This window comes from Sturnira hondurensis, unplaced genomic scaffold (assembly GCF_014824575.4).
Source record: "Sturnira hondurensis isolate 20B ecotype Veracruz unplaced genomic scaffold, ASM1482457v3 Scaffold0025484, whole genome shotgun sequence".
Taxonomy (NCBI): domain Eukaryota; kingdom Metazoa; phylum Chordata; class Mammalia; order Chiroptera; family Phyllostomidae; genus Sturnira; species Sturnira hondurensis.
Window position 1 is genome coordinate 298,238 of NW_028098115.1, and position 70,642 is coordinate 368,879.

General features: G+C 42.2%; 6 protein-coding genes and 4 non-coding genes across 14 annotated transcripts; 2 read left to right on the plus strand and 8 right to left on the minus strand.

The window, feature by feature from the left end:
• Window positions 1–1,566: 1,566 nt before the first annotated feature.
• On the minus strand, window positions 1,567–4,221 carry RNASE9 (ribonuclease A family member 9 (inactive)). Its single transcript, XM_037039802.1, has 2 exons — window positions 4,144–4,221; window positions 1,567–2,521 (listed from the first exon to the last, which is right to left on the minus strand). Exon 2 carries the CDS (start codon window positions 2,513–2,515, stop codon window positions 1,946–1,948), a length of 570 nt encoding a protein of 189 aa, XP_036895697.1. The 5' UTR covers window positions 2,516–2,521; window positions 4,144–4,221; the 3' UTR covers window positions 1,567–1,945.
• Window positions 4,222–21,057: 16,836 nt separating this feature from the next.
• RNASE11 (ribonuclease A family member 11 (inactive)) lies at window positions 21,058–51,855 on the minus strand. 4 transcript variants are annotated; one of them, XM_037039778.1, is made up of 5 exons: window positions 51,770–51,855; window positions 48,495–48,685; window positions 37,920–38,065; window positions 33,050–33,192; window positions 28,947–29,591 (listed from the first exon to the last, which is right to left on the minus strand). In XM_037039778.1, exons 1-5 carry the CDS (start codon window positions 51,789–51,791, stop codon window positions 29,410–29,412), a joined length of 684 nt encoding a protein of 227 aa, XP_036895673.1. In that variant the 5' UTR covers window positions 51,792–51,855; the 3' UTR covers window positions 28,947–29,409. The 4 variants fall into 4 exon arrangements, with proteins under 4 accessions (XP_036895674.1, XP_036895676.1, XP_036895673.1 ...); XM_037039781.1 differs by lacking the exons at window positions 28,947–29,591; window positions 33,050–33,192 and adding an exon at window positions 26,491–26,654; XM_037039780.1 differs by lacking the exons at window positions 48,495–48,685; window positions 51,770–51,855 and having other exon boundaries at window positions 37,920–38,178.
• RNASE12 (ribonuclease A family member 12 (inactive)) lies at window positions 25,963–48,550 on the minus strand. 2 transcript variants are annotated; one of them, XM_037039785.1, is made up of 2 exons: window positions 48,495–48,550; window positions 25,963–26,743 (listed from the first exon to the last, which is right to left on the minus strand). In XM_037039785.1, exon 2 carries the CDS (start codon window positions 26,703–26,705, stop codon window positions 26,268–26,270), a length of 438 nt encoding a protein of 145 aa, XP_036895680.1. In that variant the 5' UTR covers window positions 26,706–26,743; window positions 48,495–48,550; the 3' UTR covers window positions 25,963–26,267. The 2 variants fall into 2 exon arrangements, with proteins under 2 accessions (XP_036895680.1, XP_036895679.1); XM_037039784.1 differs by lacking the exon at window positions 48,495–48,550 and adding an exon at window positions 37,920–38,003.
• On the minus strand, window positions 37,301–37,372 carry TRNAP-AGG (transfer RNA proline (anticodon AGG)). Its single transcript has one exon. It is a non-coding gene; the product is annotated as a tRNA-Pro (tRNA).
• Window positions 38,237–38,318, plus strand: TRNAL-AAG (transfer RNA leucine (anticodon AAG)). The gene has a single exon. It is a non-coding gene; the product is annotated as a tRNA-Leu (tRNA).
• Window positions 39,241–39,312, minus strand: TRNAP-AGG (transfer RNA proline (anticodon AGG)). The gene has a single exon. It is a non-coding gene; the product is annotated as a tRNA-Pro (tRNA).
• On the minus strand, window positions 39,618–39,690 carry TRNAT-UGU (transfer RNA threonine (anticodon UGU)). Its single transcript has one exon. It is a non-coding gene; the product is annotated as a tRNA-Thr (tRNA).
• Window positions 47,247–47,763, plus strand: LOC118982635 (60S ribosomal protein L23a-like). The gene has a single exon (XM_037039782.1). The coding sequence runs from the start codon at window positions 47,247–47,249 to the stop codon at window positions 47,706–47,708; it is 462 nt and encodes a 153-aa protein (XP_036895677.1). The 3' UTR covers window positions 47,709–47,763.
• Window positions 51,856–63,478: 11,623 nt separating the features above from the next.
• Window positions 63,479–64,418, minus strand: OR6S1 (olfactory receptor family 6 subfamily S member 1). Its single transcript, XM_037039815.1, is given in 3 exon segments — window positions 63,479–63,966; window positions 63,969–64,322; window positions 64,325–64,418. Coding segments are annotated over 3 exon segments (936 nt in total).
• Window positions 64,419–64,615: 197 nt separating this feature from the next.
• On the minus strand, window positions 64,616–65,636 carry LOC118982667 (olfactory receptor 6S1-like). The gene is given in 2 exon segments (XM_037039816.1): window positions 64,616–65,611; window positions 65,613–65,636. Coding segments are annotated over 2 exon segments (1,020 nt in total).
• Between the last annotated feature and the right edge of the window lie 5,006 nt (window positions 65,637–70,642).

Genomic DNA, 70,642 nt, shown 5'->3' on the forward strand with positions numbered 1-70,642 from the left:
GGCCCCTATGGGAAGCAACCAGTCAATGCTTCTCTCTTACATTGATGTTTCTCTCTCTCCCTTCCTCTCTTTCTAAAAAGCAATGAAAATTATCCTTGAGTGAAAATTAAAAATAAAAACCTCACCCATGTCATATCTAGGATTCTCCAGGGTAAGCTCTCAGGTAGTGTCTTTTGTTTTTATACTCCACTCCTTTTCGATGATGTCCTACACCCTTGAAGACACTTGTGGAGTCTTGTTCAATGTCATGGCTGCCAGTGCCTTCATGATACTTGGCCTTTATACCAAGATGCAATTTCTTCCAACAGCATCAAAACCAAGCCATGTGGTTTTCCTCTGGGATAGGGAGAGGTCAGACCTTCACCACTCCATGGAACTCTCCATCCCCCAGTGCCAGAACAGTATTGTTTGTTCCTCAGTCTTTCATCAAAATAACTCTAACATGTTCTACTTAAAGCTTTTCTCTGCACAGAGTTCAAACACTGGTCAAAAAGATCCGGTGTGTGGTACGTGTATGAGGACTGGGGGACCGGGAGGCAGGCGGAAGTGAAATACATTCTTGCTTCTCTGCACCAGTTTTCATTTCCCTTTTTATCATGCAGACCCTTCTACCTCAGCAATTCTCCTCATGTAACTAGAGTCTTTTCAAACACGGTCTCACCAGTTAACCATGTACACCTGAATCTGTTTGCATTCTAGTTTTAGGAACAACTTAACCTATAACCAGATACCCACATTCTGTGGGCCCAAGAGCTGGCAAAGTGACTGTCATGCATGGACATTCAATACTTAGTGGATAAATGAATGAACCCTAGGCCCCTATTTATATCAACTGATCTATGAATTAGGACCTTAGCTCTGAGTCTGAAGACAAGGATGGGGAACAGTAGAAAGATGGGCAGATTGGATTGCAGAGAAATGTGCAGGAGAAATAGACACCTTCCCTACCCTTTCCTATCACTAGTCCTTATCCAGTTTTCCATATGCTAGTTAGAGGGAATAATTATTTAAAAATATTAAGAAGTTTCACAGACAAAAGGAGATAAATTATTACCTAAACTAAACAGATAGGTTTATTATACTGAGTCTTCAGTCATACTGAGCCTGTTTGAAAATGGAATGTTTTTAGATAAAGCCACACCTATGGGAAGTGGAGAAAGGAATTGTGAATAAATGTGACTGTCAAGAGTGATGACTTGTTTGTAGTTTTGTGAATAAGCTGAATCAAAGGCATGGGAATTCACAAAAGAAGTATCAAATAACTGAAAAATCCTTTGGGAAGTTTGCTATCCTGAATATTTAGGTATTTATCCCGAGGTATCTCCTATTAGAATCTATACCTTCATTTTCCTGTGAATATTGTGTTGTATGGAAAGAACAGAACAAGCAAAATACCTACAAATATAGCACTAAATAGATGAATTACAATACACAGTTTCTCAAGGGGCTCTGAGATCTTTTTGTTACAAATTGTTTCACAGAGAAAGGGAATCCCAAACTAAGAAACCTCATACCAGTGACGCTGGTCAGCGACCACAGCGGAGACACGTCACTGAGTCAATGCACTTTATTATTTTTACAGAACTAGAGATTCACACTAATACAACTTCAGAGCACATGTCAGGCAACCGTTTTCTGTTCTTCTTGGTGGTGGCCATCCTTCCACACAGGCATTCCTCCTCATAACACATTCACAATGTGCTCAGTTACATGACCTGTTTGAAGTCACATCTCCGAGCACTGTCTTTGACCCTAGCCCACGTTGCCTGCCTGTGGTGTTAGGGGAAGAAAAGAGGGAGGGGGATGATTACAATGAATGGGTCAAAATGACCATTCTCAACTTGGACCTATAAGAATCAGCATGGAGAGGAGAATACCCTCCCATTCTACAAAGAATACTCTTCTAGAATGGTGGGAGGAAGAGGTCTTCCTAGTGGCTGACACTTTACTGCTTGCCAGATATTTCCAAAATATCATTTACTTTCTCAGGAATAATTTCTCCAATATCATCTTGCCATTGGCAAGTGATAAGAGCATATCCCTTCTTGTAAACAGTTTCATAATAACAGCCTGACATCCTAATTCCACTTGTTAACTTACAGTGCAGTCCTTCTATTATTTTCTCGGTCTTGTGACATCTCTTAACTCCATTCTTACATGCCACAAACTTGCTGCTACAGGTCTTTTGTAACTCCTCATATGTTACTGGGAGAAAAAAATGTTCTTTCCTGCAGTAAAACCTGTCATGAACATTTCTGTACCTCATTTCAAAACTACAGTCATATTCATAATATAATGGAACTCTAGGAGGAATTATGACATGCTTTTGGAAAATTTCTTTGGTAGGTGGTTTGGTAGGCCCTGTGCTATATAACTCATCTATATAATCTTCTAATTCTTCTGCCAGATGATCTGACAAACCCAGATATTTTCCTTGCATTAGAACCTGCAGTGGAAGTGGCTGCAGCAGCAGGAGGAGCAGAGGCAGGGACTGCATGGTGAGTAGAGTTCTCATAGTTTCCTGTGGAGAATACAAGAGATAGGGAGATATGTTCTGTTGTGTTACAGTACCCCTTCTATTCCTGTGCAGGCTCCATTTCCACCACCTATAGCTTTTGTGAGCTCTAAGACTTTGGACCATTTTAAAATTGACAACTAAAATTGACAACTCCACCCTGGCTGGTGTAGCTCAGGGAACTGAGCGCTGGCCTGAGAACCAAAGGGTCGAAGGGTCTCGAGGATTGCAGGTTTGGTTCCCAGTCAGGGCACATGCCCAGGTTGTGGGCTAGGTCCCTAGTGGGGGTACATGAGAGAAATGATACTTCTCTCCCACTCTTTCTCCCTCCCTTCTCCCTCCCTTCCCCTCTCTAAAAATAAATTTTAAAAAATTGACAACTAACTCAGAATCTAAGTATGAGTACCTCCTAGTACCTCTAATATTGACTAAAAACTGACCTTACTACATTCAGTCTAAACTGACCTTACTGAGACTGTGGATAAGAGAGGGAGAATGAAGGTCTCAGAAGAGAAAGGGAAAAAATGGGAGAGATAAAAGTAAGATAGAAGAGAAGAAAAGGGTGAGAGACATAGGGTGGAGGGAAGGAGAAGAGAGATTGAGGCAGGGGGAGAGAGGAAGAAAAGCCCAAAGAAGGCTCGGTGCTCCCTCCCTCAGGGCTAATCTCCAGCTGGAACAAATACCAGTTCCCTTTTTAGGAATTAAGAACTTGTACGAAAAGAGCCATAAGTGATTTACTCTCCCCTCATTCACTTTCTTGAGACTTTCTCCTCTTGCATACTCTGACTATGGGTGCTCCTGGAGAAGATTGAGCAGGGTCAGTAGGGTCAAATGAACACTATATGATTAGCCTCTTTGTGTGTCTGTTTTTACATTTACCTCGTTGCCTGGAATGGCTCAGTCCGTTTGCAGCCTCCTCTGCCTTCTCTTAGTGCTCATAATTACTTTTCTACTAGGGTACATCCTGTGCCTTGTGTTTCTTCCTTTTTTGTCTCCTAGGTAGACTATCTGGTTTTTGCTATGATCAGGTTTTCACATCCCTATACCTTCTCCATTCTTGTATGCCTATTTGCAATTATGGTAACCTCATCATCAGATATTTCTGGCATAACTTCCCTCTCTGTGTGTTTCATGTCTATTCACCTCACAGTAGGTTGCACTAATATTTCCCCATACTTTAAATATGTACGAGCAAGTGTCTTTGCTACAAGATATATAAATCTGGGTAGATGACTTTTATTTCCTAGAATAAGTTACATTACTTTAAAAAGAAATTAAATTATTTAATTTGGTATACATTGGTGAAGCACATTATTATGCTTCCTGGTAATTATGTTAAGTGTTAACATATATTTTTTAAAATTTTTCTTAAAAGAGCCTGAGCAGAAGTAAATGGTTCTCAGAAATCATGCCCCATTGCTAGACATCAGGTCATAGTCTACTTTTTAGTGGAAACTGTCATCTTTCACAGGGCGCTCCTGGTCCTGATCATCATTTTCCACTCCTGTTCCAAATCTGCCTGTTAATCATCAATTCTCCAAGGAAGCTTCCTTCCCAGGGCAAGGCAGGTGCCTCAGGTAAACTGAAGAGCAGGCCTCCAGGCCTCTCCCCGCCTGTGGCCTCCTTACCTCTTTCAGTCCTTGTGTTGTTGGTGCTTCAGAGAGTAGATGTTCCAAGGGCTGGGCTGGGCTGGGCTGGGGAGAGCCTGACCCTGGGGATATAGAGCCTTCCTAAGAGTACAGGAGCTTGAAGTGGGAAGACAGAAGAACAAGTGTGAGCATCTGAGATAAACACATTCTTGGGATCACCCTAAAATAAAAATAATAAACAATAATGGTGAGCATAGTGAGCTTTCATCATCCAAACAACCTCATAATAAAGATATTACTTTTAGTAATGTTTTTGTTTTTTTAATGTAATTACCATTTCTTCATGAAGGGAGGTTGCTTAAACGTCTTGTGTTAGGCTAGCAGAAATTTGGTTCTAGCTCAGGTGGCAAGACTGTCTGATTTCCACATCTCTGTTTTTAACTGCTATTCTCCATGAGTCTAGTTTCCCTTCCTGAGCTAGATTGTACATCCTTTTCTAGGGTGTCTTTGTAACTCTATGTGAAGGGACTAACAGAAGCAGAGAGACCACCAAAACAGCCAGTGCTAGAATTGTTTTTGAGCCACTAGAGCACCGTGATAAACTGGTCCACATTTCATCAAACATGGTTGTGCTATTGCAGAAAGCATTTCCTGGGTTTTCTTATTCTGCTGTGCACTTGGTGTAAGAGAAGTCCTCCCTTAAGACTACCTGAGTGATTCTCTAGTACTGGTAACCCAGAGACCCCGACCTAGATGGAGATGGAGATGGAGATGGAGATGGAGATGGAGATGGAGATGGAGATGGAGATGGAGAAGGAGAAGGAGATGGAGATGGAGATGGAGATGGAGATGGAGATGGAGAAGGAGATGGAGATGGAGATGGAGAAGGAGATGGAGATGGAGATGGAGATGGAGAAGGAGAGCCTCTGATCCCAGGTTAGACCCAAGTCCATATACAAGTTAGTAGAGAAGGTCAGAGAATGGTGGAGTTAAAGAAAGGTAGATGTTGGGACCACACATCAGAAAGTGGAAAGAACAGGAAAATTGAAAATAGGAGATCTGAGACCTGAGGATGGGATGGGAAAGAAAAAAATTGGTAAACAATGGTGATGTAAGAGTGGGTCTTCTTGGTGCCACCATATTCCTCCCATCCCTGCCCTCACTCTGTCATTAGTCTCCTCCAGGGAATCTCTTCAGATCAGTGATCCCATTATGAGAGCCCAGGGAGCTCTGTACCCATTTCCATTAAGGGGAACCTAGAGCCTCTGTGATATCTTGGGTTGGAGAGAACAGGACAGCAGACTTAGGCTCCTGCGGCCCTTGTAACCTAATGGGACATGCACCAGGGCTGGCCAGGACACCTGTTCATTTTGTATATCTTCAAACTTCTTAATGAATTCAACTTGTGGTTTTATGCTTCTTAATCCTTTTTTGCCATGGCTGATGTGGTTCAGTGGACTGAGTGCCAGGCTGTGAACCAAAGGGTTGCCGGTTTGATTCCCTATCGGGGCACATGCCTGGCCAGGTCCCCAGTTAGGGGTGTGTGAGAGGCAACCAGATATTGATATTTCTCTTCCTTGCTTTCTCCCTCCTTTTCCCTCTCTCTAAAAATAAACAAACCAAATCTTTAAAAAAAAGTTTAGCTGAGACAGAACACAGAAGCAGAGTGTAGGAATGGGGATTAATTAAATAAATGAGAAAGAGAGAGAACCAGGAAGGGAGAGAACACAGAATAGACAGTGTTGAAAAATCTAAGTGTTGAAACATGCTCATCACATGTTTCTTAGATTTTTGCTCAGTAATCTCTCACTGCAGAATCACCAGGCCTCCTTGGTTTTTCCTCAGACCTCATTAACCAAAGTCTCTTTGAATGGGCCCAGAAATTTCCACTTGAAACAGATTCACAAGGTGATTTTTAGCCTTGAGAAGCTTGAGAAGCACTTTCTTAGTATACCAAGGTATGGCAAAAGTAGATTTACAGTTGTTCATATGGAAAATAATATAATAATTAATATATAATACAAGAATAAACTCTGTTTCATGGACTCACAACTGTAAACCTGCTTTTGCCCACCCTGTACATTAAAAAACGTGCTTTGTAATAAAAAAAAACACTGGGGGGGCACTTTTCAGCAAATGATTTTGAAAAAGATTAAGATGAATTGCTTTCACTTTTTGGCTTTTGTGAATAACACTGCTTTGAATATGAGTGGACAAATATCTGTTCAAGTTCTTTTTCTATCTGCTTTTAAACTTTATTGGAAGGGTTAGAACAGCTTAGATTTCCCATGGCTGGAAGGGTCTGAGGGACTTTGTCTGCCCAAGGCCTCACCTTCTAAGATGCATGTCCTGAGTTTCCAGTTAGTATGCTATATTTAACTGCAATTAAGGGGGAAAAAATTGAGGTAAGTCATAATCCCCTTAGGTAGACAAATATATATGTATTTATCTTCTTTTTTTTTAAGTTTTATTTATTTATTTATTTAGTTTTAGAGGAAGAGGAAGGGAGGGAGAAAGAAAGGGAGAGAAACATCAGTGTGTTGTTGCCTCTTGCACACCCCCTACTGGGGAACTGGCCCACAACCCAGGCATGTGCCCTGACTGGGAATCAAACCAGTAACACTTTGGTTTGCAGACAGGCACTCAGTCCACTGAGCCACTCCAGCTAGGGCTACGTATGTATTTCTGAGGAACTATTAAGTGATATTTTAGAAGTAAACTGCTTTTTAAAAAAGAAAAAGCAGGATTTTAAACAGATCTTAAAATGAGGAATCAATGAACAATGATTATATAATTATATAGCCTCAATTGCAAAAGGAAACAACTAAAATTGTATCTTTCAAATTGGCAATAATTAGAATACTTTACAAGCACAGTCCTGGCAATGCATGAAGCGGGCAATCATGCCTTTCTGATTAAAATAAAAATTTGACAAGAAAAATAAAGAGCTTTTAAAAGCTGAAACTGTCATCTCCAGTTTTCATTGCTAGAATTCTAAGCATGCAAATGTGAATAGCCAGTTCTACTTAATATAGATGAACATTTGAAATTTGAAAATATAAATATCTAAAAAATATGGGAAAGTTTAAATTGAATCTGATATGTTTATAGAAATGCCAAAAACACTACAGTAATAACTATTGCAACAAGAACTAATATTTGAGATAGTGTTCTATATTCATAGAATTGTATATTCTTAAAATAGATTATTTTCCAGAATTTACAAATATATTAATGAATTAAACTTTAGAGATACAAAATACTTTTAATATTTCAGTAGTAGGACCGTCTTATTACAAGTGGCAGCAATACTGAACAAATCCACTCTCACACAGGAGGAACTATATTTGACTCACAGAAAACAGAAGTCCAACAGGCGCAGCAGGATGAAGAAATTAAATCCTTCATTACACTCCTGTTTCTCTTATTCTACTTTGCTTTCTCTACTAACCCATTCTCATGCAGCGGCTCTCCATGCAATGGTAGAGAAAACCAGTTACCCTTATAGTTTATATTTAGGATCATAGTGTCATCCTCTCTCATTTTATCCAAGGAAAATAACGTTTACGATTGGCCTTTTCTCTATCACGTGGCTATATCTAGGTACGTGGGATCCTCTGATTGGCTGACCTGATGCTCACGTCTTTCTTTGAGAAGTAAAGGAAAACCAGACAATTAAAACCCTAGCAGAATTCCAGTTGCTGACAGGACTGTTCCCTACAACCCGAAAAGGGAATAGAGGCCAAATACAAAAGTAGCCAATGTCCAAAAGCAGCAAATGGCTACTGAAAAATCAAAACACTAAACTATATCTACAATATAATCCCAATTAATGGATGTACAGAAAACATGGTGGTGGGGGGAGGGACTGAAACAAAGCCTTAACTGTTATTTCTGAATGATTAATGTTTTTATTGTCATTTTTAAAGGTGCCTGTTTTTTTAATTTAAAATAAGTAACTTTAAAGAAGTATCATTTCAAATGGATTTTTAAGAGCTGCTTTATTCATGTTCTTAAATATTAAGTGCCATTTTCTCGGAATGTCACATTTTGATACCAGTAAACTTCTACTTTTATTAGCAACAGGAAAAGTCAGTTCATTAGTTGGAGTGGTTGGGGATAGATACATTCAAAAGCTCAATGTGGAATTAGACTTACCTTGTGAATAAATCTCAGAGTAGCTCCTAGCTATATTGTAAATGAAAAATGTGGGCTTTAACCAGCTTCATGTATACATTTCACAAATATTTTTAGGCAGTATCTGTGCTTCAGGTCTTCATACCCATAACAAAACTGAGAATTGTGTAAGATTGAGAAAAATCTGGAAAAAAATATGAGCCTGGCAGGTCATAAAAAGATCAATGGGTTCTCCGAAATTCACATCTTCTGCTCAGTTCAAGACATTTCTTCCCCCAGGGCCAGAGTACAGACTTGAGTATCTGAGTTTACAGAGGCACACAGAATAGATATACACAGACTAAGTGTTAATCAATAATTGAAAATCTGCCCTGGCTGGTGTAGCTCAGTGGATTGAGCACAGGCCTGCGAACCACACGATCACAGTTTGATTCCCAGTCAGGGCACATGCCTGGGTTGCAGACCAGTTCCTAGCAGGGGATTCACAAGAGGCAACCATACATTGATATTTCTCTCCTTCTCTCTTTCCTTTCCCCTCTAAAGATAAATAAATAAAAATTAAAATATATATTAAAAATATATTTTTTAAAAAATTGAAAATCAACCTACAGAGCACTAATGTAGAGTAATTTCAATATCTTATTTTGCAAAAATGGAGTCAAGCCAGCTCTGGAGGACAGAAATTCTTCACAACTGACTGCAGGTTTTTGCAAATTTATATTTACTTATTCCCTGCTTAATTAGCTTTTTTATTATATGATTCTACACAGTTTTTAAAGGACTTGTTATACTTTTGCCTGATTTTTTTCCCCTGTAATGCCAGTGTGAGTTTAGAAGGTACAGACCAAGAAATGGCCACCAGTTTGGTTTGAGTTCATATTTAACCCTTCTCAAAGATCAAGAATAGCAAGAAAATAGAAGAATGCAATGTATTAGGACAGACTATATTATAAATTTTGATTCAGTAAAAAAGGATAAATCCAGTGACAGGGGGCTTTACATCAAGAAAAAAACAACACAAACTACAGTATTCATAACACACACAGTCCTCACTGTATGATGGACTAGAAGACAAGGTAATATTTAAAAACATCATTAAGGGACTTCCGCCAAGATGGAGGCATAGGTGGAAACACTGTGCCTTCTCCCACAACCAAGTTTGAATAAAACAAAGGTTTGGAGAAACAAAGACACAACCAAAGGACAGAAACTTGAATTATACGGAAGTCCAACTACATCTAAACGTTCAATGGGGACGGTAAGAGGGGCGGAGCCAGCAGCGAGCAGGGTCGGGCAGGACAGGGCCGCTGACCCAGGCGCGCAGGCAGACGAGAACCAGCTGGGGTGCGGGGCAGACCAAGGGCGCATATTCGCGCACAGTGAGACAGACCACGCAGTCCCCAGGGGGCGAGGGCTGACGGCGGTGGCACACTCGCGAGCAGTGGGACGAAACGCGTGGGCCAGGTGACGGCAGCAACTGCAGCACCGGTGAGGGCCGTGGCGGCAGGCGGCGGACAGGACGCCATAGTCCCTCTTTGACCCCGCCCCCACATACAGCGTCACAACCCAGCGACTTAGTTGCCCTGTTCTAGTGAACATTTTAGGGCTCTGATCCTGCTATGGAACAGGCAAGAACAACCCGAAAGATGGCACAAGAAGAACTCAAAGTCCAAGAGCCAATAACTCTCAGCGACCAAGAAATTGCCAGCCTCTCAGAAGCACAATTCAGGACACTATTTATCAGGATGCTCACAGAACTGGTAGATTATAGTCACAAATTAGAGGAACAAAGTCACAAATTAGAGGAATATATGAAGGCTAAACTAATTGAAATGAAGGGAGATGCACAGGAAACCAATAGTGATGGAAAGGAAACGGGGACTCAAATCAATGGAATGGACCAGAAGGAAGAACAAAACATCCCACCAGAAAGGAATGAAGAAATGAGAATTCAAAAAAATGAGGAGAGGCTTAGGAACCTCCAGGACATCTTTAAACGTTCCAACATCCGAATTATAGGGGTACCAGAAGGGGGAAAGAAACAGCCACGAGTGGAAAACATATTTGAACAAATAATAAAGGAGAACTTCCCCAGTCTGGCAAAGGAAATAGACTTCCAGGAAATCCAGGAAGCTCAGAGAGTGCCAAAGAAGTTGGACCCAAGAAGGAACACACCAAGGCACATCATAATTACATTAGCCAAGACCAAAATGAAGGAGAGAATCCTAGAAGCATCAAGGGATAAGGGGACAGTCACCTACAAAGGAGTACCCATCAGACTGTCAGCGGATTTCTCAAAAGAGACCTTACAGGCAAGAAGGGGCTGGAAAGAAGTATTCCAAGTCATGAAATCCAAAGACCTACAGCCAAGATTGCTTTATCCAGCAAAACTTTCATTTAGAATGGAAGGACAGATAAAGTGCTTCTCAGATAAGGTCAAGTTCAAGGAGTTCATCATCACCAAGCCCTTATTATATGAAATGCTAAAGGGACTTATCTAAGAAAAAGAAGATGAAAAATATTAACAGTGAAAGGACAGCAAACACACAGCTATTAACAACCACACCTAAAACAAAAGCAAACCAAGAGGACAGCTAGATCAGGAGTGGAACCATAGAAATGAAGAACACATGGAGGGTTAGCAACAGGGGGGTGGGAGGGGGAGAAGGGGGGAGAAGGCACAGAAAATAGCATAGATGGTAGGTAGAAAATAGATAGGGGAGAGGGTGAGAATAGTGGGGGAAATATAGAATCCAAAGAACTTGAGACACGTGGTTATAAACTAAGGGGGGCAGAATGGTGGGGGAGGGAGGGTGCGGGTGGAAGGGATTGAAGGGGGGGAATAGAACAACTGTAATGGTATAATCAATAAAGTATATTTAAAAAATAAATAAAATAAATAAAAACATCATTAAGAATATTGATACAAATATATATACTAGAATATTTTTCATAATTTGGACTTTGTAAGGAATATCTTTATTAAATACAACAAGAACACAGGCATAAAGTATTGAAAGACTTGATCACACACACATGGACTGGATTATATGCTCATCACACAAGTCTACAGGAAACATCACCCAAAACAAATAGCATAATGATGGCAGGAGAGAGCAAATAAATTGCAAAAACCAGCAACATCTTGAAAAAAAATACTTGCAAAATATGTGCAGTGTGAAATCGCTTCTCAAGCTCAGGTGCAAAAAAAGTATAAATTTATTTTGTAAATCCAACATATGTACCCCCAACTCACAACTGTCAAAGGTGGCAGCAAAATGTGCCTGTTATTTTAGGTGTCTTTCACTGTTGTGACACAATTAGAAAAATCAAAGTGTTTGAATTTGTCCTAGTGAAACAGAAAGTTCAGTTCTTTGTATGTGGGTGCTGCTTAACAATATAGTTTCTCTTTCTGTTATAAATGGTCTTAATATTAAACAGGTTGTTGGTTTTTCCTCATATTTGAGATAGCTAAAAATGTTTAAATTTAACACAAAAGCCATTTAACATCCCTTTGAGCCATCAAGACCCAAAGTAAGACAACTTCTTGTGTTATGGAAATACAGAATTTTTGTCTTTCTTTTCCAATATTTTACAGCAATAAAAACAAATTGCCAGTTTATGCCTTAACAAAGCATTCTTACTTCCTATGAAATTTCCACTCACCCTCTGCATTCCCTAGCTCTTGCATCCTTAACGACAGAGTGCAACTCTACTGTGGTATTTCTACTTACCCACTAGAAAACTAAGGAGAGGTCATTTAGCTCCAAAAGTCTGTGGGGTACGTGTTTAAATAGAAATACTTTTTAGACTTGGTTTTAAAATGAGAAAAAAAGGACTAATATCATCTTCCAGTTAAGAATGAGTAATACGGGCCCTGGCTAGTGTAGCTCAGTGGAGCACGTGCCTGCGACAAGGAGAAAATCTTTTTAAAAAATGAGTAATATGAACCTGATTTGCCCTCCCACCTGAAACAATAGAAAAAAAAACTGACAAAATGCTAGAAAAATTATTTCCAAGACATAAAACATCAAGCAACACAACACACTAGGAAACAAATAAGCTGAGCCCTACAATGCACTCTGCTTGCTATCTTGAGAGAGACTTCAGTAAAAGTGAAGGAAGAGTGAATTTAGGAACAGCCTGAAAACTGCCTGAATTGAGAGAAAGATATTGAGGAAATGAGGAAACTTGAGCCCATAGGGAAAAAGTACTAGAAAGGAGAAAGCTGACTCAAGACAGAAACTTAGAGACCTGCAAAGGGTTCCCCAAGTATTAGCAGCATACCTGTTATCACAAGTGTAGGAGAACACCATCTGAGGATGAGGAAGAAGCATCTAAAAGAATCAGGAGGAACTGTGTCTATTTCTTCTAGCCAGAATGAAAAAAATCAAAATCCATGGGGCATTAGGTAGAGTACTTAGGAAGGTCTTGCCTCAGTAGTGGGGAATGATTAGCTCTAGACTGTTTCTGCTCTGAACCTGCCTCAGGATCTTCATGGTTCCAAAAAACGTGTATCTGAACTTGATATAAGTCAGAAAAAAGTTCAAGAAGGTTTATGCCAAACCACAACAAAATATCTATACAAGGTAAATCAATAAGGTAAAATTCACAATGTTTGGCATCCAATAAAAAATTACTAACCATGCAAAGAAGCAGAAAAACACAAAGCTTAATGAGAAGAATAATAATTAATTGAAGATGACCAGGAAAAAATGACCCAGAATAAGCATGGAGTAAAGACATTAATACTACTCTTTATGTACAAAAAGTTAAGTAGGTTGATGGGAAATAGAAAAAAATCAAACTTCTAAAGATAGAAAGTATTGCCCTGGCTGGTGTGGTTCAGTGGATTGAGCACTGGCCTGCAAACCAAAAGGTCTCTGGGTTGATTGCCAGTCAGAGCACATGACTGGGTTGCAGGTCCCCATCTGGGGGCATGTAAGAGGCAACTGATCAATATTTCTCTCACCCATCAATGTTTCTCTCCCTCTCTTTCTCCCTTTCTTCCCCTCCCTCTAAAAAAATAAAATCTTAAAAAAAACTATTGTACAATGGGTGAAATAATACACTGCATGGGACTGATGGCAAATAAGACATTGCAGAAGAACGATTAATGAATAGAAAGGAATAGGAATAAAACACAGAAAAAGAAAACAAATGTGAGCCCTGGCTGGTGTGGCTCAGTGGATTGAGCGCGGGCCTTCGAACCACACAATTGGGGTTCGATTCCCAGTCAGGGCACATGCCTGGGTTGGAGGCCAGTTCCCACCAGGGAATGCACGAGAGGCAACCATACATTGACGTTTCTCTCCTCTCTCCTTCCCTATCCTCTCTAAAGATAGATAAATAAAATATTTTTTTAAAAAAAGAAAACAAATGTGAAAAGACCATCACATCAGTAAGCTCTAGAATGAATTCAAGTGACCTCCAATGGATAAGTTGAGTCCCTGAAGAAAAGAAGCAGGGAGATGAAAAGAAAATTGGAAGAAATAATGGCCAAAAACTTTCAAAACTTGATGAAAAGTATTAATTCACCAAGTCAAAGAAGCTCAACAAACTCCAAACACAAAAACACGAAGAAAACTGTACCAAGACACATCATAATCAAATTGGGAAGAGAAAAAAAAGCAATAAAGAGATAACCACAGAAAAAGCTTTAACCATACAAAAACTTTATTTTCTTTAGTCTCGCCTTTTGCTTTGATTTTTTTCCCACTTTGACTCAAACTGGCCTCACTCAGCATCCTGACTCACCCATCTCCCTCTCCTTTGCTTAATTATTAAGCCCTCAGGACAATGAGGTTCTGGTCAGTATCCAGTATTCTTAGAAACAAAACCTGGGGTCTGTTGACCACAGAAGCACTTTCAGTCAAACTAGAGATAACATCTAGGCCTCAGTTGTGTTTTAGTTCCAGAGCAACCCCATGGCTGACATCAGGACCTGATGCAATAATCAACTACCCCCAACCCTAGCATCGACCAATCCATGGAGACTACAACCCTAACTCCATTAGTCACCATGACTAATGATTTTTTCCCAATATGATCCATCTCCTGGAAGTCATGGGGCAGCCAGGTCTTTGAGCATGAGATACCTGTGACTCCAGGCATGGTGCCACCCCCTCAATAAATCCTTAACTTTCTTGGTTGCAAACTCCTGTTGGTGTCTTACTGGGCTTTGATGCACGTAGGCAAATGTACCCCTTCATTTCAGTAACACAGCCTCAGCAAAAAGAAACGCTGTGGACAGAGAAATGAATATAGGGGGTGACATTAGATTTTTCATCTGAAACAATATAAGTAAGAATATAGCGGGAAAACTTTATTAAAGTACTCATATAAGAAAACTATCAATACAGAAATTCTATGCCTGGCAAGAATATCTTTAAAACACTAAGGTAAAATAAAAACTTTCTCAGATTGAGAAGTTTAAAGAATTCATCACCAGGAAACCCACACTACAAGAAAGGTTAAAGGAAACTCAAACAGGGAGGGGGAGAATTAGAGGAGCTGCAAGTCCAACTGTACATCAGGGAATGAGAAACACTGTAAATGGTCACTACACAGGCAAATAAATGTTTTACTCTTACTATTTCATTGATTTAAAATATAAAAATAGTGTCAATGTATAATGGAATTTATATCATATTTCAAAGTAAAATGCATGACAATAACATAAAATCTGAAAGGAGAAAAATGGAAGTATATTACTGTATTGTTCTTAAACAATAAATGAACTAGTACTTTGTCAGTTGAAAGTATGCTATGATAAATTAAAGATATATACTAAAAATCCTGATGCAACCACTGAATTAACCAAATGAGGAGATATAAATTAAAATTCAACAAAAGAGATAAACAATAGAATCATAACAATTTTTTGACAAATCCAAGTGAAGGCCCCCAAAGATCAGGAAAAGGGAACAAAGAAGAAACAAAAATAAAAGAAAAAGATACTAGCTTCATTATTTGTACTAACCATATAAATAATTTCACTAAATGTTTATGGTTTAAGCATACCAACTACAAGCTGGTGCTAGTCAGATTGGATTTACAAAAACAAGGCTCACCTATACATGGTCTACAAGAAACACACTTCCCATGAAGACCTAAAGAGGTTAACTACCAGGAAAGGGTGTGAAATTACATGCCAGGCTAATGCTGGTCAAAAGAAAGCTGCAGAGGTTGCAGCAATATCAACCATATTTTCACTTACTCCTCCTATTCGTGTGTCCCTTCCCATTCCTAGTCCCCTTTTCTTCTTCAATTCAAATTTTAGCTATTTCAATGGACTATCTATCAAAATAAAGATTTTTGTCCTTTTTTCATAGATGCCTGCATCAATCACTTCAGATAACAAAAATATCTTTTTCTCCTAAGATATTATATAATTGTCTTATATCCAATGCCTTGTATAGTGAGGGTACATTTCTTTTATTTACACCTTTTTTAAAAATGTGGTTACAGTGAGTACAATTTTTATAAAGACAGCTGAGCAATTCTAGAATTTTCTAAAGGAAGACAAGGGGGGATTTAGTGGACTAAGGAGCTGTTCAGCAGCATCCCCCTAACAGGGCTTGGAGTGCGCTCAGGGTGAGTCCACCAGTTCATGCCATTCTCGTGCTTTTCCACCCGAGCAGCTCTGTGTCGTGCCCATTAGTGCTGGATGAACAGGCTGCCTCACAGGGACTGAAACCAGGGCAGAAGGAACACTGGCCTTTGAGTGAAAATCACACATGTGACCTGGCTCCAGAAATCTGTCCAATTTGTCACTTTATCCCTGAACAGTGAGTTTGAATGCAAGACACACAGAGAAGAACACACAAAGTCAAGTGGTGCACAGCCTGGAAGGAAATGAGAAAGCAGAAGCTATGAATGGTGCAGAAGGGACATGTGTGTTGAAGGCACAGTTCAGTAGAAAGAAGAACACATGGAAGCTGGATGAAGAAGGGGTATAAAGGGTCAGAAGGGGACAAATGTCACTTTGTGTGGGCAAGTTTCAAGAGCCTGTCCTCCCAATCTTGCTCCCCCCTGCCAGTCCCTTCTGTAACAGGCCCTGCCTCCTGTGCCCGGGAGAGCTCTCAGAAGGGGTATTTCTTGTGACGGGTCCAAGAACTCACTCAGCCCACATTCCTGAAATGGAGAACGTGGAGTTCTCGGAACAGCCCAAGCTGCTGACAGCAAGGTGAGCACAGGCAAGAAGCAGAACCTGCAGCTCGCACATGCCCCAGGCTCTGCCAGCTCCTGATGCCCTGCTCTCTGACCCTATGAAAAATAAGCCCCTGGGCCTACACAGGCCTTTCAGTGAGGTCCCCAACTCAGAAAGCCATCAGGGCCAGAACTGACGGAGTTGACTTTCTAGCCAGAAGCATGTATGAGAGGAGAAGAGTGTCATCAGTGAAGTAAAGAAACCAAATGTGCTGGAGTCTGAAAACTAGAATGGGGCTTAGTTCAAATTGTTCCCCAGAAAGACAGCAAATTTACCAACTTGTTTTCCCAGGAGGAGTGCATGAGAATGTCCTCTTTCTTGTACCCATGCCAGCATTATGTTATTTTTTAAATCTTATTTTTGCCGATTGGGCATGTAAAAAATGATATTACATTGTTTTTATTTATATTACCTTTAAAAGGAAGGAAATAATTTCCAATGTTTAATGATTCTTTCTTTTTGGGGGGGTAATTTTCTCTTTGTGTTCCTTGCTTATTTTTCTGTAGGTATTTTCATTTTATTGTATTAAATTGACAGACCTCTTTATATATTAAAGATATCAACCCTTTGTCAGCCATATGTATTGCAAATATTTCTTTTCAGTTGTATGCTTAACAATGTTCTGATCTAATTGTAATGAAAATAATGATAACAGCTATCATTCAATCCTCAAACAATCCTATGAGATGGAGTAAATTCAGGAGCGTCCCATCGTTATCTTTCTGTATAGTTATGGGCAAGTTTGCTTTTTCCTACCAAATAAAGGTGAATGGTGAAAAGCATGGCCTATGGAACCAGTGTCCTTGGTTCTTCCTGGGGTACCATTTGTGTGACTTTATACATTACCTCACTTTGTGCATTACCTACAGTGCCTCAGTTTCTTCACTACTGAAGTGGCGATAATAATAATCTACCTCATGAACGTTGTTCTGCGGTGTACATCTGTGTTTAGACCAGTGCCTGGCACATCATAAGGGTTCAGTTTTCATTACTTATTAATCATCCTTGTGGTAATTGTATGTGATCTTGACAAAGTTTTACACACTTTATAAGCGTGGAGATTTGGGGATGTTAAACAGTCACCTAAACCTGCCATTCTTTGGGGTACGAAGGATGTATTTCATGTTTGTGACACCTCTGCCAACTTCTTGGCCACTGTTTTAAAAGGAAACCTGACTCCTGCGCACAGGGCACTGCATTTGCTCCCAGATGCATCCGTGGCTAAGGGGCTTGGGGGTCCCCTGCCTTGCTAGTTCTGGGACACTGTGTGAGGAGTGGATGCTCTCTAAGTTAAATTGACTTGTTTTGTCCCAGGGCGATCTTTGAAAGCCCTGAATACATAGGCAGCAACCCTGTCCCCCCTAACTGGGATTGGAATCAGAATGTTCTCTAACTAGAAAGAAAGCTTTTAGTTCCTCTAATCTAGCGGTGTTGGAACTTTGGTGCACATCAGCAAACCTAACACTCTTCTAAACAACCTACATGCTGTTGTCCTTTCTCTTTTCTGCAGAACCCAGATCTTCTGGGTCAAGGCCCAGGAATCTGTATTTAATAATAGCTCCTAAAGTTACTAAATTTATTGGGGTAAGACTAAGCTGATGGAACTAAATCTCAAAGTATGAGGGATTTAAAAATATACATATTTATTTCTCTCTCGTTTAAAGGTTGGCAAAGTAACCCTGCTTCACTCATGAGTTCAGGCATGTGGCTTCCCTTCCTTTTGCTGTTCAGGCCATTCCTAGGGTGTTATAAGCATCTACATTATTAAGGTTGAGTCACACTCAAGCTCACTTTGGGAATCTAGCTGTCGGGAAAGAAAAAATCATGGAAGTGGCTTATCTAATGTCATAAGACCAGGACCTAGAAGTAGCACGTATCACTTCTGGTCAGAAAGCCTGGGTAGGGACGTCTGGCTGAGCAGCCCTGTGCCTTACAATACCTTTTTGTCTTGAGAGTGGGGGGTGGGGGTTTGGGGTGGGCAACCTGAGAGCTTCTGCACAGTGACTCTGATGCACATCTGAGTCAGAGAACCCACATCTAACCCAACCTCCCCATTGTGGAGAGAAGGAACCTGATACCCAGTGATAGGAAATGACTGTTTTTGGTGGGAGGTATTGAGTCAATAAAACAAATGAAGATTTACCTATGATGTTGCAAACACTCTCTCCTTACTTCAGCAACATCCTGGACACTTGAGGCCAGGGACTCGTTTCACTTCAGAATTGTTGATTAAAGAAACTGAGGGTACTTTACATTGGGAGAGCAGAGGAAATGATGAGAGACAAGGAGGGGGCTTCTCTTATGCCAAATAACCCCTCTCACTATCTCTTTCTCACACCTCCATAACAGCCCATTTTGAGCTGTCTTTCTCAACCCGACTCTCCATCTTCCTTGTGATTGTATCAGTCTCCTTCATCACTTCGTTTCATTTCCTCTAAAGTTTCCTTTCAGCTACAAGGATGTGACACACATCTACCTCTCAGTTAGTTTTATAACAAACACAGGTGACAGTTTGGGGGCTATTTCCAGTCAAGTGGAGCTTGTGACATTGAATGGACTCAGAAGATAGAATGAGAAAGGGAAGAAAAAGGGCATCAAGATCAGCCCACCAAAGAGGTGAAGACAAGGACACACGTTCTGTGGACTGTGAAGAGAGTGGCCTCAAAACAACAGAGACTGGGAAGGTGCTGGGGGACAGGCTGGGTAAGAAGAGAATGGAGCAGTAGCAGCCTTGAACACCAGTCAGAAAAGTTTGCGTGTGAAGCTATAAGAAAAATGGGGGGTCTCTGTAGCGTGGAAGCAGGAAAAAATTATGAAAACAATGTTTTAAAATCAGAAACCCCCTGCCTATTGTCATCATGAGGGACCTTAGGAGGCACATTATGTCAAAGGGGTGACAGGCTTTGATGGTGAGAAGTGCTAGCACTTGGGCCCTGCCTCTTTAAGGCACCTCTACATTTGGCATCTCTCAGACTTCATAGCATGATGACTAGATAGGTACTGGGAGGGCAGGATACCAAAGTCTTGGAACAGAGCACCAGAGCTCCTGATTCCTTTGGAGAAGTGGAAAGGTTTGGTCTTCAGAGGATGCGCCTGATATAAAAAGAGGTATTCATTCTGGGTTTTGCTCTTCTCTCCTGGTGAAGGAAGAAATCTGTACTAAGATCTGAAGCAGGCTGGATTTGCTTTTTCTTGCATATTACCAAAAATGTTTCCCAAAGCTTGAACAGTTTTGTCTCTGGGGCTGACATGCCCGTTACCCAGAGCTGGACTCCACAGTAGGAGTCTACTGTGGGAAAGAAGTTACTCAAACATGAACCAAGAGGGGACCCGCTGGACTGCTCAACCATGGACAGAGCTCACTCCATGGCCGACGAGTGGGTGGTGGCACCAGCCTGGCCACTTGGAAACTGTCCCTGGAATGAATCCCAGTGAGTACATCTTCCTTCCAGGGCCCTGGGTTCTTCTTTCACAGAGAAGAGGACTTTGTGCCCCAGGCATTTTCCTCTATCACTTTCTTCCCTGGCTGCCAAGTGCAAATTGAGTGCTAATTACATACCTATTTGGCCAAACCTAAGTGATTATTTTAATAAGCCACCACGCCAACAAGGAAAACCCAGCTAAAAATACAAAGGTATCTGCCGTCATGCTGCATGTTGACTAATTGTCAGAGTTCTGCAGTTGTGACGTAATGAGAATTCCACTTCAAATGTGATAAACACTATGAAAACTGATATACAAAGAATGGTGTACAAGTATTTCAGTGATGTGACATTCATTCACATGCATTTATTTAAAACTAGGACATTAAAAGAATTGCCTCAGGATGGAGGGAGGATGTAAGATGAGAAAACAGGAGTACATGGGCACACACTAAGGAACAAGATACCGGCCCATGTTTTACATAGAGTGTTGAACCATAAAGATGTACAAATAAACAATTGATAGTTAAAAAATCACACAATATCAGAAAACAAGACTGAAGATTAATTCTGCCTGGCGCTTGACATAAACTTCCTATTTCTCATCTTTCTGCCTCCTCTGCTCCTTCGTGGCTTGCCATTCTCTGCCCCAGGGAATCAAGAGTATCCTTGAGTAAAAATCACAATAAGCATTTTATTTTTTCTCTCTGTAGTGACCTGTGAACTAGATAAGGATGAGGAAGAAGGAATGAAAACTGCTCAGGGATGGAGCTGCTGACTGAGGGCAGCAGCTAAGGCACAGGATCTTTTTCCTCCAGCAGCTTCTGCAGGGCGGGCAGACCTCCGGCTGCACAGGCAGGAGCTCACATTTGTGTGCGTGCATCGGTGCACACATTTCCTTGAAGACAAGCAGTGACAATATCCCCTATGCTTATTCACTATTCCTCTGAATAATCTCAGTGGCAATACAATAATTTTTAATTATCTATGGTGGTTGGGGGCCTTCTTTTCTTAATCCTGTCAACTTGGGTGAACTCTGCTTCTTGGCCTTATAACTGTTAGGGTGGAACTCAGGTTAGTTGAGAGAAGGGGTGTGTGTGTGTGTGTGTGTGTGTGTGTGGAGAGACAGAAAGTATTTGCACTCCAAGATCAGTTATAAATTTTAATCAAATTACCCACAAATTTGGATTTTTCACTACTTCAGTTAGTACAAATACTCAGGACTTTACCATAGGGCTAAAATGGTAGATGCAGATAACAGAAGGCAACACACAATGACCACAATACACGTGTTCTTGTTAGATAGACTATCGTCCCACACCCCTGTGGGATTTACAATTTAAAGCCACTAACTAACCAGCTCATCAGAGAGTTGCCTGTTAGCACTGCCAATATCTCCTTTAATGAGGTAACACGGTGGTATTGGCACCTGGGGAACGGTTTGCCTGTAGTGAGCTGGCCCATCGTGGTCTCCAGTTCTGGGCTCTTAGAGCAGCTTATGTCAAGATCCTGCTCACACTTGTAGCTGGAGGCCTTGGGGATCCCACCAGTCACGTCCATGAAACCACGAATAGAGTTATTGCTCAACATGCATGACCCATTCGCTTGTGAAACTTTTCTCCAGATCACCATGTCATTGTAATTCTCTTTGTCATCACCTGAGCTGTTCCCCTTGGGGAAGCTATAATGTAATCTGAATGTCAGTGATGAAGATACAACATCCTTGCACGTGTGAAAGCTGGTGTTTGTAGCCGACAGAGTTGAGTTCATAAATACCTCGATGGTCTGTTTTTCTTGGTCACTGTCCGCCAAGTCGCCTTGCATCTCTTCCTCTGAGAATTCTTTTTTAATTGTCTCCACTTTGTTTCCTGAAGACCCTATAAGAATCAAGCCCAGGCTGAGTAGCAGCAGAGAGACCTCCATCTCAGACCCAGGGTAATTCTCCTCTGCGTGAAAGTAAAGAGTCAAAGATAAAAATAAGGAGAATATTAAGGAGATAGCTCTCTTTTCGTCATGACAGTTATTCCCAGGATTGATCCCATCCATGTAACTTAGTTTTACGGCTGTTAACGGAAGCGCAAATATGTGAAAAAACAACCAGCTGTGGGGTCTGAACCCAGCTTCAAATTCCTGCTTATCCACTAAGAAACAATTTACCTCATTTAACTGACCTCAGTTTCCCCATGCCAAAAAAAAGAGAATGTGAGAATTATATAAGACAATATGTTTGAAGTGCCCAGAACCTAGTAGTTATTTCTCTCCCTTTTCTCCTTGTCTGAAATCTCATTGGAAGGGTCTGTAACCTTCAAAACGGTCATGAGACTCACACTCAACACCTTCCTCACTATTGCTACACCCTTTACACCCTCCCGTGGTACCCGCCACACAGTAGCCACTTGAAAAAAAAAAACAATGTTATTTTCCCCCTCCCCCATTTATTTTTCCATCAATTCTCAGTCAAGGGACATCTGTCTTTACCAGTTTCTTGGGCACAGTTGATCCTCTGGAGAAAGCTTCTAACTTGTTGAAGGGCAAGAAGTGAAATTGCATTTGTTTCTTGGAACAAATTTGTTTCATGGAAGCGTTTGCTATTGGGTCTAACTGAGGGAAGGAGGGGCTAAAAACGCGGTAAGTAGAATTGTATGAGATCAGAGGAGGAGACAACATGGAACGGGGACAGTCAGAGGATCAAACGAAGTGTCCCTTTGGCTGTCTGAATCCCAGGGACCTGGGCAGCACCACTTCCTCTTCTGTGAAATCGTCACTGTCCATTTATTTATACTTTAACCCAAGGTGACTTCTTTCCTTCTTTGAAATCCCTACAGCTAAGATTATATTGCGCTTTACTTTATATGCTCTTTTTTTTCATTTTTCAAGTTGGTTGAGACATGTTAGTCTTTTCTCCCTCTTACTGAGGCTGAAAATTCCTTGAGCCTGGAACACATTCCTGCTTCTTTCTAGTCTGTACAGAGTCCAACAGGGACCTGTGTATACACAGATTTCTCAGCAATGTTTGTCAACAACATACCATGGCTTGATTGGTGAGGACAATTCTGTACTTGAAGTCAATGCTGGAAGGTTTGTATTGAGAACCCCAGAAAGAATGATTATTTAGAGTGGTAATTCATTCTCTTGCCCTAGCAAGATCTCATTGTTTTCTTTTTCTCTCTCTCCTTTAAGAGCTCCCTTCCCTCACACAAGCAGCTCTTGCATTATCACATTTACATCCCAACCACCACTCCTGCCCTTCCAATTCCTTCAATGCCCTACTTTTCTAAAACACCACTTGCAATGACACTACTTCAGAAACCTTCAACTGCTCCTCATTGCCCATGGGAGGTAATGGAACTCCCTGAGGCCGCTGAGTCAAGGCTCAGCTTGATCTCATCCCAACCTGCTTCTCAAGGCTCCTCTCCCATTATCTTGGTATGCACACTGGCTCTCAGAAAATCAGTGTAATCCACTCTTTCTGAACACACTCTATTCCATCTCTTTATTTTTGCTTTTTTCTTGAATGCCTATTTATAACACAGGAGCTCCAAGCTGGGGAGCTGCTTAAGTGTCCCTCATAGTCTGAAAAAACCACCCGGAGTGCAACGATGGCAGATCAGTGGAGAGAAATCACACCCCGCCTATAGTCTTGGGCTACTTATAGGGTTAGGGAGGGAGCAGTGGCAGGCGGGAGGGAGCCATGGTAGCATGTGGGTAGCTACAGGATTATGATAAACATGGGGGCCTTGAGGAAGCTAGGACACCAGATACAGGCTGTTTTCCTGACTCCCTTTCTCTGTTCCTCACACCTGTTCTCTGAGGAGGGGAGTTCACGTCTTGAGCTGCCCCACACTACTCCTTTCTCAAAATTCTTCAAAGCCCAATTCAGATCTCGTTCTTTTTTTCAAAATAAATTTTCTCACTACTTAAGTCTACCAAATCCATTTCTTTTGCCTCTGAACTTACCACACATTTCTTACACCACTCAATTGACATTAGTATCCATGGACTTGTATTTCTAATTATATTTAATTTGAAAATGTCCTGTGTGTAAAATGAGAGCAAAAGCCCAGTACTAAAAATATATAAGCCTTAGTAATTGGATTGACTGTGTATTTATTATGAAGAATTACATGGACATGTTCACATCTGTGCCTTGAGCACAGACTTGGTGCAGGGTGAAGGGAGGAGGGAAGAAGGGCCTGGGCTGTTTCCTAACCATCAGCTGCCATCAACACCGACAGTGGTCATAGGAATGCAGACATACAATAAGGAGGAAAATAAGAGGAAAAACTGTATAGGGATTCCCAGTTTTCCCGCAACATGTACTTCAAGTGGACAGAATTAGCAGCTACCTGGGTTTGATTTGGGCTGCTAGGTGCCCATCAACACAAATAGCAACGACATAAACCCCCCCAAACTGCGCATTCCTAAAATGTCACAAGTCACTTGGGCTGGGCTTTGATCCCCACCAAATAGAAATGCTGGGAGGATAATTTCCAGTGAGCATTCTCAGGTGCATACTGACACACATCAATGGGAGTGCCTGATTTTGTGTTTCATTAGTAGAGGGAGGTTAGGTGAGGAAAGGAAGAGAAATCATTGGGAAGGAAAGGACAATAAAGCTTAGGGAGAAGAGTTGGAAAGGGTGTCAGAATTCAGAACAGAGAAACAGGAGCCTTAAGGGACACATTTTACTAAGTTAAAGCTTTGTCCAAGAAATGATGCTACTACCAGGACTCATATACTAGGGACCATCTGTTCCTGCTCAATATTTTCAGAGAAAATAATAATGGGGTTCCCACAGAGAAATGGGTAATGAAACTCAGCTGCGAAAGGGCCACCCCTCTTGGGTGAGCTTTGCAAACGTTGCAAAGTGTCCTTTACTCACATTAGTCACCCTGTTCCCTCCACAATGCAATCAGTCATTTAGAATTTGATGCTCACAACAGAGTTAACCAGCACAGGTGTGCCTCCTTTTTTGATCTGACCTTGAATTAAGTACAGATAAATAATGCAATAGTCGAAGTCTCTCAACTGAGAAGATCGGAACAGATTGGGCCCTCTGATGCTCATGCATTGCTCACATACAGGATTGGAATGTTCAGAATTAGCTTCCCCACAATCTGCCACTTACTTGCCAAATATCCCTTATTTCTTACTATTCCTCAATACTAACCCTCCCCTCCAACAAGGCTAATTTCTGTCCTACTAAGAAATAGATTTGTGGTGTGATAGGCCTGGGGAGAAAGAACCTCAAAGATGATCTAGCTCAAGCCCTCTCACTTTACAGATGAGACGGCTAAGGCTCAGACAGGAACGGGACTTCACCAAATTCCCAGAATCAGGAGCCTCTCTTTCCCTCCCTTCTCTTCCTCTGCCCTCTCACTCTAAAGATCCACTGCCTATTGTTGAGTGTGAAAGAACTAAATAACCAGTTCAGTTGCAAGAACTAAAAAAGGAAGAGTAGTCGGAGTCAAAGTCCTTTCTGTTTCCTTCAGGGATGCGAAGAGGTGATTATCTCCCGCAGAAATCCTTACCTATTTCTCTCCACAATCTTCCAAGGAAACGGTTTCTGACCAGTCAGGCCCCTTCTGATGTCTTTCGCCCTTTCCGTCAAGGCACACAGGGAGCTACCGAACAGGAGCAGATGCAGCTTGAGGTCTATATGCCATCTTTACAGAAAATCCTAAGGGACAACCCCAATTGCCTCTACACTTAAGACCAAGTGTGGGATGAGGGTAAAATGAGTAAGGTGCTTGCTCTCAGTACAAAAGTTAAGAGGGTTAAAAACAAACCAGTAATCAAGGTAATATTTTAATGCAATCTTTAAGATTGATTTAATTCAAAACAATCCCCAATGAACAAATATCGAAAATTTAAATACCAGGCTCTGACCCTCCAAGAACACAACTCAGGTGTCCCTCATCACCCTAAATCCAGCCCTGTCAGATTGGGTCTTGGTTTAAAATTCAGGTATTTTGTTCATCAGGCATTTTTGCATTAATTTGGATTTTTGAAAAATATTATTTATCTAGATTACTTGGGGGAGGGAGGGTGCTCCTTAAAATTTGCATGTGAAGTGAGTACCTCACTCACCTTATCCTCATCCCAATCCTGCACAGGATACACTCTCGGCTCTCATCAGGCGACCCCAAGAAAAGGAACAAGAAATTGAAACACATGCACAGTTTTTGGTTTAATTCGGTAGAGTTTTATAGTTGAAGCAGAATAAGAAGATTCCAGCTCGGCCATACTGGAAGGATAAAGGAGTTACCAGTGGCTACCCCATTTCATTCCAGGCCCACGTCCACAGCTCAGGTGCACGTCAGAAAGAACCAGCACCGGCACCCCTGACAGAGGACAAGAGAGGATCTCAGACCCAAGGCGCCGGTCTCAAGTTATTCAACATATCTCTGGAAAGTAACTGGCCCCGTATTGTCACAAGTGACCAGAATGAACCCCTCTGTGGGGGAAAGGTGGTACCTGCACGCAGGATACCTGACACCTTCAGTGAGCTTACAGACCGTCATTTTGAACCTTGTCTCACTCTGGAAGCATACAATGCTGGAATGGTTTTGGCAAGCCATCTTCTTGGGAGAAGTGCAAACATTATTGATTTTTCGAGGCCTCTCATGGATGAAGACATGTTCCTTCCTGCAGGTGTTGTCGGGTTCCTTGATGATTCTTTGGAAGATCATGTGGTTGCAGTACCTTACACGGATGCTGCTCTGAGGGTAGTCCACATGCAAGTGCTCTATGGTTGACTCCACTACTTCCTCATACAGCTCGTTTTCCCAGAATAGAATCAGCAGGAAAATTATCACCATTATTATCATCAGGGGTAAGAGTCCCTTCACATCTTTTGCTTTGACTTCTATAGAGTAAGAGGAAAGAGAAAGTAGCAGAGGGTAATCAGATTCCTCCAGCCCCATACCCTGACTTTGCTCCCCCACCCTTAGGATATTTGATTTTCTTCTCTCTGCTAATTAAAATCATGCTTACCCTGCAAGATCCAGCTGGAGGTACAGCTCTCCAAGAAAGCCGTTTCTGACCATTTCAGCTCTCGGAGTTGGACATTGAACTGTTCTCTAATCACTCCCATTTGTTTTACCTCCATCAGCTCTCTGATAGCAAGGATCTGATCTCCTAGTCCTCCTGATCTGTCAGAGTACTTGCCACAAAGCTGGACAGAGGTGCTCAAAAGTACCCATGCCTCATTGTTTCATTCCTCTTGCAGAATGACTTCCTTCCCATCATTGTCTCAACCCTAATTCCACCCAGTTCCACCTGTTTCTAGCACTGTCTTCTACTCTGTTCTTCCCAGTTCTCCTCTTGTCAACTCCAGCTGGCTACGTCAGCTTATCTTACCGCTCTTTTTTGCTGTAGCTTTCACAAGTAACATATCCTTGTGGTCATGGATCTGAAAAAGTCCCTTGTGTCTTGCTGTTCTCTGACAACTGTTGAGTGTGGGGAGGGCAGGAGTGGAAAGAGCAGAAAGGGCGGGGCCTGTAGGGGAGTGTGCTTGAGTGCCTTCGGGGAGGAAGGGAAGCTACCTTCAGAGGGAGAGTTGGCTAAGGCAGGCCCTGAAAGTGTCCTCATTAAACAAGTGAAGATTTTTCAAAACATTTAGTAAAGTCCTGATGTGTGCCAGACACAGGATTTTCTATTTTCCAAATTTTCAGCCAGTTCTTACTCAAACCTATGAAGTAACTATTACCTCCATTTCATTAATGAAGAAATTAATTGCAGCCCTGGCTGGTGTGGCTCAGTGGTTGAGTTCCTGCCTGGGAATCAAAAGGTCACCAGTTTGATTCCCAGTCTAGAGCACATGCCTGGGTTGTGGGCTAGGTCCCCAGTAAGGCACATGCAAGAGGCAATCACACATTGATGTTTCTCTCCCTTTCTTTCTGTCTCTCCTCCCCTCTCTAAACAATAAGTAAATAGCAACATAAAATAAAAATGAAATCTTAAAAAAAAAGAAATTAATTGGAGAACATTTCAGGTGGAGGTGGAAGATGACAAAAATAATAAGAACCTCACCTTCTTGACACTAAAACTTCAGTTTTAGCAAATTCTAGCCCCACATGGTGTTCAGGACAGGGCAGAACAATCCCCTGACATTAACATTCTCTTGATAAAGCCCTGGAAAATATGGCAATGGTTCCCAAACTCTGCTGAATAGTGGAATCACCCGGGCATTTTTAAATGCCACTTTGAGACATTCTGCTTTAATTGGTATTGGAAATTACCTGGGTTTGGATTATTAATAAAAGCTCTTCCAATGATTCTAATACATAGTAAAAATTTGGGAACTACTGAATTGTGGCATACATTGGAAACCTATGTGGAAAATTAGTGGAGGGGTGCTTGGTGAAAGACCAAGGTATTGAAACCACAGGATTATTTTTGTTGCCATCGTCTTCAGGTCATTTGATATAGGAATGGGAAAACAGACTTAGTTTACATAGTCTCCCCTATCTATGAGGTCTGTCTGGAAAAAGTCCAGCTACTACTAATACAACAAGAATGGTTTGTGTGACATCGATGTAACAGGGCAGGCAGGAAGAGTGGACTGGGATGCACATGCATGAACAACGATGACTTCACTGTACTAGTCAGTGGGGGTGGAAGATGCTGTCGAGTGAGCACATGTACTGTGAGCACGTGTACACGTGCCATTGCATTCAAAATGCCTGAGTGAAGACAGCAATGAATCTGCATCAAATTGTTAAGCTTGAACATTTCTCCACGGAAACTATTCAGATGATTCAGAAGGCTGCAGCTATGGCAACTGGTGACTGGCAGCTGCATCACGACAAGTCACCTGCTCATGCATCATGTCTCAAGCAGAGTTTTTTGGTGAAAGATCAAATCGCCCAGGTGACTCAGCCCCCCTACAGCCCAGATATGGCACCCTGCACCTTCTGGCTTTTCCTAAAATTAAATCACCTTGAAAGGGAACAGATTTCAGACCATGAATGAAATTCAGGAAAATGTGATGGGGCAACTGACAGCAATAGAACTGGGTGAGGTTGCAAGGTGCCTGCTTTGAAGGGGACTGAGGCATCATTGTCCTGTGTACAATGTTTTGTGTATCTTCTTCATAAATGCCTCTATTTTTATATTACATGTCTGGATAATTTCTGGAAAAACCTGTATACCTGTCTTTCTAATTGATGAGAAGAAAAACATTTTGAGGTGAAAATTGTCTAGAGAATCCTGGAAAAGTCTTTAAAAAAGTCTTTCTGTACAAAAAACCTTAATTCCAGACCATGAAAATGAACAACCAAGATGTTATTATTTACTTTCTAAAAACTTTCATTCTGGGTGTCCTTCCAGAATTCAAATTGCCTTGTTTGGGATATGTGTTTCACAATGCCACAAAGATATAAGTACACAATTAATTGTTGATTAATTTTCCAATTAATAAATTTTGATTTGCACACCATCTTGCAGAAACATTTTCATTGTTTAAAGAGAAATCTATCTGAAGAGATTAGTGTTATACATTTTCCAAATGGCTGCTTGATGTCAGAAAAGTCAAAGAAATAGTAGTCTAAGGAAGATGGAGCTATATTTCTCATGTAAAAGAAAGCCTGGGGTAGCTAGTCCAGGATCAGCCAGGTGCTCCAAGGTTCTGACTTCTGACTCAAAGTGTGGCTTCCCTGTCACAATCCAAGTGGCTGCTGCAGCCCCAGACATCACATCTGCATTCCAGCCAGCTGGGAGAAGGCACAAAAAGGGTGTGGCACTGCCTTCTAAGGACACATCTCAAAGTTTCACACATCATTTCCACTTACAGTTCACTTGCATTAATTTGGTCAGACAGTCACATCTAACTGCAAGGGACACTGGGAAATGCAGGGTTTATTCTGGGGGGTGAAGTTCATGGGCCTAGCTGAAATTCTGGTTTCCAAACAAAAAAGGGAAAATAAACACTAGAAGACAAGTAACAGCATTTTTCCTACTTGTCTTCAGGCGAACATTGTTATGGAAAATGTTAACGAGTGTAATTCAAGAAAAAAGTTTCATGATCAAAAGTTTGAGAGACACTGTTAATTATATTTCTTCTCAAAAGATCCACAATGCACAACATTCTGAGAAGCACAGCAACAGAGAAGCTTGACTGGTTTCATTCAACTGAGGCTTTTACAAACTGATTTGAGCATGGTACTTTACTTAAGGGGCACCCCTGCGGAACAGGGCTCTGTGGAATATCGGCGTGGGACAGGCCGCGCGGGACTAGGAGCCACAAGTGGTAACCAGGCACCTGGGTGGGAGCAAAGGAAACAATAAGCAAAAGGGAACGGAACCTACGGAGCCCTGGGTTTTTAGATTTGGGGTACCGCCCTCCCTTTAAAATATGTATAAAAATTCAAGCCCCATCCTATTACTAGTAGAATTCTAATTCTTTTCCCAAAATGTTTTAGGAGTTCTCAGAACTGCTTTTTATCTCTTGTCCACAGTGAATCCTCAAGGCTCTCTGTCCGTCCACCCTGTTGCAGCAGCATCTCCGGCCTGCTTCCCGCTCCTCCCAAAGCCTGGGTACTCTCCTGCACACTGAACACAGGATGTGGAGTGGAACAGACATTCTGAACATTTTTAATTGTGAAAGAGAAAAAAAATTCACTAGACTTAGCAGCTATCAGCAGACCCTTCACAAGGAAGGACTCCCTTTCGGGTTGCACCTCTCCCTTGGGCGCCCTGATGTGGGTGTGCGTACCCTCCCTATCGGGCGCCGTATATCTCCTTTCTCCAGTCCTGGACTCCATTAGACCGCGATCATGCCACAGGAGGGGACTAGGGGCTCTCTTCTTGAAGATGCACTTTCTGAGTCTTTACCCTCAACCGAGGAAACATGAAGTGCCCTTCTCGGAGAACGGGAGTGGAAGGAGGTTGCAGAGAGCACCGGGGAAGGCTACTCACCGCCAGCCCTCAGCCACTCCGTCTGCTGCTGCCTGGCTCCTGCAGACTGGTTTTCAGAAACCGTGTAGAAAGGTTTCTAAGTGAAATCCATCCGTCTGTGGCTATTAATTAAAAACACAGAAACCTGGGCCTTACCCCAGACCTATCAGATGGAAGACTGGGGGTGAGGTCCTGGAATCTGCATTGGTAATCGGTTGCCCACCCCTGGTGATTAAAATGCACACTGAAGTTTAGGGATCACTACAATAGATGAGCCCTGAATTGGTAAACAGCATGGTATTTTATAAAGAATTTCACCCACCCCACGTCAAAACTGACTTTTACATTATTATGTAGAATGCTCAATACCTCATGTGAAACCCTGCATGGGAATGACTGTTCTGATTCAGAGCTTCCTCAAGGTAAAGGGTAGGCACTCGTCCCCACATCATGTGACTAAAGCAGGTCCTCAGAGTACCTGCCCCTCAACACACACTGGAAGGACCTGCCTCCCAAACGCACTGCTGGAGGAGGAAGGACTGGTCTGTCTCTCAGTTCTAGTCTTTAATTACCTGTGTTCTTTCAGCGTTTGTAGAAACCAGTTCATAGGGAATCCTGGAGATGAGCAGAGTAACCAGGTTCCACCAGGGGCAGAGGTCCTGGGCCAGGCAGGGGGAAGGAGAAGTGAGACTATGTCTGAAGGTTGGGAACAGGGGCTAAAGCCGGAGTGACTGGCAGGGAGGATGCTGGGAACACCTTACACCCAGGAAGGTGGTTTAAAGCAGAAGGTGCTCTCCTCCCCGCATCATTCTCTAACCCCTTCTTCCTACTTCTGTGTCCCCCAGATGCCAACTTTTAGCACCTGTCTTAAGACCAAAACGTTGGAAGTACTTTCGAGTTGGGATCCGTTTTTTTCTCTCCCTATTCCTCTTTACCAAGGAGCCCTCCCAAACTTTTTACCTACTGTGCTGGTGTGGAGAACAGTCAGATGACAGGGAGTTTCTTTCTAACCTTGGAAGTGGGCCTTGTCCATGAGGAAATCTCTGCTGGCTCCCACAAACTCACAGGCATCCTGTGTAAGCTCAGGTGTCGAGAAATATCTCTAAGGGCAAGGCAAAGACATGAGACTCTATCGACTCCTCCAGGAATCCTTCTTAAATCAACCACCTCCATCTCCTCTCAGAGATTCTGGAAGAAGCCCTCCTCCATGCTTCCTGTACCTGACTTAGTCTTAACAGTTATTACGTGGGGCAAACAAGGGTTTATTTGCCCTTCTCTCATGTGTGCTGTGTGCTGTGTGCTGCTGCGAGCCAGAACATGTTGCTTGTTTGGTCAAGTATACTGCCTGGTACTTCCCAGGAGAACAAAAAGTGTTTGTGGGATGGATGGAAGGACCAGATGTTGCTCTTCTGCTGCGAACCAGTTGTGTGATCTTCCAAAGCCACGTCACTTCTCAGAATCCCAGTTTCTTCATCTGTAAAATGAAGGTGGAAGAAAAGAATAAAGGAAGAATCGGACTATCTATAAACTCCCTTTCTGCTGTCACACACTAAGGTTCTGAGCTAAATGAAGTGACCCCAATGGCTATTCCCTTAGGACGACACCTCTCTGGCAACCTCTCCTATTCCACCCTCAACAGACACGTGCACATACACACACAGGAGGCGTAAAGCCATGGCCTCTGCCTTCCAGCCTGGAATGGGGAAATGGATCCTAGGCACCAGGCCCAGCAGTGGGAGCAGGACCCTGATTCAGGAGTGTGGCAGAGTAGCCCTGTGAACCTGCCTAGGGAATTGGAAGTCTGGTCTGAGGGATGTTGCCCTAAATCAAGAATACTTACTATTGGGGGGAAAGTGGGGCATGAAGCGCCCCTACTCTGGAGGGATTTGTTGGCTACCTTCACAAGCCTCTGGGCATTCTTCCAACTTCATCCTCCCATGAAGTCATCCGTCTCTCTGTCCAGATGAGGTAAATGTATGTCCAAGAACAAGCTGCTCCTGATTTGGGCAGAATGTGTTCAGAGTCAGATCAGAGGCTATCAATCTCAGCTGTGCAGTTGCAGCCCCGGGCTAGGAGCACAGGAGGTCCTGTTCTCCTCTGGGGGCAAACCAAGCCATTTCTTTTTTTCTGATGTTAGTTGTATCCCTGAAATTACTGTCACCACTTTATAGCCCAGGGGAGGCCATGATGAGGGGAGATTGCCCTAAGCATGTCTTTCTAGGAGGCCCCTGTCCTTCAGTTTTCCACTTCTGCGAACGGTTTGATCATAGTATACCTGGTTTCTCATGTGTGCCCCCAGGCTGGGCCCACAACAGTTTCCTTTGAATCCTGGTTTGGAAATGCCATTGACACAGTCTTCCCTTGCAGCACCTCCGACTCACCTCCAGGCCCTGTTCTCCACCCCCAGTTCCAGCTTCCCTGAAAATTGGATAAGATTCTTTGGAAGAAAATATTATCCCCAACCCCTGAATAATTACAGATGCCTTAAAGAGCCCAGATGCAATAAAAACAAAACAAAACAAAACAAAACCATCCCTTTTCTCAGAAGCGCTCAGCTAGAGCAAAATGAACAGTGGCCTAGCAGTTGTGAGAGCTTGCCTTGAACTGGCTCAGCCACTAACTAGCTCTGTGACTCTGACCTTAATTCCATGGGCCTGGCTGACCTCCTTTACAAGCAGCTGGGGGCTGGCAGAGTAGGGGGAATGAATGCATGAGGTGAAAACAAGGAGCAACTGAGAGTTGATAAAGCACACCCGGCCACCACATTCCATGGTGCAGGTCTCTGTGGTTGCCTATTAGAATGCTGAAACAGTGCTCCCCGTGGCTTTTTGTCAACCATACTATACCACGGAAATCTTTTTAAAAGACAAACCAGTTCTGTGCCTGTGCTGTCCACCCCCGCCCTGCTCTCCCTGAAATGTGTCGATGGCTTTTCATAAGTCTTAAAATAATGACCACAGTCCTTACCTCTGCCTACGCAGCCTTGCATGGAGACCCTCACCTCAAACCTCTCCTTTTCTCCCACCATACATAGGGTGGGGCAAAAGTAGGTCTGCAGTTGTGAGTAGGCAAAACACAGTGAATAAAGCTATTGTAATAACCCTAACCTGCATTTTTTTTCCATGTGAACAACTGTAAACCTGCTTTTGCCCCAACCTGCACTGTTTTTGCTCAATAGCTGTTCAGTAAATATTGATTGAATGGAATAACACATAAGTGAATGACCTGAAAGAACTACATTTTGCTCTCTAACCACAGTATCAATAAGCTACACTTCATAAAATTCAAAAATCTTTGAGGGTTTCTTTGGTGGGATCCTTGTAGTGCCCAATGGACATGAGATCAGAAAGATCAATGAAAGGAAAGTGTTGATTTACCTCTAATTACTACTCAAGACCTTAAATCTATGATTGTCCCTTTGATTCTCCCACTTTGGCTGATAAAAACCAAACTCATGAGTTTTGCTAGTGGGTGCTGCCCCTGTTCTCTGCTTTCTATCCACACCACGGGATGCCATCTAACTTAGTAAGTAGTTCAGCCTAATTCCATGAACACCTTATCTCAGGACAATAACATAGATCTACCCTCTTTAAGTTCCACATCCATGTCATGTACACAGAAGGACCAACAAAAACTAGTGGGGTCCCTAGAAATTAATTTTTAATCTGTAATCCCTCTCAGTTAAGAGCCTAAAAATAAGACCCACGACATTACCTTATTTGGCCACAAGGGGCCGGTGTCCGCCCAAACTCCCAGGAGCAGAGCTGCTGCCTACTTTAACGCTGGTTTGTGACCAGCAGAGATTTCAGGCCGTTCCGTATCATCCACCAGGCATCCTCTCCACAAGCCAACAGTGTCTCCTTTAGGGCTCATATGACAGTGATCTCTCATCTCAAAACCTGGTCAAACGAGGCTGATGACATCCTAGTGCTTATACAGGTCCTTCGCTAACCTTAGTTTTCCTTTTCGTCCCTTGTCTCCCTATTGTGGCCTTTGGTTCATCAGTTTATTAAATCAATTATTTTACAGATTCTTACACGATGGCTGTTGAGTCTGTAACCCTACAACGGGTGCAACCCTACAATGTGGTCCCAAAACACCATTGGTTCAGAATTTGCTCAAAGCCTTAAAAGTCTGAAGCGGCTGGGCACTTAAGCAAGTTTGCAAAGGAGCCAATGGCACTAATGTCCAATTTAAAGCTCCTGAGAGTTTACGTGGTGCCTTGCTTCACGCCCAGTCAGAAGAACTTTTCAGTGCTTCCTTAAAGCATTTATAGGTCCATACTGTGGCCCAGTGGGAGAGCTGCCACAGAATACTTTTCAGGCATGGCTCCCCCTCACCTTTCCCAGAGGACGGCATATCCCCCACACTGCAAGAGCCCTCAATTCAAGTCCCCAGTACCTTCATGCTCCTTATCTCCCTCAGTGTCCCAGGGTCAGGTATTCCTAAAAAGCCTGTATAACTTTTTGATTTAAAACAACAACTCACACAATTCATTAACCAAATATTTATTTAGTATCTATGAGGTCCTAAGAACTGTTCCAGCCTGTGAGTCTTCAGCAGTAAAAAAGCACTCTGTTGTCACAATGCTGCTATCATAGTGGAGGGGGTCAGGGAGTTAATAGCAGCAGCAGCAGCAGCAAAAGTCAAGTGGTGGTATGCACAAAGAAGAAAATTACAGTGCAGAAGGAGAAGAGAGAGCAAAGTGGGTGGGTGCTATTTCATACAGAGTGATCAGAGAAGTTCTTTTAGATAGGTAACATCTGAGCACAACTCTTAAAAACAGCAAGGGACTGAGACACGCAGGTATGAGGGAGGTTAGAAGCAGAGAGAAAAGCAAGTATGAAAACACAGGGGTGGGGATTTCTGAGGAGCGTTAGAGGCCAATGTAGTTGGAATGCTGCCAGCAAAGGGACAGAGTGGTAGGAGGTGAGATCAGGGAAGTGCAGGCAATGCAAGACTGGCAAAATCTTGTATTTTTAAAGTCACAGCAAGGTGAACGATTTTATGCTGAACGAAATGGAAATGCACAGAGGGTTTTAAGCAGAGCAGTGGCCAGCTCTGACCTAGGCTTTGACAAGAACGTTCTGTCTTGTCCGTTGAGAACAGACTGAAGGGGCACAAGGGCCAACCAGGGAGAACAGCTGGGGGCTACTGCAGGGGTGGTGGGAGAGGGGGAGATGGTGAGAAGTGTCTGGATTCTGGAAATATTCTTAAGGTACAGCTAATATCACTTGTTAAAGGACTGAATGTGGGCTAGGAGAGGGCTAAAGGATGATTCTGAGGTTGTTTCACAGGTTTTCCAAATATCTGGAAAGGTACTAGAAGCTAAATACTCAGCAGCACAGAACAGAGTGGGGTGAAAAATACATGTGGTTTCTAGCACTTCTTCTCCAGGTGAGTCAGGGAGCATCTGACTGAAACAGCAAGATGTGAGTGAGCACCGAAAACCCTCAACAGTTAGGGAGGAAGTAAGGGTGGAGAGTGTGATCCCAGAGTCTATACCTGTGCAGTGAGTGGAAGCACCCCTCCTCGCGCACACATGTGCCACACCCCTCAAATAAAGCAGGCCAAATAACTTTATTCAGGCTGTCTTTTTCCTTTTGGAGTTTCCTACTCTTGGCACAGTCTGATTCTTTGGTTTGGGGGAAGATCACCAGAAGAAACAAAGTTTGGCACATGGTTGAACCCAGAACTAAACTTAACTATGAAAGATGAAGTAGCAGCTGATTCTGAGGATACAGCATGCCTAGAGTTACTGGGATACTAGCCTGGTCTCTAGTTGTGGCCTGTAGAGCGACTGGGTAGCATCAGTAGCTCCCAGGCCAAACCTAATTATACTAGGGGACCTTTTAGAAACTAACAATGCCACTCTTCATCTTCAAAGAATCCAATTTAATTGATCTGGGATTGGACCCCACAATGAATTATTATAAAGTTTCAAAAACGAGTCTAATGTGCAGGCAGGCTTGAGCGTCCCTGTTAAGTTCATTCCCAAGGTGCTATACCACCTGAGACTTCCTCCACCATCCCCACTCACCATATGCATGGGCCCTGGAATGTTAGGCTTGAATGAGGAAGTCCAGGCTTTATGCAACAAGAGGCCTGCCACATTTACTGACCAGAAGAAGTCCCACCAGGCAAAGCCCCCTCCAACCCCAGCCCCTCCGCTTACTGTAGAGGAAAATTGATGGTAATGTGAGACTATTGATATAAAATACGCCTCCCTAAGTCCTGAATAAACAGTTACTGGATAATAAAAAATGCAAAAGATAAAGAGTCTTGGTTGATTTTAAAAATAATGATTTTGTAGGAGAAATATTATGCTATATAAATTATGCGCAATAACATCTGTTATTTATCCTGGTGGTTTAATAATAGAAAGACTACTCGTGTACAAAGTAAGTGTATAAATATGAATCGGTGGAGTATAAAATCATTTTCATACAGTGATGTTAGGTACAATAGGAACTTGATTAGTGTGATGATGCTCAACAGCAATAAATATATATGGGAGTGGAAAACAGGGCTCGTCCGGGATTTGAACCCGGGACCTCTCGCACCCTAAGCGAGAATCATACCCCTAGACCAACGAGCCAGTAACACAACTAATTTTTAGTTTTACCACCCTAGTAGAAAAGTTTTAGCCACGTCTGCAGTTACAGTCTTTTCCATAGTTGAAAGCATGGAGTGCCACCTAGAGGACCAACGCATCACTGCAGTCTCCTTTACCTAAATTCCTGAAAACAATACCCTTAGACTACAGATAATTTTAGGAAAACATTTTTTAGGATCAACGAGAACAATTTTGCTGCTCGTTTGGGCTTCCAAGTAGACTACTGATGCTTTCGGAATGGTGGGAGGCAATCAAATCAAGGATAGCCAGGAGCTGTGGGGTGACCCCTTTGCCGATGGGGAGGGGAGAGGCCGCGCCTCCCCGGGAAGGAGACTCCCAGGCGGCTTTGCCCGCGGTAGGCGGGAGAGCGGGGCTCGGTAGGGAAGCTTTTCCCCGCCTCCTCAAAGACTGACGGATTATTGGGCTCGGCCAGTCCCGGCCTTAGATTCTCACCTCCCTGAAACTTTCCCTGTTTCCTCCTCCTGGGCAACCCCAGATTCAGAATCCTTCACGTAGCAAAAGCACTCACCACGTGGCTTCCTCCGAGAAGAGGCGCCCAAGGCAGCAAAGGGCCCCGACTCTCCTCAGCGACCAGCTTGTGCCAACCCCACAATAGTTTCCGGTCTCTCGGGAGGACGTGCAAGACGTGTACCAGCTGTTTCCGCCGATCTCAAGCTTTGTGGCATAAAAGAGAGAAATCAAAGCAAACCAGAAATAAGTGAGGGGAAACAGAAAGATAGGAATCCAATAAAACTGCAAGTACATGAATAATAGGGTGAATATCGAAACGGAAGTGAGAATGAACGTAAAGGGTACATGAAATGCTTCCACAATGCCACAGCAAGAGGTAGCGTGGCCGAGCGGTCTAAGGCGCTGGATTAAGGCTCCAGTCTCTTCGGGGGCGTGGGTTCGAATCCCACCGCTGCCATCCTTTATTTTCTGTTAGACAGCGATAATTGTTGCATTTCCGTGTGCCATGGTAAGACACTGTCTCCACATCCCACTTTTAAGCATTCCATGATTTAAAGTTTTTCTTAATGAAATAATTAATACCCGTAGACTACCGCAATATCATAATGATGACTCTGAAGCCCGATTTTGCAGAGGCAAAGTGCTACGACTTTTGTAAACTTGTAAGATTTGCTTTGCCTCTTTTTTCACTCAGCGAAAGAGCATATTTTGAGCACTTGTTATCAACCCTGTTGAGGATTACAGACAAAATGAATAAAACATAATGCTTTGATTTCTTTCCTCTTTTAAGTCACCATGCTTGAGATCGGCGGAAACAGCTGGTACATGTCTTGCATGTCCCCCCCCCACCCCCCCCCATCCCCCCACCCCCGAGAGAACGGAAACCTTTCCACAAGGGAAGCTCACAGACCAAACTGAAAAAGTAAGCTGTTAAAATTACAAAAGGGTCTTGAAGCACTGTAAGATATCAAGCACATGAAGAACACATCACACACTTGTAAAACGGTGATGATGTCAGTATGCATCAGCTCCCAGTTCCTTTGCTGAAAAGAAATAGCTCCTTATAGTTAGCACTATATAGTTTCCAAATAACTTTCCAAACGCTATCTTACCTGACTGAACCGGAGCCCTGCAGGTAGGCAGGGAAAGGGAACATGTTATTCTCTCCATTTCACAGCAGATACACTGAGAAGCCAAGAGATTTCTCCTGCCTGCTCGCTGAGGAGAGTGGGAAAACATTGTGTCAAGCAGAATTCAGATGATAAGCTGGGGCTGTCTATACTTTGTATTCACGTCCCTAGGGGCGTTTTGGTTGCAACTTTTCAAAGCAGAGTAGTTGATTTTTAAAGCAGTTAGAAGCAAAACGGAAAAAAAGGGGAGGGCTCGTCCGGGATTTGAACCCGGGACCTCTCGCACCCTAAGCGAGAATCATACCCCTAGACCAACGAGCCACGTGCAATATGGCTTTATAGTTTGCCTCAAGGCTTATTCAGGTCACTAGTCATTTCCTGAGTAGTTGTGTATTCTACTGCCTTCTATTGGTGGACAGAGCGCGGTTAATTACACAGCAAACAAAAGATACAAGCAGCAAGTCATTTCTCAGCTGCTCTGAAGGATCCACGATACAGTAGGGAAACATCCACACTGCTGAAGAGTTTTCTCAGACTGTGTGGAGCTTAGTGAAGATCTGCGGGGCAGAACTGCATTGACACCCTTGAAGGCGTGCGGGGGAGTAGGAAAAAAACAAAAGCAGGATAGGCCCCAGCGAGATTTGAACTCGCGACCCCTGGTTTACAAGACCAGTGCTCTAACCCCTGAGCTATGGAGCCCTCACCTAGTTTTGCTTCCTCCATATCTTCTCTTACAGTCTCTAAGTCTAGTATCCTGAAATGGTAAATGGAATCTTCAGCAAAAATCCAAGATATTCTCCTACAAAATCTTCCCACGTCCTCCCAACATCTCAGAAGGCTGTTTTGAGTAGAGCCATTCCCACACTGTCTTCTTGTTCCTTGTATTGATACTCTGCTGAGGCATTGCCTTCTGTGCCTCTAGTTCCCAGAAAGGATGCAGACACAAGAATTTGGGTACATGGGAGACCCACCTGAAAAATAAAAGGCGCATAATAGAGGTTGTCTGATGGACGAGGATATTACCAGCGCACTCCTTTCACTTCATACGGTGGTGCTTTCTGTGGGGCAGATGCCACAAAGATGCAGTCTTTGCCTTCTAAATCACATAGTCTAGAGAGGAAGACAAATTCAGTAGCTGTGTACGTACAATGAGATAAGTTCTGCGATAGAAATATTTGTTGAGTGTTTGAGAGATACAGAGGAGGAGTATGTAAATCAGTTTGTGCTAGAAGCGGAGCTCAGAAAAAATTTATAAGAAATGATGCTTTAAAAAAAGAAATAATGCTTTGAATTGACTTTTCTTGTTACTTACTGTTATAAAAATTTTAATTAGACAGCAGTTTGTTGTATAGTTTAATGGATGTTGATAAATGTACACATCCATGTAAATACCACCCCAATCAAGATATAGATCTTTCTGTGCTCCTTTTCGCCAATACCCCACCCCCTCTCACCACGTCAGAGGCAGTCAAGTGAATTGCCTTTGGTCTTGACGTTTACAATAGGAGGCAGGGTAGGAAAGGCAATCCTATGGCGGGAACAGTGTGCAAAGGTACGAACTTGTGAGACTTTTTTTTTAAAATGCGATATTAAAATCTGGGGAAGAAGGTGAGAAGAGATTTGCCACGGTTTTGTCCATTCTAAATTCAGAACCCCAAACCCTAAGTTTGCTTTTGTGGCATTAAGCCTCTCTCAAAGGAAAAGTTTAATCCTTCCCTGAGATACAGAGTTACATATATCTCTACCAATTTCATACATGTTTCATACCAATTTTTTAAAAAGCTCTTCTTTTCACTTTTTAGAAATCTTGTTCACATAAGCTAGTAAACAGAAACTAAAAATTTATTTAACTAAGAAAGATCTTCTGTTTCCTACTGTAAATACAGCCATAGAAAAGAACATTGAGAAAAAGCAGATTCATGCAACTCCAAGAAGTGAACCAATTCTGCCGAGTAAGAGTTAGGCCCTCTGACCACAGCCCTGTGCTTGTACCCATGATTTTTAAACATTTGCATTTGTCCAAGATCACAATGTTTGTAAAAAAATCTGTAAGCTTATGTATGATTAATTGTGCCCTTTAATTTTCATTGGATAAATATAACATGACCACTGACATTACACAATTTTAAGCAAGAAAAACCCTCTATTTAGACAGTCAAGGAAAGGCAATCATGGCAGACCTTCTTGGTTCAAGAATGAGTCATGGAGAAACCTCACAATGTTGTTCCAAGGAGTGATGAACATGTACAATGCCCAGGGCAGAGAAGGTAATAGGATTGTGGAAGTAAAAGGGGCCACATATTCACCTGACAAGCTCAGGAGAGGCCTGCAAGGCAACCTTACAAACTCAGAGACCTAAAGTAACTACAAATGACGTTCTAAAATGAAAACTTATTAACTAAGAATAGTTCATGGTGGGTAGCCCTGTCCTAGGCTAGTATTTTTTTCCTAACAAAAGTCAATCTGTACTTTAACTAAGCCTGTCTACCATCTTTTTACACCATTCTATAATAACATACCTTTGGAATATCAAGGTAACTTCCTATGTTCCCAAACCCCTTGGGCACAAGCTAGACCACAGATTCCCTCATCATTGTTGTTATCATGTTAACTGTTGACTGTTAACTATCCCTTAACCACCTATGTAAAAGAAGCATGTGTCTATCATTTCACCTCTTATCCTATCCCAGAGGTTTCCCTGCTTTGCCTCCTCCTGCCTCCCTAATCTGTCACCAAGGGAATTCGTGTAACCCTCTTAGGGCTCCTCCTTGATTCTAATGTATAAAATAAGGCGCTAAACTCTCATTCTCCGGAGCATTTCGCAGTTCATTGAGATATTGCTTCCTGGCAATTGTTGTCAGTTTGGCTCAAATAAACTCACCAAAAATTCTCTACAGGTTTGAAAGTTTCTTAGGTTGACAAGATCTTCTGTGGCTTCACAAGAGCTGCCTCTCCCAATATTCCCTTGGTGTTCAGTCCTCATTCTCTGTATACCAGGCAAAATCCTCCGTGTCCCTCCAAAAGCTATAAAACTTTGTTTTAACTGACTGCTCTGCCTGCAACAGTCAAGAATTACATCTCTGTACCCAGTTTGCCTACGAAGGCATTTCACTGGAGGAAATCTCCAAGGTGCTCATCGAGGTAATCTCTTTGGATTTGCAGATAGGCACCATAATTCCTGAAGAAGTGGCAGGGTGCCTGACAGTCACTATAGACAGGGAGGGAACACCAGGAAGCATCTCTGTAAGAACCCCCTCCCCCCACCCACTCTACGTCTATCCCCACTGGAGCTGGAAGCAGGGATGGTGTTTGAGATGGAAGTCCACCATTCTTCCAGGTCAGGGCACCTTAACAAACCTTTCTTTTTGCATCAGCACCTGTCGCACAAGTTTGGCTTTTGTTGTGGCAGGCTGCTGAACCTGTGGTTGGGTTGTATGACTTTTTTTCCGGGGCAGGAAAATCAAATCAAACTTGAGTCATAGGTGATGCTATGTTGGTGTGTGCAGATACTGAGTATGTAGCATAGTGCTTAGAAAGCCTGGGTCAGTTATATAACCTTGAAGAGTCAGTGACCAGTTTGGCAAATTAGGGTTTATTATCCTATCATTTTTATTATCTTCATTTTTGTTATTACTTTCCAGGAGACAGGCCTTGGGCAAAACTGCCAACAGCTTTCTCATCTCCTCCCCCATTGCTGTTTCTCCTCCTCTCTTGTTATTCTCTGGTTGTATTCCTGGCTCCTCCACCTTTTCCTAGAACCTGTTCCCCTATCCTCACCCCGTCGAAATTCAGCAAGCTCATGTCTATTCCCTACATGGACTGATTTCTTTTCTTTTAATCATACACAGCTGTTGCACTAAAAGGAATTTAAAAATGCTCAAAGGAGAATTCCAAGAAGCCAGGGCAACCATCATGGTCATCATGTTTTTTACGTCACGGGTGTGATTTTTTTGTCTCTCAGAGACAGCACTTGGCTTTTGGGGCACTTTTCTATCAGGACAAATAAACCTTAAACTATTAAACCTTACCTACATTCCACCTATCTTCTACACCTGTCTCAGGATATTACATCAGTCTTTCTCATTGTCCCAGCCACAAACTGCCCACAGGGAACTTTGTTGACCTGTCTGACTCCAGGATGTTCCAAGAACCCTGACTACAGCTGACTCTTGAACAATGCAGGGATTAAGAGTACAGACCCACATGCACGCAAAAATTCAGTATAATTTCCGACTCCCCCAAAACTTAATTACTGATAGCAAACTGTTGACTGGAAGCCTTACCAATAACATAAACAGTCATTTAGCACATATGTTGTGTGTGACATGAACTATATACTGTATTATTATAATAAGATAAGCTAGAGAAAAGAAAATGTCATTAAGAAAATCATAAGGGAGTCCCAAACAAGATGGATGCAAAGAGGCCCACTCCAAGACACATCATAATTAAAATGCCAAAGGTTAAAAAATAAAGAATCTTGAAAGCAGCAAGAGAAAAGCAGAGGGACGTTCCTATAAGACTGTCAGCTGATTTCTCAAAAGAGACCTTACAGGCAAGAAGGGACTGGCAAGAAGTATTCAAAGTGATGAAAAGCAACGACCTACAGCCAAGATTGCTCTATCCAGCAAAGCTACCATTTAGAATGGAAGGGAGGATAAAGTGCTTCCCAAACAAGGCAAAGCTAAAGCAGTTCATCCTCAGCAAGCCATTAGTATATGAAATGTTAAAGGGACTTATGTTAAAAAGAAGAATATTAAAACTATGAACAATAAAATGGCAATAAATACATATCTATTGACAATTGAATCTAAAAAACAAACTAAGCAAGCAAGAAGAACAGAGGCAGAATCTTGGCTATGAGAGAGTTTTGATGGTTGGCAGATGGAAGATGGTGTCGGGGAATGGGTGAAGAGGTGAGGGGGTTAAGAAGTACAAATAGGTGGTTACAGAATAGCCATGGGGATGTAAAGCACAGTATAAGAAATGGACTAGACAAAAACCTTATATGTATGACCCACAGACATGAACAATGGTATGGGGATTGCCAGAGGGAGTGTGGGGGAGGGGGCTGCTGGGTAGAGAGGAGCAAAAGAGATAAAATTAGAACAACTGTAACACCATAATCAACCAAATATAATTTAAAGAGAAAAGAAAATCATAAGGAAGAGAAAATACATTTACAGTATTTATTGAAAAAAAGTTGTGTGTAAGTGGACTGGTGCAGTTCAAACACTTATTCAAAGGTCAATTCAAGGTTATTAGACCCATCAAACAACATAAAAGAAGGGCATGTTTCAGTGTGCTATGGCCCATTGGAAGTTTTTCTGTTGAACAACTTGACCCATAGTAGGAATCTTAGGAGTGTTTTTAATTGCTTTTTTGCTTGTCTGTGTTTTTATCATCTTCCCTCGGCTTTTTTATTTTTCAAAATTTTAATCCTAGTGTGGAACTAAATTAAGACCAACTAAAGGAGAACAAATAAAGTCTATTTATTTAGAGCTTGTTGTAGCAAGGGAGTCAGCCATGATCACTTGAGTTTTGGCAGCCACTCATAGGCAGACAGGAGAGTGGGAAAGCTTTAGAGCGGAAGAGATGAAAGGCTTCAACTGATTGGAGCTTGTTGGTCTGGTAAAGCTTTAAGAGGGCTAATTAGAAGCCAGGCATCCTATCTCACTAATTAGGGATGCATATTTGGCTTTTTCTGATGGATCCTAAGTAGAAAATATTAGGAAAGTTATTAGTTACTAATCAAGTCCTGGCCATTTGGGGTTGATTTCTACAGATTTCTAAGTTCCCCAGGCTGTTACTAGAGGCAGTCTGAGTTCCCATAAGTCTTACTTCAAGTTAGTAGGCTGGCATCCTGGGTAGACAATGAGTTGGTTTACTGAGCGGTTGCTGCAGGTTGTGGGTCAGAGTCCTATTGTTATATATGGTCTGGCCATTGTCTGTTTGTATAGTCAATCTCTCACTATAGAAAAATTGAAAAAAGTACAATAGTGTCTGTATACTCCTTACTTAGAATACTTAATTATTAATATTTGTCATATTCTCTCTAGGTGTTGCCACCTAACCATAGAGTATGTGTGTGCACATTTTTCTAGGTTTTTATTGTATGTATGACAAAAGGAGAAGATCTTTTATTTAACTGCAAGCTTCCAACAAATAAGGATAATAAAATAACCTTATCTCATATCTCATATCTTGAGCCTTCAAACCTAAATACTTCAACATGCACCTCCTGAAATAACAACTAAGAGTAAAAGAATAACATCAGCCCTGACAGGTGTGACTCAGTTGGTTGGGGGTAGCCCCGGAAAACTGGGGGTTTGATTCCTGGTCAGGGCACATGCCCAGGTTGCCCAATTGATGTTTCTCTCCCTCTCTTTCTCCTTTATTACCCTCTCTCTAAACATAAATAAAAATCTTTAAAATAAAAAGGGATAACTTTAGTACTATATCACACCTGAGAACACTTACAATAAATTTCATATAATCTAATAGACATATATATTTTCAAATTTCCTCAATTGGCTCCTCATATTTTTTTAAATCTGGATTTGGGCAATGTTTCTCATTGCATTTATTTTAATGCCTCTTTAGTCTCTTTTAATCTAGAAAATTTTCCTCGTCTCAGCCCTTCTTTTTCACAGCAGTTTTCTTATAACAAGTCTCATATTTTGAATTTGTCTGTTTCTGTTGGGAACTGCCCTGCCTGGTTTCAGAAGCTGTAAACCACCCCCCATCCCCCACCCCCACCCATGGCTAAGGCTGAGTGAGCGACCTTCAGACCATGAGCCACTCAGGAGACAAAGCTTATCTCCCTGGCAGGAGTGCCACTTCTGCTCCTCTTACTTCATCCATAACTGGCCCCCAATGCTTGATCGGTTAGCCAATGATGGGTAAGATTCCTCAAGGGAGGAATGAACCAAGACAGGCATGATCACAGGGAGCCCCCAGGGAAGGACTTGGGGGCTACAGCAAAAGGGGGTGATGGACCCTCACCCCTCAGCTTTGACATAGCCTGGGGTCCTCATTCTGTCTTCTTCAAGAAGTCTTCTAATCTCTTGGCTGCCTTACTTCCCCTTGCCTGACTTAAGCCTGAAACAATGACAGAGGGCGGTGCAGCCCTGTGCTGGAAAGGGTGGGTTCCCAGGGTTATCAGGCATAAGAAAGAATGCATAAAATCTTGGGAAACCTGCTTTGCTAAGAATGCTGCCAATTAAATGATAAGGGTCTGAGCAGGAAATGAGTTTGTTTCCCAAAGTTTTGTAGCCCTTTAGCCAACAGAACTTGACTTAGAATAAGCCCTAGTAGTTCTTTGTATGCTATCAATTGTTTGATCCTTAGTCCCTGACAATGATTAATGAGCTTTACCTGTATTCCTGTGCAAATTGAAAGCCAATAAAAACTTGTCAAGGCAAGGGATGCGGCGCTCTCCTCTTGAGAGAGAAGCTAGGCTACTCCAAGGTGCTCTCCCCTTGAGAGAGTACCTGTGCAGTCCCTTTTCCTCCACAGGACTCCATAGTCAGTGTGAATTTATTTTGTCTCATCCATAACACCAAGGACACTGCGGGCCAGTGTGTGCATCATGTTTCTTCATATTACATATTGTTCATTTGGTTATTTTCATAAAATATTAAATATTTTCTCATAGTCTGAAGAACCCAATAATTTGGGGGGATAAATTGTCTAGGCTCTTGGTAGGCTTAGATTTCTAGTAAGCCAAGAAGAAAGAATGAAAGTTAATGAGTCTTCTATCTATTTTCATGGAAGTGCACTATTTACCATTCAAGGAACTTTTATTCACAAAGGAGGCCTGCTTGATTTCTTTCAGTGGCAACCCTGTGATTTTCAATTTATTGACTATAAAGTAATTTAAAAGGTCAGGGATTTATATTTCATAAAAGTAGGAACAACTATTAGAGTCTGATCAGTTGTTTAGTTTAGCAGTACTCAAGGACATCTATGGATAGTCAGATGGATTTCTAAGGTATATGGATTATTTACCTAGAATATCAAAGAATATAGTTTTGCAAAACTTTAGCCAAAAAAAAATGTACTTGCCTCATTTGTACTTTCTCAAATTTATTTTCTTCAGTTTTTACAGATTACGCATCTTTTGAAAACTGAGGCTTTATTCGCTCTGGTGATTATCAGTTACTACTTGTATTGCCACTTAACCATATTGTGTGGTTGAATAGGGAAACCATATCCACTGGTTAGTAAAAGAACTTCAGACCCTTTTCACGAAAATGGTGCCCAAAGCGAAGAACAAAGCCCCTGCCCCTCCCAAAGCCAAAGTCAGGGCAAAGGCTTTGAAGGCAAAGAAAGCAGTTCTAAAAGGCATCCACAACCACAAAAAAAAAAAGAAGGTCCACACATCACCCACCTTCCGGAAGCCTAAGACACTGCAGTCGGAAAGGCAGCCTAAATATCCTTGGAAGAACACCCCGAGAAACAGGCTTGACCACTATGCCATAATCAAGACTACTGAGTCAACCACGAAGAAGACAGAAGACAACAAGGCACTCGTGTTCATTGTGGATGTCAAGGCCAACAAGCACCAGACCAAACAGGCTGCGAAGAAGCTGTATGACACTGGTGTGGCCAAGGTCAACACCCTGATCAGGCCTGTTAGGGAGAAGAAGATATATGTTCTGCTTGCTCCAGACTATGACGCTTTGGATGTTGCCAACAAAATTGGGATCATCTAAACTGAGTCCAGCTGGCTAATTCTAACTATAAAAATTTTATACTATAAAAAAAAAAGAACTTAGGCCAGCCACACCTGAGTGTGGTACTTTCTCTCCTGATGTGAAAGTGCTTAAAATCTGTCAGCCTGAAGAATGGGAACATACAGCACCCCAGGATAAAAGGGAGCTCTCATGTAATGATCAGTTTCTTACTTGTTGATGGGGTTCCTTTTATTGCCTGATCTAGCACTAAAAACATCAGTAATGGTTCAGGTAGCTCTTATCTAACAACACTCCAATTTAAAAATAAATAAGTCAAAACACAGTTATAGAAACTGTGGTTTATTTAAGTGAATATGTTTACCAAATTGGCTTTAATGCTCACAAATATAAATTTCACTCAGAGGTCTCATCGAAAGCCTCCATTTAAGCCTCCCCAAGACCTAGACGTGGACCCTAAGTCCCTTGTCTATAATAATAGTTTAATACTAGGCATAATACATTAGGCATGTATACTATATGCCATATAGTCTACTATACTCTGATAGTATAATAGATATTTTAAATATTTGTTCTCTCTCCTCCCATTCACTTCTCACCCTTCCTATCCATTTCCCACAAACTTTCAAGTAATAGAGTCCCAGTCTCTTATCTCTTACAAACTGATACTTCCTCATCTTACACCCTAATGCAGTTGCACAATATTTCCTGGTTCCCTCCCAACTTGAGATTGACATCAGTCTTTCCAGTGCTGTGGCATGTGGGAAAGACGTGCATATACTGTGAAGGCAATATAGTCACACTCACTTTTTGTTGAGGATTCTCAAAAACTGAAAACATGAAGTGAAGTTTCTTAGAAGTCAGACTCCAGCCAAAGGGGCTGGCGACAGTATTTGACTCCTCTGCCTCCAGTGATGTAGGGTGTAGAAGCCATACCTTTGACCTTTCCAAGAGACTTCTTGGTGCCCTCTGGTCTTTGCTGCCGACTCCGGTAGCTTCTGCAGAAAAAGAGAACTTGGTTAGAGTCTAAGGTGAACACCAGGCTCCTCCCAGGGATCTCAGATTGGCCGTGAACTGGGACTAGGAGGAGGAAACCAGGGGGCGACCAGGAGTGACCTGGGGTGAGGGGAGCGCATAACATGGCGTCTGCAGGGAGGGAAATCTGGGTGCAGTGAAGTGCGGGGTGGAAGGGGGCGTGGCCCAGTGGGCAGCTGAGGGTGCTGACAGGGCACTGAGAAGAGTCGGCTCTGGCCTGGGACTGTCTAGATCTCCTTCCCCGCGGGACTCAGTCTTCTCAGACCCCACTTCCCTGCCTGAGTCCACATTCCTCCAGGGCTCCTTGAGCCCTATTTCCCTGCAGCTTTTCTAGAATTTCAGTGTTCTAAAACTGAGAACAATGACGGTGAGCAAGATGTCCTTCACCCGGTGAAGATCCAGTGAAGGACAACTTCTTGTCTCTCATGCATCTCGGATCCCGACCACTTAGGACTTGGGGAAAGCCCTTAAAGGGTCTTGGACAAGGGCAGGCCAGAAACTGGGGTGGGGAGTAGGATGTTGAGGGAGCGGGGTTTGGAGTGATCCAGGTGGGGAGGAGTGGGCGCTTGAAGTTAGGAAACCTTTATTAGATTAGAATCCCAGGAGATCCTCAACTATCTGTAAATTGCACATTCTCACTTTTGAAATCTAATGCTCCATTCACCCTCCTTCTCCTTCGCCCCTAAATGTCTTATATTCCCAAAGTTGCCTAACTGCCTTTGGAATTTTCATGCCTATATGAATTTCCCATGTACATGTGTTAAACTTCGATTTTCTCTTGTTAATAAATAAAAGTCTTTTAAAATAATAGGTAATTTAAACTTATTTATACTTAGTACACTAACAATGAAATATCAAAACAGAAATCAGGAAAAAAAATCCCATTTGATGTAGCAATGAGAAAAATCAAGTACCTAGGAATAAACCTAACCAAAGAGGTAAAAGACCTATACTCAGAAAACTACACAACACTGAAGAAAGAAATCAAGGAAGACACAAACAAATGGAAGCATGTACCATGCTCATGGATTGGAAAAATTAACATCATCAAATGTTTATACTACCCAAAGCAATTTACAGATTCAATGCAATACCTATTAAAGTACCAATGACATATTTCATGATATAGAACAAACTTTTCAGAAATTTATATGGAACCATAAATGACCCCAAATAGATGCAGCAATTCTGAGAAAGAAGAACAAAGTAGGAGGGATCACAATACCTGATACCAAACTGTATTTAAAGGCCACTATAATCAGAACAGCCTGGTACTGGCATAAGAACAGACACAAAGACCCATGGAACAGAACAGAGAGCCCAGAAATAAATCCAAGTCTTTATGGTCAATTAATATTTGACAAAGCGGGCAGAAGCATAAAATGGATTAAAAATAGCCTCTTCAACAAATGCTGTTTGGAGATCTGGACAGCTACATAAAAAAATAAATAAAACTTATATCACCAATTTACACCATACACAAAAATAAATTCAAGGTGGATGAGGGACTTAAATATAATTTGTGACACCATAAAAGTCCTAGAGGAAAACATTGGCAGGAAAATCTCAGATATTCCATCTTCATTGATATGTACCCTAAAGCAAGGGATATAAAGGAAAGAATAAACAAATGGGATCTCATGAAATTAAAAAGCTTCTGCATGGCCAAAGAAAACAGCATTAAAATGAAAGGAGAACCAACTATATGGGAAAACCTATTTGACAATGATACTTCAGATAAGGGTTTGTTCTCCAAAATACATGAAAAACTCACATGACTCCACTCCAGGAAGACAAAAAAAAAACAATTATAAAGTGGGCAAAAGACTTTAATAGACACTTCTCCAAGGAGGACATACAGAGGGACCAGAGACATATAAAAAGATGCTTAGCATCACTAGCCATCAGAGAGATGCAAATTAAACCCATGATGAGATAATACTTCACACCAGTCAGAACGGCCATCACAACCAAATCAACAAATTAAGTGTTGGAGAGGTTGTGGAGAAAAGGGAAGCCTAGTACACTGTTGGTGGGAAATCAGACCGGTGCAACCACTGTGAAAAACAGTATGAAATTTCCTCAGAAACTAAAAAAGAAAACTAAAAATGTAACTGCCTTTTGACTTTGCAATTCCACTGCTGGGACTGTATCCTAAGAACCCTGAAACATCAGTCCATAAGAACCTATGCACCCCAATGTTCATAGCAGCACAATTTACAATAGCCAAGTGCTGGAAGCAACCTAAGTGCCCATCAGTAAAACAGTAGATCAAAAAACTATGGTACATTTACACAATGGAATTCTATGCAGCAGAAAGAAAGAAGGAGCCCCTACCCTTTGCAACAGCATGGATGGATCTGGAGAGCATTGTGCTGAGTGTTATAAACTAGGCGGTGAGAAACAAATACCATATGATCTCACCTTTAACTGGAACATAATCAACAAAAGAGAAAAGCAAGTAAAGTATAACCAGAAACATTGAAATTGAAAACAATCTGACAGTAATCAAAGGGAAGGTGGGAGGGGATAATGGGGGGAAGAGTTTTCAGGAACAACGGTAAAAGACACATGGACAAAACCAAGGAGAGGGTGGAAGCAAGGGAGGGAGGTGGGTTTGGCTGGGGGGGGGGCAGATAAATGCAGACAACTGCACTTGAACAACAATAAAGTGTTTTGTTTTGTTTTGTTTTGTTTTGTTTTAAATAAGAACCTTAGGAGAATTTCTACATCCAGAGACCCAGAAAAGTCCAATCAGCAACGACAAAGAATATAGATAACATAACACCCAGGGCTTTGTGCTCAGGAGCGTTCCTGGACAGGCACAGGATGCCACTTTAGATGCTGGAGACCCCAGATATCTCTTCTGAAACTTTTTCTTAGTTTTCACCCTACTCTCTTCCAAAGAAACAGAATGGAGCTAGTGGCGCTGAGACACAAGGGAAGCCGGGGACCCACAGCTTTCTGGGCTGGCGAGGCTCTTGGAATGCAACCTCCCTCTGAGAGTCACTTTGGACTCCACAGAAGGAAAACCAGTGCGTGTTTACCCGAGAATGCTTCTTTCTCCATTACTCCTCAAGAAGACTGGCAATTAGATTCATCTTGGCTGTTCTGACTGAACCCGGTGCCTGCTGGAGGAGGAGACCCCAGGGAGGTGACAGGTTTGCTGGCACGGTCGGATTTGCGAGTGAAAGGGCGCCTCTTCCCGAGCTAGATCCTGTGTGCATTCTGAGTGCAACTCCCAGCTACGGGCCGACGACCCAGCTGCAAGGAGCTCCCTCTTCTGTCTTCTCTAATCCCATGCAACAAATCGCCAGTAAGATCCTTTGTTTTTCTCCCTGCTTCTGATTGCCTAGGTGAAAGAAAAGTAGAAGTCTCCCAAGGGCACCGGCTCCCTTCTAGCCCACGTCCCAGGCGCTCGAGGACGCGAGGACCCCTTCCCTGTCAGATTCCCGACGCAGAGTGGAGACGCCGCGGGAAGCCCGCTGACCCTGGAGGAAATCCAGAATGTTGACTGAGTAGGTCAGGGGCGAGAAGACGAACTGTTTGAGGCCGTGCGGCCCAGCGGCGCTGGAATGAGGCCCCGGTCTCCTGAGGGTCGTGGGTTCAAATCCCATGAGCATGTAAGTCAGTCTAGATACCCGAAATACTAATGTCCTGATTGTGCGCACCATTCCCAGTCCAAACTGCCTTTGAGCCACCGGGCTTCAGAACCTATGTGCAAATCAAACCACTTCGATTTTCTACTTGAAGCCCTTCTGACCTCCCCTGCCTAGATTTGCTATTTGTTGCGGACTTTCACTGTGATCAAGATTTTGCACCGCTTTTGTGTTGGCTCAAGGGGGAACGCTCCAGGTCCTCCTCTTCTGAAACCCATGCCCACACTGAATTGTCCTCATCACCTGGTTTAGGCGCTAACCAGTCAGGAAGGCTTTCCAGAAAGTGCTCCTCAGCCCCCCCTTAGCCCGCCGCCAAATGTGGGGCTAGAGAAATAACCTGCAAGGACCCGATTTTAGTTTCAATCATATTGCTTTCCTAACTGAATTGAATGAACGAACAAATGAATGAAGGAACGAACGAATGAATGAATGAGGCCAGTATTTACCGGGTGTCAAGCTCTCAGGCAGTTCCGAGGGGGTGGAGGGGGAGGAGGTAGACAGTTATTTGGATTGGACTGCCTGTGTGTTTGTGTTTGCAAAACACCTCAAAGCTGATTCTTGGCTGATTCCGAGCCTCAGGTCCAGGGGGGTGGGGTGCAAATGTGTAAATATTGTTGGCTTAGCCACTGCCCCGTCCTTTCCGAGTCAATCTACCTACCTTGGAGACTATCTAGGTCTCTGGACTACCCCACTGCGATACCTGCGCATATCTAACTCAGTGTGGGAAAGAGGAGGGGATACACGGGGTCTATTCAGTGGTGCCCTTTCAGAAGGGTTTTCCCACTGCTCTTTTCAGTCTCTACAGCCTGTTACCTGCCGTAGTACTCACGGGGTTTTTAGTGCCATTTTAAAAAGTCTGACTTTTGATTTCCTTCCCCTTCTCATTCAAGATCTTCTATGTCCTCCCAGGTCCCTCCTATTTCATTGGGTGACTCCCCCAGACCAGTCCCCTTCCTTTTCACCCATCTCTCACCAAGAAATATCTTGGGTCCTGGAGGTCCTCACAAAAGAGGTCACATTTTTCTCAGAAATTGAGAGATTGGGCTTCCTTTGCCCCCAGTGCTTCTATACCTGTGGATAAATTTTGGACATTGCTGACATTTTTTTAAAAAATCCATCTTTGTATTCTCATATCACTGTCCTTCTCTTCATGGGGCAATCGTTTTGTCTCCTTCAATGTTTGTCTTGCCTTCTTCCCCAAATTTAATTCTGTGTATTATTTTAAAGTTCATTTAATTTTTATATTTCTGTTCATCTCCCTCTAATGACTCCCAGAAACCTCATCTCTACTTGTATATTTTCAGCTACTTAGAGAATATCTATGGTTAGGCCATCATGTCCATCCAAAAGAATGTTGGTTTGAAATTCCCTCCCTCTCCCCTCCCCCTCAGCTCCTCCCCAGAACGTTCAACACCATTCCCCCTATTTGCCAATGAAACTAGCATTTTCCATGGTTTCCAGAGCTCCACACTGGAGGGTTTTCATTCGTATCATCTTACTCCTTCACCTCTTTGACCTGTAGCACCTTCACTGGCCCTTAATTCCAGTCAATTTGATTGCCTTGTTGATGGAAAGACACTTTCTTCTATTGCCAATGCCACCCCTGCACCCACCTCCCCCACCCCTTTTCTGCCTCCATCGCCATTGCCACCATCAAACCCAAAGCCATCCTTCCTTCTTTTTCCCTTGTCACCCCTTCTCTTATTCCTCTGCGCAGCCTCTGCCACTCCCTCAGCCACACTTTGCCACACTTCCTCCCCCACTCTTCCTGCCACCCCTCCCCGAGGCATGCCACTCTAACTTTTTGTCATTCTACCACACATACATACTTAAAATAACCATAACCCCATCAATGTCTCTGTCAAAGTCTAGCTCCGTTCTGATCACTCCTTTTCATCATTCTGAATGTGCTTTCACACTGTTTTGTGAGTGTTGACTAATAGAATCAATACATCACCACAGCATTATCTCTTTTGTTCTTTCAATTAAACTGGGAAATCATAAATCATTGTTTATTTTTTTAACTAATAGGCCATTTTTAAGAGCAGTCTATGGATTCAATTTTTATGTGACCTACCCCCCTCAGATTCATATGTTGAAGCCCTAATCCCCATGTGATAGTATTTGGAGGTGGGGGCCTTTGGGAGGGGAATCCTCATGAATGGGATTACCTCTCTTACAGGAATGGCTGTGCAATTTTTGTCCTGGCCAGGCGAGATACAAACGGCAGCTGTCTATAAGCCAGGAAGCAGCCTCTCATCAGACACTGAATCTGCTGGCACCTTGATCTTCAACTTCCAGTTTCCAAAACTGTGAGAAATGAAAGGCTTGATTTAAGACACCCAGTCTATGGCATTTTTATTACAGCAATCTGAACTAAGACAAGCTGTTTCAGGTTTTCGGCAAAACAGAGTGGAAAGTACAGACAGTGCGTACATATCCCCTCTCCTCCTCCACTTCCACACGGCCTTCCTGCCATCAGCATCTTCATTAGAGTCATACATTTGTTGTGCAGTGAATGAACCAACATCGATAAATCATTACCGACTAAAGTCCAGAGTTTACACTGTGGCTTATTCTGTGTGTGGTAGATCCTATGAGTTTTGACAAAGCGTATAAAGACACATATCCCTTTTCGTAAGTATCATACAGAATAGTTTCACTGCCTTAAAAATCCTCTGTGCTCTCCCAATACACCCCTTTCTCTCTCTACCCCCACTCCCCACTACCACTGATCTTTTTGCTGTCTCCATAGTTTTGCTTTTTCCAGAATGTCCCATATTTGGAATCATACAGTATGTAGTCTTTACAGATAGGAATATGCATTTCAAGTTTCTTCATATCATTTTGTGACTTGATATCTTTTTTTACTGCTGAATAATATTCCATTGTTATTCCATGGATGTACCACAGTTTGTTTATTCATTCACTTATTGAAGGATACCTTTATTGTTTGAAGGTTTTGGCAATTATGTATAAAGCTGCTATAAACATTAATGGGCAGGGTTTTGTGTGGACACAAGTTTTCAACTCATTGGTTAAGAACGTAGAATAGTAATTCTTGGATTGTATCATAATATTATTTTTAGTCTTTTAAGAAACTGACAAAATATTTTCCATAGTGACACAGAATACTTCTAAACTTTATTTTGTATGGTTCAAACCCTGCCATTGTTTTGTAATATAATACAGATGTGACACATTTTGAAAAAATACATAAAAGTACGAATACAAATTACCCACAGATAAACACATAGTGCTGTATTTTTTTATACCTAAATATTTCTAAAAGTACAAATAGAATACTTACATATAATGTCTTTTTAGGGTTCCTGCTTTTTAACGCCCAACTTCCCCCCAGAAAGTGGTGACACTCTACAAGAATATCCTCCTCACGGCACCCTTGTTAGCATTAAATATTAATTAACATTTATTAATTATACTGCATCCCTGTTAGCATCAGATATTAACATTTTCTAATTTGGCAATGAAATAATCTCCCCTTGTTTTATCAGGTATTTCTTTCTAACTAATGAAGGAGCATTTCCACATTTAGCCTATTACATTGTTTATTCTCTGTGTTGTTTGTTTACATCCTTTCCAAGGGCAGGCCTTTCTACAGTGCTTCTCTTTAAATTCTGTGTTGCCCAGTGTGAATTATTCACAGCCATGAAAAAGTGTGTGGATGGAGGAAGAGTTGGAGAATGTTACCTGATATTCATCAACACTAGCTGATTTCTTAAAGATTAGGAGTCAACATTCAAATCTAAACTGCAAAGCCATTAATTCACATCTCCAAACCACATCAGTATGATCACAAAGAGGACATGTAAAATTAAGTTTTATGGTCAGCAAAAAGCTATTTGCTTGTTGCCTGAGAATAGAATTACAATAAAAGTTTCATGGCCATTGGGTAACAAGAATAAAGCCTCCTGGAAACGGAGTATAGGACTGCTGCAAAAACCCTCACACACCTCCTTCAAGCTAAAAATTGAGCCAGTGACCTAAGAATATCAGCAGTCAACCACCTCTATAGTCCCTGCTCTACCAGCTGAACTATTGGAGGGCACAATAATAGCTAGTACTTAGCGTGTATTTTGTGCGTGTGGTAACGGATAGTGAGAAGGCTGCTTTCTTTGTATTGGAGACTTAAACTCAGGTTGGAGCTCAATAAACTGCCAGAATATATGCACCCCTATGTTCATTACAGCATTATTTACAGTAGCCAAGATATGAAAACAGCTCAAGTGCCCATCAGTAGATGAGTGGATAAAAAAAGCTATGGTACATTATGTGATGGAATACTATGCTGCTATAAAAAGGAAATCTTACTTTTTCTAACAGCATGGATGGATCTGAAGAACATTATGCTAAGTAAAATAAGCCAGGCAGTGAAAGGCAAATAACATAAAATCTCACTTATTCGTGGAATCTAATGAACAAAATAAACTGATGAACAAAATAGAAACAAAGGCATGGATACATGGAATAAACTGACAGCTGTCAGAGGGGAGAGGGGAGGGGGGAGGGGGAACTGGATGAAAGCAGGTGAAGGAATTAGCAGAAGAACCTGTGGCATAACCCACAGACACAGACAACAGTGTGGTGATGACCAGAGGGAAGGGGGTGAGGGCTGGGTGGAAGTGGGCAAAGGGGGAGGGGAAATGGAGACATCTATTATAGTGTTAACAATAAAAATAAAGTTAGAAAAAGAAATTTCCATAGTAGAAACTATAGCAAATCAAATCCTGGGAGCAGCCTGGGGCACAGGATGTGCAGTCTGAGTGTGAGGAAGCGAGAATGGAAGCAGAGCAGAAACCACCCAGCTTGGGTGGTCCTCTCTATGTAGCTTCCGGACGAGCCTGCTCCAGAGTAATCTTCCAACCAGTTCTTGCTCCAGGAGCAGAGGAGGAACTGCCGGGGTGCAAGCCTGCAAAGAAGGAAAGTGCCCAGGACTCATGCTCCCTGGCTGCCTGGGGTCATGGCTATCAGTAAGCCCAGGCTAATTTGATCTCCTTTGCAAACAAGAGTTGTGCATTCCACCAAACTGCAGAGTCCTTTCATAGAGCTCTGAGTAATCTAGCTCCTTTCCTATTTACTGAAGGGCACAAACACCTCCCTTCTTTTTCAAGAGCAAAAAAACCCTGTTCTATGCTCTTCTGTCCCAAATCTCCAGGACCTGATTTCCACGGAAAGATCACACAGTGCTTCCTTTCTTCAAGACTATTTCACCTCATGGACCAAAATGGACACTATTCTCTTGTAAACCTGGGGAGAAACAAGCAATCACCTAAAGTTCTAGCAGGATTTGAATTACCATCCCGACTTACAATATCAATGCCCACCCCAGTCAGAACGATAGCACACTTCATGAAGTTACTGCATAATATGGAATCCACTCATTTTTAAAACTTCATTCAAGTATCATCTGTGTATAATACCATTTAACAAATTATTAAAAGTTAAAAGAATTTTGTTTCAAAAGAAGCACCTTTTTACATATGAGAAACATTTTTGACCAGGCCCGTATGGAAATGTAAGTCACTGGAAGGGTAGCACCCATAGAACAGGTCTTCAGCCTCAGGCCTGATAAGTCGCTAAGCTCAGGCAACACCAGCACTGCCAGGGCAGCCCTGAGGTAAATGGGTGGGGTGCAGGGGCTTCATGGAAGAGAAGGATGCAGAGACATGACATTAGTGACACTGCCACCAGTCTGCTTGGACTCATATACGTGCTCCAGCTCTGGTAGACTGAGCCTGGGGTTGTTTTCTGTTTGTTCCATAGGTAGGCGGCTTTCTCCATGCACAGAAAGTACCCCTCAGGCCCTCAGAATTTGGGGGCCAAGACAATGAGGGCATGAAGGCATCCAGACCTCCCTTCGGCTTTTCAGCAGAGTTGGGGCCAGTCACAGCTGATCTGGGTTTGCCAGTCCTCCAGGTCTCCTGAAGCAGAAGCTGACTAGAAGGGGACTAATGTTTTTCTTAGTCTTTTAATGCCCTTTGTTAACAGCTCGGAGTCGGCTGGTGGGTAGTAGCTTCCTCTCTCCGGGGCCTCCGGGCTCTTCTTAATGCCCAACCTGAAGTCCAGAAGGAATGCGAAGAGGCCACACACAGGAGGGTGGGGAAGGGAGCGCTCCTCTTCCACTTTTCTGTCCTCGGGTCTAAATCCTCCCAGGAGTCTCGCGACTAAGTCCCGGAGAAGCAGCTATTCATTCAACAGCTATTTACTAAGTTTGTCCCCTGTGGTAGGAGCATGCACCGCACTGGGTAGGCAATGTGACCAAGGCAAATAAGCTACAGGCCAGGAGCTTTGTTCCCCTAGCAGAAGGGACTGCAGAGTAAGGACCACGCCCACCCTTCCCATTCCACCTACCACCTACTGCATGATAGAGAAGTAGGCCGGTGCAGGATCCTATAGAAGAGGGTGCTGGAAGCCGGCAGCTCTTCTTCGATGCCATCCTCTGGGGACCCTTGAAGGGTCCTCCAAATCTATACCTATAATACATGGTTTATTGAATAGAGCTGGGGAAGAAGAAAAAAAAACAGCAAAAGCATTACCTGTATGAAATAGCATAGCAGAGTGACCTAAGGCAGTGGCTGTAGGATTTGACTTCAGCGGGGGCATCGTGCAGTTAGTTGTCTTCTCCTGTGGGTCTTGCGGATAACATTTGCTTCTTGATGAAGTCACTAGTTCTTATTTTTCCTTGGTTCTCTCATAACCAAGCTGCCTGCGATGGTCCTAGGCCTAACCCCGTCAGCACCCAGACCCTTTCAGGAGGGTCCAAGACAGACTTGCAGCTGAGCCTTGAGTCCCTTTCTGGACATTCCTAGCTCTGGAACGCTGTGGCTTAGGTGCCTCCGAGTCCACGCCTTGATGCTTTGGGGGTCTGGAGCAGAATCGCTGGGTTTAGGAGAGGAATCAGAAAATAGTCTTCCCACACCATAATTAAAATGGCAAAGGTTAAAGACAGTTTACTTCCCAGAACATGGTATTCAATAAATTTTTATTGAATTGAGTCCACAGTAATTTTCTACAATAAAGTAATTTTGACACAATAGGTGGTTCAACAATCTTTATTGCCAAAATATGGGGGTGATTCCTTCAAGAAATGTTATAAACTGTTATGTAAATTCCTCTTTGGCGGTTGTCTGGGATTGACTTCAGTTTTTATGCTCCAGGAAATTAGATCATTTTTAAAGCAATATATGATCTGCTCTCTGGGCAACACTTCTAAATGATTGAAGATTTTTGCTTCCCTCTCAAATCACTGATCATTCCTTCTATTCCTTCAGCTCTCACTCAGAAATCTTATGGAAGAGAAATGTTTAGCATGTGTTTGTGCATATTACTAACAGTTAACAACACTTTCCTCCTTTTCTTAAGGAGTTGGGACTTCCTAAAGAGCATTTTAAGACGGAAGACGTTCTACAAAGAGAACCTGCCACGACTGTATCACGTGTTTCTTGCTGCATAATGCCGTGTTCTGTACTGTTGTCACATTTGACTGGCCTTAGTAACTTTTAAAAATGGAGTTGTAACGCAGGTCACTGTGGGTGTTAACACTGCCGCCCCGTGGCGCCCTGTCTGCCTGCAGTGCCGTGTGGCCAGTGCCTGCGCCACCTGTAGTGACATTCCATTCAGAGAGCTGAGTTCCCTGAGTCTGCAAGTACTTGCAATTAGCAGAAATTGTAGTGCAGTTTTTCTAAGCACTTTTTAATGTTTGATTTCCTGTGAGATTTAGTGCCCATTTCTTTGCCATCTCTTTGCATGCTAATGCTCAGTTTGCCAATTTGCAGCACTTTTTAAAAATAATTTTATTTGTTTATCTTTGGAGAGGAAGGTTGTTTATCTTTAGAGAGGAAGAGAAGGAGAGAAATATCAATGTATGGTTGCCTCTCATGAGTCCCCTGCTGGGAATTGACCTGCAACCCAGGCATGTGGTCTGACTGGGAATTGAACCGCAATCGTGTGGTTCGCAAGCCTGCACTCAATCCACTGAGCTACACCAGCCAGGGTTCACAGCACTTTTTTGAGGCTGATGTGCTGTCCCTACCTTATTATTTTTAAAAACATTGTCTTTATGTATAGAAACACACTCTAACATGGAATTAATTCCTGTTTAATGAAATATGGCTTCTGAAAACTTCTCTGACAATAGAGTGCTAGAAATAGTAAATCAATTTTCATATGATCTCCAATGTCATTTGTAAACCACCTTATAAACTACCACCAAATCATTGATTTGATTCTTGGCTTTATCCACTCTACTATTGATTCCCTGTAAATTTTTCCTTATTTTACTTAGTATAAACTTCATTTCTGCCTGGGTCTTTTTTATGTTCCTGAAGTACCCAGCAAATTCCTTGAGCATCCTAATAAACCAGTGTTTTGAATTCTGCATCTGATAGATTGCTTATCTCCATTTTAGTTTAGTTTTTTCTGGAGTTTTGATCTGTTCTTTCATTTGGGCCATGTTTCTTTGTCTCCTCATTTTGGCAGCCTCCCTGTGTTTGTTCCTATGTATTAGGTAGAATTGCTATGTCTCCCTGTCTTAGTAGCGTGGCCTATTATGGAGAAGTGCACCTATAAGTTGGATGGGGCAGAGCATTCAGTAATTGCCAGCACAAGGCAACCCATGTGAATCAGGTTGATGGAGTCTCAGATATGGTGTCACTGCTCTGTGTCTGTGTGTATGTGGAGGGGGGTGGCGGGGGGGTTGTGCTCAGAAAAAGGACAAATGCTGCTGCTTGGCCTTTGGAGTTTTGTCTGGGAGAAAGTTGTCTCTTGGCACTCTCTCTGATTCCTGACACTTCAGTTTCTCTACAGATGCCACTGGTGCCCTTCCAGCTGCTGTCCCAGTGCTGGAGCCCAGAGGGAGTGAGTCCGAATAAGTCCTAAATCCACTGTGGGCCTTTTAAAAGGAAACACCTGAGAATCTCGCAGTTTCTTCCATTGCCCAAACCCCTGCTGGTTTTTAAAGCCATAAGTTATGGGGACTTATCTTCCTGGCACTGGACCCTGGTCTGGGTGGTGCAGTGTGGGGCTTGGATCCTTCATTCCTAAGGCACCCCTCCCAATTTTTACCCACCACATGTGGATGTGGGACCACCCATTCCATGTCTCTGCATCTTGGTCCCTCCTACCTGTCTGGATGAATGTGACTTCTTTAAATCCTTGGTCATTGGACTTGATTTTCTGACAATTCTGGGTGATAGTTGTTTTTTAATTTGCCGTATTTTGCTGTGTATAATGTGTACTTTTTTGCTCAAATTTTTTAAGGAAAAAAAAGGATGTGCATTAAACATGGGTAGTACTAATTCCATCTATATAAAGGTTTTTAATTCTTTATTTTTATGCTTTAAAAGTGTAACTCCAGAAAGCAATAATGATATCCATATGCAAAATAATACCCTGGAATATGATAATCAGTTTTATATATAAATTAAAAAATTACTTAAAAATTAAAATGAGGCCCTGGCTGGTGTGGCTCAGTAGATTGAGTGTCAGCCTGTGAACCAAAGGGTCGCTGGATCAGTCCCCAGTCAGGACACATGATTGGGTTGTGGGCCAGGTCCCCAGCAGAGGGCATGTGAGAAGCAACCACCCGCTGATGTTTCTCTCTTTCTCCCTCCCCTCCCTTCTCTCTAAAAATAAATAAATAAAATCTAAGCCCTGGCTGGTGTAGCTCAGTGGATTGAGCCCGGGCCTGCGAACCACATGATCGCGGTTCAATTCAGGGCACATGCCTGGGTTACAGGCCAGTTCCCAGCAAGGGACCCATGAGAGGCAACCATACATTGATATTTCTCTCCCTCTCTCCTTCCCTTACCCTCTAAAGATAAATAAATAAATAAATCTTTTAGAAGTATATAAATAAATAAAATCTTTTAAAAAATTAAAATGAAAGATATTTTTCCTGAAAGTTTGGGCAAAAAATGCAAGTGTGCATTATGCATGGGAATGCATTATACATGACAAAATACAGTAGCTGTAATTTTTTCTGTGGTTGTGTGAGGAGACAGGCTGTTTACCTACACCTCCCTCTTGACCAACTCTCCCTATTTCCTTTCAAATATCCAATGAGGTAGATAAAATGTACCACAAAGTCTGGTTTTTGGTAGTTGGTTGCTATAGTTGGCATTCTTAACTCTTTAATATTAGAGGTCCTCAAGCTCTAATTTGCCAACTATAGCAATCAACTACCAAAAGGAGATTGGCAACAACAGACATAGGAACATAAAAAGATGGACAAATCAAAGGAACGCAATCCAGTGATAAAATGAGTAATGTTTTAAACCCATCTTTTTAATAAAGTACAAATTAGAAAAACACCTTGAATGCTATTATTCATAAAATTTCTCCTTGAACTGCTTTTCCAAAGGCACTTTGGTTTACTGTGGAGAAGTGGATTAGTCACTTATTAAATTTGTTTTACCTCTTTTCCACCTGACTGTAAATGCAATCTTTTGGAACATGAATACATAAATATCTAGATAATATACATTTTTATTTTTTTATAAGGAATTCTTTTCTTTTTTTTCTTATTATATGCTAAGCGAAAGAGGAAAACATCAATTTGTCTGTCGCTCCACTTATTTATGCATTCTATGGTTGATTCTGGTCCGTGCCCTGACTGGGGGATCAAACCGCAACCTTGGCATATCGGGACAATGCTATAACCAACTGAACTACCTAGCCAGGGCTTAATTCTTGATTTTCATAAATAATTGGAAGACTCTGCTGAAAATTTTAATCAGTTTTTAACTTTTGGTGAGGGTCACATATAGCTCATTCCTCAAATATATGTAAGTTTAATACATAAAATTTATATACCAATGAGGCTTATAATTTTCTGGAGTCTATTCTTAGATAATTCCCTGGTGACCATGGACCATTAGGTTAAGATTTTGAAACAGATTGCCTAGCTTCGAGTTTCAGCATCTCACAGATTGAAGTGTCTTATGATATAACTATGATTTGATTGCAATATATCAATAATAATATGTGTTTATGTATGAGATAAAATCAAGGAATTTTTTTCTGAAAGAAGATAGACTTGCTGACTCTGAAGTTACAAAATAGTCCCAGAACTGTCATTTAGGGATGTTCATGATGATAATAGGAATTCAGTGCTTCCTTGACTCGCTCATTGCGCAAGGCATAGATGAATGGATTCAGCAGTGGTGTCACAAATGTTGTTACCAATGTCACTGCCCAAGTACTATCCACAGAACCACTCTGTGATAGCCGCACATAGAGAAAAATGGCATTTCCACACAAGAGGATCACGACCATCAAGTGGGAAGTACAGGTAGAGAAGGCCTTCTGACGGCCTGAAGCAGAGGGGATGCACAGCACAGCCAGGACTATGTGGCTATAGGACACAGCAGTAATCATCAGTGAGGATACGATAACAAGAGAGGCCAGGACAAAGTCTGCTTCCTCCAGCTTCTTGGTATTGGTGCCTGCCAAGCGGAGCAGTGGCCCACTGTCACAGAATAAATGCTGCAACACAGCATCTTGTTCACAGAAAGGAAGCAAGACCACAGCAACTGTGGGGCTAAGCACAGGGAGGAGTCCCCCATCCAGCAGGACAAGGCCACCCGAAAGCATGCAGTACCATTCATGAGCAAGGGGTAGTGCAGAGGGTGACAGATAGCCAGGTAGTGATCCACAGATATGACAGCCAGCAGCAAGAACTCAGAGGCCCCAAGAAAGAAGTAGAAATAGAATTGGGTAATACATGCAGCAAAGGAAATGGTGTGTTGCCTTGAGAGAAAATTGCTCAGCATCTTGGGAATGATGACTAAAGTGAGCAGGATCTCTAGGCAGGACGGGTTACCCAGAAAGAAGTACATGGGAGTCTGCAGGCGAGCATCAGCTCCTACTACCCCAACAATCAGCACATTGCCTGTTAGAGTCAGCAGATAGACAAGAAGGAGACAGAAAACAATTCTTCTTTTGTGCTGTTGAGATTTGGGACACCTGCTAGAATGAACTCTGTCACACCACTGCTCTGGTACCCACCAGGAGCCATTATCTTTCCCACCTGTGCAACACCATAAACATAATCCTGGTGAGGACACGTCTTCTCGTGAGCAATCCTAAAAATTATTTTTTCATGATACGGCACACATATCCCCCCCTTCTCCAATCACTGATCCTGTTAAGATTTGAAGGACGTGGGANGATAATAGGAAAGAGAATGACAATAGAGAAGACTTGGACTTAAGGCTAGTTATTATATCCCTTCACTTTCACCTCATTATTTTTTTTGTTGAAACTCTTAGCAAGTAAAAGATCCTCCCAAAAGCCTACTACCACCTTCCTAAACATATCCTTCAATGCTTCCTTGACTCGCTTGTTGCACAAGGCATAGATGAATGGATTCAGCAGTGGTGTCACAAATGTTGTTACCAATTTCACTGCCCAAGTACTATCCACAGAGCCACTCTGTGATGGCTGCACATAGAGAAAAATGGCACTTCCATAGAAGAGGGTCACGACCATCAAGTGGGAAGAACAGGTAGAGAAGGCCTTCTGACAGCCTGAAGCAGAGGGGATGCACAGAACAGCCAGGACTATGTGGCTATAGGGCACGGCAGTAATCATCAGTGAGGATACAATAAAGAGAGAGGCCAGGACAAAGTCTGTTTCCTCCAGCTTCTTGACATTGGTGCCTGCCAAGCGGAGCGGTGGCCCACTGTCACAGAATAAATGCTGCAACACAGCATCTTGTTCACAGAAAGGAAGCAAGGCCACAGCAACTGTGGGGCCAAGCACAGGGAGGAGTCCCCCCATCCAGCAGGACAAGGCCACCCGAAAGTATACAGTACCATTCATGAGCAAGGGGTAGTGCAGAGGGTGACAGATAGCCAGGTAGCAACCCACAGATATGACAACCAGCAGCAAGAACTCAGAGGCCCCAAGAAAGAAGTAGAAATAGAATTGGGTAATACATGCAGCAAAGGAAATGGTGTGTTGCCTTGAGAGAAAATTGCTCAGCATCTTGGGAATGATGACTAAAGTGAGCAGGATCTCTAGGCTGGACGGGCTACCCAGAAAGAAGTACATAGGAGTATGCAGGCGAGCATCAGCTCCTACTACCCCAACAATCAGCACATTGCCTGTTAGAGTAAGCAGATAGACAAGAAGGAAGACAGAAAACAATTCTTCTTTTGTGCTGTTGAGATTTGGGACACCTGCTAGAATGAACTCTGTCACACCACTTGCTCTGGTACCCACCAGGAGCCATTATCTTTCCCACCTGTGCAACAACATAAACATAATCCTGGTGAGGACAGGTCTTCTCCTGAGCAATCCTAAAAATTATTTTTTCATGATACGGCACACATATCCCCACTTTCTCCAGTCACTGATCCTGTTAAGATTTGAAGGATGTGAGGTCCTCATTTAATTGATATTAGGATTGGCAAAGATTTTCTGTAAAGGGTAGTTAAAACTTAGGTATGAAAGTGCCAAGAACCTCCATCTTCACATCTCCCATCCTCAGATTTTAAATGGTGATACTTCAGTATTGTAATAATATCATTGAGCATTTGAGTTGAGCAAAAATATCAGAAAAATGATTTTGTGAAGAATATGATTCTCATTCAACTAGGATCAGGGCTCGAACCAGATTGTCTAGCTTTGAATTCCAGTATCTCTACTTACTAGCTGAGTAGCTTTGAAAAAGTTGTAAGGAGCAAGTGAAATAATAGTACAAAGGGTTTAAAAGAGTTTCGAGCACTTAGGTGACAAGTGCTGTGGTAGAGAAAGCCATGGACTATCAGAGTCAGGCACCAGACTCTGCTTGGTTTGCCACTTTCCTTGGAAGACCATCAGTGCATCCAGCCCATTTGTCCTTCAATTGCTCAGCTATAAAATAAGTCACAGGAAACTAGGCTATTAGTACATCTTATATGAAATTACCCTTTTCATGGGGAATTACCTACCTTGGCAACAAACACAAGGGTCTAACTAAACTCAGCTTGTCACAAAGTACTTGCCTATCTAAACCAAGTTTTGCCATTTTTAAAAGGAATAAGAAAGATAAACTAATTGATTCAGTCAGGTATCCATACCTATTTATATAGTGTCAACTTCAAGCTAATGTTTTGTGGAATATTATGAGTTTCTTAAACTATTCAGTCCATGATACCAAGCCAAGGCCCTTTCACACACTTGACTCTATTAAATAACCTTGCCAGAGACAGAATTATGAATTTCTGGTAATTACTAACAAAATCAGAAATGCAGTCATTACTATTCAATTTGAGTCATTACTATTTAATTCGAGTTCTGAAGACCACCAGTTATAATGTTGCCAGAAAAGCACTGGGCCTGGAGTGAGTCTGCCTTGGGCCAGCTGGTAGTGTGTGGGTTCTTGACTTCATGCAGGAAAGATTTCACAACACAAGCCCTGGTGATTTCAAGAGTGCATTTATTAAAGCTGGGGACACTGAAACCAAGGAAGGGCGTAGGAGAGAAGAAGTAGGAGGAGAAAGCCTATGTGGAGCTCTGTTTTGGCTCACTAGAAATGTTATAGGAAAGAAGTGAGTCATTATGGGCTGTGTTGAGTCACAGAGAAGTAAAGTCACAGTGACCATAGTGAGCCAAGGCAAGACTGCTGTCAACTCAGAGAAAAGTCAGAGGAAAGGGGGCTTCGGAAGGATCAGGGGGTTAGCCTGGGGTGAGTTGTCAATGCTTGCTGCTTCCCTGGTTGCAAGTCCTGCCAGGATCATTAGCGCTTAGGAGAAAGAGAGGAGAATCACATGGCTGGGAAAGAAAGAGGGAAGAAAGGCGTGGGCCTGGTCCAGAGGGAGTCCTGTGAGGGCATCCTTTGTCTTAAGAGTTTTTATCTCTCTTTTGTGGACAGGAATCCTAGGGGAGGTCTCAGGGGAGGGTTTCACCAGAATAGTTATCGGCTTTCCAGGTGTGTTCTTTAATATCTCAATGTACCAAAATAAGCACATAGAGGAACCCAGGGTCATTTCCTGGTCAGTTTTACCTCTATCTTGGATTTGTTTGGCTCTAATTGTTTTTGTTGTCATTTATTACCCTGACTTCATCCCTACTTAGGTTTGGCTAGCACAAATGGCACTAATGGCACTAATTGGGTCTCTGTCCTCTAGCTCCCCAACCAGGGTGATTTAAGCTACTCACTCTCTGCTTAGGGAGGAGAGGTGTAAACCATTTGCTCTCAAGTGTCCCTGGTTAGGGAAGATAAGATCTTGCAATTTACTTCTTGCAATTTACTTGCTGATTGTCAATGTCTCAAATTGTTTGGCCCTGTTTGTCTAACCATCTGCCTCAGTTTCCTTTTTCCCACTTGTCAAAAATTCTAACATCAAACTATCCTGCCTCAGAACCAAATTAGTGATATCTGAAACTTTGTTGTAAAAAATGCATCAGTTATTGGCAAATACTGATCCCATAGCCATGCAAAGCATGAGAATTTACCTTAAAGCATTGGTCCTCTGTCAGCCTTGTTGTCCTCTAGCACACTCCAGCAGTCTCTGTCCCAGAAAACATAAAAATTAATATGTGTCACCAGTGGAATGTCACAGGTAAGCACAGAATCTAAGGGGACACATTAAGAAGAAAACAAAATGACACTTAGAGAAAATATCTCAAAGAAAGATGATGCCCAAACCAAATACTAATGAGTATGGATGGCTCCCTTGGCTAAAAAGTATTTTCCACAGCAAAGAAAACCATCAACAAAATGAAAATACAACACACTGAACAGGAGAACATATCCACCAATGATACATCTGATAAGGGGTTAATATCTAAAATTTATGAAGAACTTATACAACTCAACACCAACACCCTCCCCCTAAAAACAATCCAGTTGAAAAATTAGCAAAGGACCCGAATAGACACTTCTCCAAAAAGGGCATACAGTTGGCCCATAGATATATGAAAAGATGCTCAATGCCACTAATCAGAGAAATGCAAATTAAAACTACAAGGAAATATCACCTCATACCTGTCAGAAGGGCTATCATCAATAAATCAATGAACAAGCTTCGGCAAGGTTGTAGTAAAAAGGGAAACTTTGCGCACTGTTGGTGGGAATGCAGACTGGTGCAGCCACTGTGGAAAGCAGTATGGAGTTATCTCAAAAAATTAAAAATGGAATGCTTTGTGACTACTAGGATTCTACTTCTGGGAATATATTCAAAGAAATCTGAAACATTAATTTGAAAGAATATGTGCACATCTATGTTCATTGAAGCATTATTTACAATAGCCAAGATCTGGAAGCAACTATTGTAAATAGCCAAGATGTGGAAGCAACTCAAGTGCTCATCAGTAGTTGAGTGGATAAAGAAGCTGTGGTACATTTACACAATGGAATACTACTCAGTGGTTAAAAAAAAGGAAATCTTGCAACAGTATAGATTGACCTGGAGTGTATTGTGTCAAGTGAAATAAGCTAGTCAGAGAAAGACAAGTAACATATGATTTCACTTGTATGTGGAATCTAATGAAAAAAATAAACTAACAAATGAAATAGGAGCAGACTCGTAGAAACAGACAAAAGGTTGACAGCTGTCAGAGGAATGGAAGTTTGAGGGGTTGGGTGAAAAAGGTGGAGAGATTAAGCAAAAAAACCCGCACAAAACCTCATAGACACTGACAACAGTATGATGACTACCAGAGGGAAAGGAGAATGGTGGAAGGTAAAGAAGGGATAAATGGCGATGGAGGGAGACTTGACTTCTGGTGGTGAACACATAGTACAATATACAGATGACGTGTAGAACTGTATACCTCAAACCTATAGAATTTTATTCACCAATGTCACCTCAGTAAATTCAGTTTAAAAAAGCAGGGGAAAGAACAATTCAGATTAGTCTTAACAGAACAACAAATCTTATTTGCAGGGGGAAATTGCATCCTATTAGAAAGTGGTTAAAGTTTCAAAACACTCTCTGTTGTGAAGGTCCTAAGGCTGCAGTACAGACCATCTCATTTTAAAAACAGCCCAGAAAACAAGCTGCTACATGCAAAACAAAAGATAGTATAACAATATCTTACAGTTTGCAATATTACCAAAGTCCTAGCTCTTGAGAAAGCTGAAAAGTTAGAAAATAGATGATAGAAAAAATTATAAACAAAGAATACTCTTTTTACAAACAGTAAGAAGCAACATGGCTCAACTAATGAGCTGAACTAGCTGCATGACTTGGAAAGATTTAACTTTTCCATATTCAATCATTTCACTGTAAATTTACTCAAAAATCATTTTATTACCCTTAAAAATGAATATGGATTGGATAGAAAAGAAGGTTTTTAATGGAAAAGAGCAGAACGTGAACATATTTCATTTAGGCAGAAGCACAGTATATAAGGGGTCGAGAGAAATGAGAGGGGACCAGTTACTTCGAAGAGGACTCCTTCCTGCTCTCTGTGAAAATACTTCTGTTGAACTGAACCTAACTATCTATTAAGTGACAGGAAAATGAGTCTCAACCCCAAATGTGGGAGGAATTTCTCCTACCTACTCCTGAATGATCTTGATGTCTCCATGAGGGTGGAGATCAACCTGCAAGAATCTTCTTTCCCTTTTTACGACTCAGGTGTCCTGCTCCACCCTGGAGTCTTTCTCATACCTTGTACTATGAGGCTGACAATAGTCTGGTATCCTTGGAGTTCCTGAGGATGCGCAAAGAACTCGGGAAAACGGGCAGCATTTGGATAATCTGCTTATTTTCTTGTGCTTTCCCCCTGGATATAATGCCTGAGATACTGTTGTTCTGCCTTGTAAACAAAGGGGCTTTTTGATTCTGAGGAAGCTGCATTACACTGCCCCTTTTTCTGGTCAATGGCTACTAAGCTATTTAGGGCCCACCCTTCTCTCCCTGTGGAGGAGTGTCTTCTGAAGTGTGATCCCTGCCTTAGGCTGAAATGGGCATGCTTCAAGTGCAGGACAATGATCACCCAATGCTCCAAGGCACTATAAGAATAACAAGGGGCTGAAAGCCAAGGAGTGAATATGGAGGGGTTGAACCTTTCATCTGTCTATGGAAAATCTTAATGCACTTACCTATAGTTCCTTTCATCTCTAATGATTGAAAAATGTTCCATTTAAAGCCAAGTCTTCACTTTTTACTGATGAGTTTTGTGTACAAATTGTCAATTTTCCTGTTTTAATTCCTGTCTTCCCTAGATCCTGGCATTAACCTAAGTGTGGGGAAGGGGAAGGTTGAAGTCATTGGATTCTAACCCATCTCTTTATGGAAGGGTATG

Coding starts and splice junctions, on each gene's coding strand:
- RNASE11 (XM_037039778.1), bottom strand. CDS start 51,791: ATGGAGAAAGAAGCATTCTCGG. Junction 38,066..48,494: donor TTGAGAATCCTCAACAAAAA/GTGAGTGTGACT, acceptor TATGCCACAAAG/CTTGAGATCGGCGGAAACAG. Junction 29,592..33,049: donor GGGCACACATGAGAAACCAG/GTATACTATGAT, acceptor GCCTTCTCCCAG/CTGGCTGGAATGCAGATGTG.
- RNASE12 (XM_037039785.1), bottom strand. CDS start 26,705: ATGATAATAATGGTGATAATTTTCCTGCTGATTCTATTCTGGGAAAAC.
- RNASE9 (XM_037039802.1), bottom strand. CDS start 2,515: ATGAGAACTCTACTCACCATGCAGTCCCTGCCTCTGCTCCTCCTGCTG.
- LOC118982635 (XM_037039782.1), top strand. CDS start 47,247: ATGGTGCCCAAAGCGAAGAACAAAGCCCCTGCCCCTCCCAAAGCCAAA.